This window comes from Lampris incognitus, chromosome 3 (assembly GCF_029633865.1).
Source record: "Lampris incognitus isolate fLamInc1 chromosome 3, fLamInc1.hap2, whole genome shotgun sequence".
NCBI lineage: Eukaryota > Metazoa > Chordata > Actinopteri > Lampriformes > Lampridae > Lampris > Lampris incognitus.
Window position 1 is genome coordinate 25,232,417 of NC_079213.1, and position 71,777 is coordinate 25,304,193.

At 45.5% G+C, this 71,777-nt stretch overlaps 2 protein-coding genes across 4 annotated transcripts; one reads left to right on the forward strand and one right to left on the reverse strand.

Annotated features, from left to right (window-relative positions):
* Positions 1-17,431: 17,431 nt before the first annotated feature.
* pyroxd1 (pyridine nucleotide-disulphide oxidoreductase domain 1) lies at positions 17,432-27,506 on the reverse strand. Its single transcript, XM_056277205.1, has 13 exons — positions 27,208-27,506; positions 26,983-27,063; positions 26,442-26,561; positions 25,451-25,579; positions 24,810-24,883; positions 24,330-24,526; positions 24,074-24,171; positions 23,359-23,461; positions 22,712-22,824; positions 20,465-20,587; positions 20,153-20,290; positions 19,105-19,194; positions 17,432-18,585 (listed from the first exon to the last, which is right to left on the reverse strand). The coding sequence occupies exons 1-13, from the start codon at positions 27,280-27,282 to the stop codon at positions 18,427-18,429; spliced, it is 1,500 nt and encodes a 499-aa protein (XP_056133180.1). The 5' UTR covers positions 27,283-27,506; the 3' UTR covers positions 17,432-18,426.
* Positions 27,507-30,934: 3,428 nt separating this feature from the next.
* Positions 30,935-43,219, forward strand: tcp11l2 (t-complex 11, testis-specific-like 2). Of its 3 annotated transcripts, none has more exons than XM_056276391.1 (10): positions 30,935-31,252; positions 35,013-35,187; positions 36,117-36,249; positions 36,477-36,597; positions 37,228-37,451; positions 37,804-37,940; positions 39,269-39,456; positions 40,556-40,737; positions 40,848-41,020; positions 41,197-43,219. In XM_056276391.1, the coding sequence occupies exons 2-10, from the start codon at positions 35,019-35,021 to the stop codon at positions 41,457-41,459; spliced, it is 1,590 nt and encodes a 529-aa protein (XP_056132366.1). In that variant the 5' UTR covers positions 30,935-31,252; positions 35,013-35,018; the 3' UTR covers positions 41,460-43,219. The 3 variants fall into 3 exon arrangements, with proteins under 3 accessions (XP_056132366.1, XP_056132365.1, XP_056132367.1); XM_056276390.1 differs by having other exon boundaries at positions 35,018-35,187; XM_056276392.1 differs by lacking the exon at positions 30,935-31,252 and adding an exon at positions 31,300-31,548.
* The last annotated feature ends 28,558 nt before the right edge of the window (positions 43,220-71,777 follow it).

Sequence of the window (71,777 nt, forward strand, 5' to 3'; positions counted from 1 at the left end):
CTTTTAATTCAGCCAAATTCAATGTCAATTGTGTCATTTGGGTGAGTGAAGTAGTTTTATTATTCTTATAGGTGCAAGGTGCATGGTTCTTTTTCCCACAAATGTGGATTGCCACAGGGTTGCATACACCTTCATGGTGAGCGAATACATCAGCCTCCCCTTCTACTACTTTACAATCTGCAATACTGTTGCACACTCTCACCCATGGATTTGTCCCAATATATCTCCTTACTCTTCTATATGTCACTTTCCTGTCCTCTCTTGAACCATATTTCCTCAAACTCTTCATCTGCCAATAATGCCACATGCACTGTACAATGTAGATCTGCTGGTAACATGAACGAGCGTCTTGATGCCACTAGCTGATGAGCTTCCTTCACTAATTCCCTGGAGATTGAGCAAAGACCATGCAATGATAAGTACCACTGAGGTGGGCCTGTCCCTAATTTGACCATTTGCATTGCTTTGGTATCTTCCTGCCTTCTATCAACCCCCTTATCAGAACAGTTTAGCTTCAATCCCAATGCACACATCAGATCTCTCCCTAGTAGATTCACTGGACACATGCCTGATAGTATAAAACAGGGCTGAATTTCTGGCCAAGTGTTGACATTATGCTAAGTGGGGTGGAAAATCTTTATTTTGCTATCCTTCCCCCTGCCCCAACTGTGTTGATATATGTCACTCACTTTTTAGTGGCTCAGTCAATCTTCCTTTCTCAGCACTGAAAGTGTTGTACCTGAATCTACCAGGAAAGAGAAAAATGTCCCCTGTATTGTTTGATTTAATTTTGGAAGTTGTTCAATTATCTCATTTGGAACCGGATTGACTAGCATGTGTGTGTTTGTTCGTGTTTGTGTGTTCACCAGATCATCCGTTGCCATCCGCCCCCGCCACCTGTCATGCCTAACTCCCCACCCAGCGGTGATTGTCTGCTGCCCTCAGTGCACTGCCTCTGCTACGTTCTCCCTGCCTGGCCCCTCTGGAGTTGGGTGCTCCCTGCCGAGGCTAAGAACAGTCTCTGTATCCATGGTTTGTCACCCCGCAGTTCCAGTATCCCTCTGTCACTTGTATGCTTACACCACTTATTGTCATTTGCCCTCTGACCCTGCCTATTCCTCAGCTAGGCCCTCAGCCAGTGCCTTGAGCCTGGACTGCTTGGAGCTGGGACATCTGGAGTTTTGCAGCTAACTTTTCTCATTTGTCTCCATTCTTTTCAGGGGAGGCGGTTGCCACTTTTTCTGCATGAATGGCATGATCTCTTATTCGGGCCAGCCTGCCAGTTTCCCAGCCAACACAGTGTTTCTTGATGTAGTGAGTGATTTCCTCTCGGGAACCCGTCAAGTGCACATATCTTTATGCATGCTCAATAATCCAGGTAAGAAAATCATAGAAAGCCCACACATCCACAGCTGTTATTCATAATTTGAATTGTCATTGGGATTTTGTGGTCTCGTCATGCCGCTCTTTTCAAGGAAAAGCTTTTCTAGCCATATCAGATAGCCTGCAACTGTCTCTCCTTATTGTTGTTGTTTACAGCTTCGTACCACATCCCATTTCATGGTTGGCTTGAACTGGTCTCACAGTCTGTTCAACAAGCCCTCTGCTATGGGTCTGTGGTCTGTTTGTTGCTGGTCTACTGCACAGTTGTATCTCTGATCTTGTTGGCCCCGGTTTCCTTGCACCTGTCCCCACTTCAACCGGGGCTGGAATTGCAATAGCCTTCTCAATTCAGATAATGTGGGGTGCTATTGGGCTATTATTTCTCTTAGTACCCTCACGTATTCTCCCTCTGTATTGATTTGTTGCAGGTCTTCTGTGACTTGCTGGATTTCTGCCCGTGACAAAGGCCTATGCAGCCAATGCCCTGACGCAGCCAATGCCCTGACCCATGTCAGGGCATTGGCTGCATTTTCTCCTGGTACTGGGTTGGGGACTTCAATCATGGGAAGCTGAGTGCACACTGTACCTTATTCATCCTTCGGAGCCTTGTCTTTAACAATGGACTGCAGTATCTGTACCGGTGTTCGAGGCGCTGACATTGCTTCTGTGGCTACTGCTGCGGTGTCTGCCACTGCAGCTGCCTTTAGGGTGGCTGCTGCGGCTGCTGCGGCTGCTGCTTCCTTTCGTTTGCGGCGAGGTCCTCCCCTGGTGTGTGGACCACACTTCTCACATTATTTTCTAGCCCCTAATATTCAGTTTTCTCCTTTCCTCCCACAGCTGATTTGTTGTGTTATTTACCCATTTTGTTGTCTCCTTTTTTTCTTTCCCTAAGCTAATTTCTTATTCATATGGTCTGTTGATTTCATGCGGACACAATGTTGCACTAATCATATTCTAAATTAGCCTTATCTTTTTATGGTCTGCAATTTTGTTTTTCTTCACAGACGCAATGTTGTCTCTAATCAAATTTCCAATCCATCCCAAGCTCATTCAGAGTTATCATCCATTCATCCATTATCCAAACTGCTTATCCTGCTCTCAGGGTCGCAGGGATGCTGGAGCCTGACCTAGCTGTCTTTGGACTGTGGGAGGAATCTGGAGCACCCGCAGGAAACCCACGCAGACACGGGGAGAACATACAAACTCCACACAGAGGATGACCCCCAAAGTTGGACTACCCCGGGGCTCAAACTTGCTGACTTTCTTGCTGTGAATCGACCGCGCTAACCACTGCGCCACCGTGCCGCCCAGAGTCATCATATGATCATAAAAATGCAACAAAATATGATCATTTGCAGTAGGAGGGGAAACATGGCATTTTCCCTGTATTGCTTAAGAAGTTCCTGCTTTTCATATCTAATTCATTCATAACCTAACTTGCTCCCACAAAAAATGACACTATTTTTTTATTTATATAGTCTGACCTTTTAAACTCTTGATCAGACACAATATGCCTAACTATCTGACTCTCTTTTCATTCAAAATATTGCAGGATCACTGAATTCAACATAGATATGTATATATCAGATCTTTTGCTAGTAATTGTCCTGGGTAAGACACTAAACCTCAACTGCAGGCTGTAGAAGGGGTAGCACATTACCTCAGCAAAGGCCCTTTGACTAAGGACGACATCCCTACTGATAGATCTGGTCCTCCTGCATGCCTGTATGGTTCTTCCCATGGTGCCCAGCCCAGCCAACACATTGGGATAAGAGAAGGGAACTCTATTTCAAATCCACCTGCTGTCTTGTGGGTTGATGCCTCTTTAGGCAAAGGCTAGGAGAAGGTAACTCTGAATTCAAATCCCCGGGCACAGTCTACCCAGCTGTCAGTACCCGGAAAGGGCAAACCATGGCGGCTCCACTCAGTCAACTCAGCAGCGGTTCCGGCAACTGGCAGCTCTGTTTACCAACTCGGCAGCAGTTCTGGCAAAAAGCAACAGGATTCTTCTGCGGCCGTCTCAGCTACACTGTGCCAGCAAACAACAGAAAATCTTCCCAAGGGACACTATAGAGCACCAAATAGTGTCATCATCAAGGGTGCAGCCCCACATTTGAATATGGAGATAGTGAATCATTATACTATCTTTGTATTAACTTGTGTTTTACTCGTTTCGGGTGAAGGCATGTGTGTATATATATATATATATATATATATATACACACACACACACAGTGGTGTGAAAAAGTATTTGCCCCCTTCCTGATTTCTTATTTTTTTGCATGTTTGTCACACTTAAATGTTTCAGATCATCAAACAAATTTTAATATTAGACAAAGATAACACAAGTAAACACAAAATGCAGTTTTTTAATGAAGGTTTTTATTATTAAGGGAAAAGAAAAATCCAAAGCTACATGGCCCTGTGTGAAAAAGTGATTGCCCCCCCCTGTTAAAACATAAATTAAGTGTGGTTTATCACATCTTTGGAAAGCTGAGTTCAATTTCTCTAGCCATACCCAGGCCTGATTACTGCCACACCTCTTCTCAATCAAGAAATCACTTAAATAGGACCTGCCTGACAAAGTGAAGTAGACCAAAAGATCCTCAAAAGCTAGATATCATGCTGCGATCCAAAGAAATTCAGGAACAAATGAGAAACAAAGTAATTGAAATATATCAGTCTGGAAAAGGTTATAAAGCCATTTCTAAAGCTTTGGGACTCCAGCGAACCACAGTGAGAGCCATTATCCACAAATGGCGAAAACATGGAACAGTGGTGAACCGTCCCAGGAGTGGCTGGCTGACCAAAATTACCCCAAGAGCGCAGCGACGACTCATCCAAGAGGTCACAAAAGATCCCACAACAACATCCAAAGAATTGCAGGCCTCACTTGCCTTAGTTAAGGTCAGTGTCCATGACTCCACCATAAGAAAGAGACTGGGCAAAAATGGCCTGCATGGCAGAGTTCCAAGACGAAAACCACTGCTGAGCAAAAAGAACATAAAGGCTCATCTCAGTTTTGCCAGAAAACATCTTGATGATCCCCAAGACTTTTGGGAAAATACTCTGTGGACTGACGAGACAAAAGTTGAACTTTTTGGAAGGTGTGTGTCCCATTACATCTGGCGTAAAAGTAACACAGCATTTCAGAAAAGGAACATCATACCAACAGTAAAATATGGTGGTCTGGGGCTGTTTTGCTGCTTCAGGACCTGGAAGACTTGCTGTGGTAAATGGAACCATGAATTCTGCTGTCTACCAAAAAATCCTGAAGGAGAATGTCCGGCCATCTGTTCGTGACCTCAAGCTGAAGCGCACTTGGGTTCTGCAACAGGACAATGATCCAAAACACCAGCCAGTCCACCTCTGAATGGCTTAAGAAAAACAAAATGAAGACTTTGGAGTGGCCTAGTCAAAGTCCTGACCTGAATCCAATTGAGATGCTGTGGCATGACCTTAAAAAGGCGGTTCATGCTGGAAAACCCTCCAATGTGGCTGAATTACAACAATTCTGCAAAGATGAGTGGGCCAAAATTCCTCCACAGCGCTGTAAAAGACTCATTGCCAGTTATCGCAAACGCTTGATTGCAGTTGTTGCTGCTAAGGGTGGCCCAACCAGTTATTAGGTTTAGGGGGCAATCACTTTTTCACACAGGGCCATGTAGCTTTGGATTTTTTTCCCCCTTAATAATAAAAACCTTCATTTAAAAACTGCATTTTGTGTTTACTTGTGTTATTTTTGTCTAATATTTAAATTTGTTTGATGATCTGAAACATTTAAGTCTGACAAACATGCAAAAAAATAAGAAATCAGGAAGGGGGCAAACACTTTTTCACACCACTGTGTGTGTGTGTGTGTGTATATATATATATATATATATATATATATATATATAAATAACAGTTCATTGCAGGATCACTGAATTTCTAGTGTTTTTTAATACTGCGTTCTCTGTTCAAACGGGATCCCTTTATCACTGGGTCTGTCTTCTGCTCCCTCCAGGTGGCCTCTTCTCACCCCAGGAATCAGTTATAATCTCCCTGTCAGGGAGGTAGACCTTCTGGGTCTTCAGTGATCATCCCCAGCTACACGCAGATTCAACCTGTGGGATTTGCAGAGTCCAAAGTCAGTTAGTTAGGAATCCTGGGTGAGCCCAAAATTGTCATGGTAGTACTATACCAGACTACTCATTTGTCTAAACACAGAGGATTCAGAGACAAAGTTCTCCCCAGTATTATCCCACTTTATTAATGCTTGCAAGGATGACACACAAAGCATAGATACCAGAGTGCATACCAATCAGTACAGTACAGTCTCTCTTATTGGGCAGTTGTCGGTTCTTCTCCTCCTTATCTCATGTTTTCCAGCTGATGTCCCATCAAGGCCATTTCTTCTATTACTTTGTACATTACAGTCAATGAGTTTGTGATACATTTGTCTGCTATCAGCTAACAGTTAACAATAGGCCTTTATTTGGTCACATGGAGAAGACACCTTGTAACACTACCTTTGTTCTGTTAAATATGAACTTTAAGCATCTAAGCAATAGAGACTAAAGTTAAACATGGTGTCACAGTCGAAATTGGGAGGTGTACCTTTAAGATGGACTTGCCTAGAGGTGGCATCATCTGGCGGCGCCTTGTGTTCCTTAAATTAGTTGAGTGACACGCATGCAGTGAACGGATGTATGTTATTTAGCTCCTGTTCTTCTTTTGCCTCTCAACTCGAGTAACGTTTAGGTTACGTGTGGCCTCTGTACTGTTCATGTATGATTGGTGAACATAGTGCCGTGGAGACTTGATATCGTATGGTCAATGTATTCGTCATTGGCGTCTCTCGTGTCCGAGGATCCATTCCAAGAGATTAAGATGTGTGCTTAAAATGAAGATGGTTTGACAGTCCAAGGTGAGAATAGAAAAGGCTGGAACAGTGTGGACAGGGGATAGTAGGGGGTGGACCCATTCTTGCAGCTCTCTGTTCTTGGTGGATTTTTCGGCGGCAGCGCTTTTCTTGCTCGATGGTGTTTTAAGCCCCCAACGTACTCTTCAAGGCAGCACTGCATGGAAGGCACTCCCCGCCCCCTACAGTTTCAGCCAATCACAGCACTGGTGCTAGATTTCAACTTTTTCCCTCCTTCTGCACTGATAATACTATGAGCAAAGTGTCATGTTGTGTCGAGCCTTCTTAGTATTTTAATAATAGCGATTTTGATGTGTATTAGCTTTTTAATAATAGCGATTTTGATGTGTATTACCAGTAGTGCCAGTAGTGCCCCTAGCACATCCATTCAAAAAGGCATTTCTCCCGAAAACAAAACAAATGTCAATCTTAAAAGTGCAGCGTTTGACATAAATATCCTTTCAAACGAAAGTTTGACTCGTATACATTCACAAAAAGACCCTAGATTGCATTTTGGCGACAGTTTTGCTTTAACTTACTTAGCTGCTATGTCTAGATGTCTTACAACTTATCTAGCAACAACTGGATGCCTAAAAGAGTTTTGGAAAGACACCCACTCAACCATGCCTTTGTGCAGCTCGCTTAAAACTAGGTTGTCTCGTAGTTGTTTAAATAAGCAGATTGATCCTTTAGGCATCCAGTTGTTGCTAGATAAGTTGTAAGACATCTAGACATAGCAGCTAAGTAAGTTAAAGCAAAACCGTCGCCAAAATGCAATCTAGGGTCCTTTTGTGAATGTACAGGAGTCAAACTTTCGTTTAAAAGGATATTTACGTCAAATGCTGCACTTTTAAGATTGACGTTTGTTTTGTTTTCGGGAGAAATGGCTTTTTGAATGGATGCGCTAGGGGTACTACTAGCACTACTGCTAATACACATCAAAATCGCTATTATTAAAATGCTAATACACATCAAAATCGCTATTATTAAAATACTAAGAAGGCTCGACACAACATGACACTTTGCTCGTAGTATTATCAGTGCAGAAGGAGGGAAAAAGTTGAAATCTAGCGCCAGTGCTGTGATTGGCTGAAACTGTAGGGGACGGGGAGTGCCTTCCATGCAGCGCTGCCTTGAAGAATACGTTGGGGGCTTAAAACACCATCGAGCGCTTTTCTTCCACATGCGTTTGTTTGTCTGTTTCGGCCTTAATGGAACCAGCCAGGCAGGCAGCTCTCCAGTGCTTTCGATTTTCCGCTACTTTTTCCCAGTTCTTAGGGTCGATGTTGAAGGTGATCAGCATTCCCTTGATACAGTCCTTGTAGCGTTTTTTGGGAGGTCCACTTTTTCTTTGACCTTCAGTCAGTTCGGAGTATAAAATTTGTTTTGGGAGTCTGTCGTTTGGCATCCTCTGGATGTGGCCAAGCCACTGCAGCTGGTGATGTTCAATTGTCGTCTCAATGGAAAGGAGATCGGCTCTTTCAAGAACTTGATTGTCGGTGACCCGTTCTTGCCAGGAAATTCCCAGAATACTTCTCAGTTTTTGCTGGTGGAAGCATTCTAGTTTATGGATTTGGTATTTGTAGAGGGTCCAGGCTTCACAACCATACAGGAGGGTTGAAAGAACCACTGCACGGTAAACCATGATTTTAGTTGATGTCTTGAGATCACAATCATAGAAAACACGGCGAGAAAGTTGGCCAAAGGCAGTGTGGGCAGCTTTCAGTCTGTTGGTGATGTCCGGTTCTAGACTGCATGTTTCTTTAAGGATACTTCCAAGGTACTGAAAGGATTGAACTTGTTCTATAGGTTGGCCATGGATGGTGATTTGAAGCGGAACTCCTGGGGTATCCTGAGGCACAACAGCAAGCGTTTTGGTTTTCTTGATGTTCACAGAGAAGACAAAACTTTCGTACGCCTGAACAAAGGAGTTGGTGATCGACTGAAGACCTTCTGGAGTCATGGCAGGAGCAGCATTATCATCAGCATATTGAAGCTCAATGATGGCGTTGGTGGATGTCTTGTTCTTAGACTTCAAGTGCTGGAGATTGAACAGGCTGCCATCGAAGCGGTAACGGAAGTTGACTTTACCGTCGAGTGACCGATCTGTCTTCTACAAGAGCAGCCAGGTATAAGGAAAATAAAGTAGGCTCTAGAACACAGCCTTGCTTTACTCCACAATCCATGGGGAAAGGCTTGGAAAGGGTTCCACGGAAACCGACACAGCCTTTCATGTCATCTTGGAGGGTGCGAATCATCTGGATGAAGTGGTCAGGGCATCCAGATTTGGATAGCAGATCCCACAAAGTGGCTCGGAAGAGAATCAAATGCTTTCTCGAGGTCGAAAAAGATGAAAAACATTGTCTTCTGTTGTTCTCTTGCTTTCTCCATGAGCTGTCATGCCGCAAAGATCATATCGGTGGTCCCTCTGTGGGATCAAAAACCGCTTTGGGACTCAGGGAGAACTTCTTCGGCCAGGGGGGTGAGACGATTCAGAAGGATCTGCGACAGGATTTCCCCAGCTGTTGAGAGTAGGGAAATTCCTCTGTAATTGCCGCATACTCTTCGGTCCCCTTTTTTGAAAATGGTAATGATGTTTGCATCTCTGAAATCAGCTGGGGCGGTCTGGGTTTCCCAGATCTGCAGGATGATTTTGTACAGTCGCTTCTGAAGAGGTAGTCCTCCATACTTGTACAGTTCTGCAGGGATTCCATCGGGGCCAGTCGCTTTGTTGTTGCGCATCTGAGCGATCGCTGTTTAAAGCTCCTTGGTGGAAGGAGGTGCAGACATCCACGGTTTTTGTGGCAGAGTAGGTAAGCCATCAAGGCAGTCCAGAGACGCTCGTGATGGTTTGCAGAGGAGCTGGTGGAAGTGCTGTTTCCATCGTTGACTGATGGCAACGTCATCCCTCAGAATTGTTACGTTGTCCTCTGCTTTCACTGGTATTGGTGCATTTTTGATCGGCCCGTAGATGGCACGGGTAGCAGAGAAAAAGTCATAGAGTTGGTTCTGGTCTGCGTAGCCCTGGATCTCAAGGGCTTTACTTTGCCACCAAGCATCCTTCATGGAGTGGAGTTGAGCATGGGTGTTTGACTTCAGTTTCTTGTAGTGCTCTTCTTTCATCTTGGAGGTTCTGTCTTTCTCCCAGGAGAGACGAGCTTGATTCTTTGTGCTAATCAGGTCGAAAATTTCCTGGTTGTTCTTATCAGACCAATCCTGGTGACGTCTTTTCACACTACCAATTTTAGTTTCTGCTACAGCGAGGAGGGTCGTTTTTAGGTTTATCCAGTTTGATATGGGGTTGTTTTCGATGAGGGCAACATCCTTCAGGACTTCCGTGACCTTATTCCGGAAGCTTCTTCTTACGCTGAGACCTTCAAGCTTTCGGACGTCAAATTTCTTTAGTGGGATGATCATGGCAGAGCGTCTAGGCTTGGGTTTGAGTTGCAGATGGAGCTTGGAGAGGATCAGCCTATAATCCATCCAACAATCATCAGCATGTGGGAGTGCCTTGGTGACATGGACATTGGATCGGTCCTTCATGCGTACAATCACAAAGTCAATGAGATGCCAGTGGTGGGATCGCGGGTGCATCCAGGTAGTTTTCTGGCTCATTTTGAGTTGGAAGATAGTATTTGTGATGATGAGGCTATGTTCTGCACAGAGGCAAAGAGAAGGCTTTCGTTTGAGTTGCATTTACCGACTCCATGCGTCCCAATGATGTTGCTCCATGTTGCACTATCTCTGCCAATACGAGCGTTGAAGTCACCCATAAGGATGAGCTTGTCAGCTGCTGGAACAGTGGAAATAGTTTTTGATAGGGTGTTGTAGAAAGTTATTTTAGCCTCATCGTCAGCATCAAGAGTTGGAGCATAAGCGCTGATGGCAGTCAGGAAGTATCCATTTTGAAGTGGTAATCTGATGGAGATAATGTGTTCGTTAATGGAGACAGGTGTTAGATTCAGGTCACAGACAAGTTTGGATCTGATCGCAAAGCCGACTCCATGAATTCGGCGGTCCGTTTCTGGTAATCCTTTCCATATGAACGTGTATTCGAGACCTTTTCTTCGAGTTGGCCTTCATCTGCAAGTCTTATCTCTTGGAGAGGCGCAAGATTGATGTTGAAACGAGAGAGTTGTTGTCCAATAAGGGCAGTTTGTCGTTCTGGTTTATCAGAGTCACTCCGTTCAAGTTCTAATGTTCCAGGTTCCAAAAGTCAGTAGTGTAAAAACTTCCTTATTTTGCCCGCAAGAAATGGATTTCCCACTGGATGCGGTATTCCAGTCAGGAGGCATGGGAAACAGCTGTTTTTAGCCCACATTTTCTAGGGCCTTCCCCTGATTGGGGGGAGCAGCGCTGTCCCTAAAAAGGGCTGCTCTGTCGCAAGGTTGCTGCTGAATCCACACAAAGTTATCCGGGTTCATGTAGAGACGACTGTCAGATCCTTGCCGCCAATTGTGTGCCTTTGGAGCTAGGAGCTTCCAGGATGATCATTCCCTGCTCCCGTCGCTCCGCAGCATCACCAATGGACTTTGTGGGGGGGGGGGGTAAAGCACGGTCCTTGAAAAAGCCTTGGAGCCATTCGCTAAAGCCTTGATTAAAGTGGTGATCAGGTCTTGACGCTGGTCCACACTGCTTGGCCTGGAGGATCAAGTTCCATGGCAACACAAGAGTGAAGACGATGGGATCCGCCACAGGGTGCACCTAAGTGATGGTCGGATTGGGAGTCCAGACTGCCCACTTGTTAGGCACTTACGAGACAGGTATATGTGGGATTTTTATAACCGTCAGTCCACGGTCCTGTTAGGCTTTAGCCAGCTGAGTGCTGCCCAGGTTACGCCAACTGCACAAGTGAAGTCCGGTCAATACTGCGAGGAGGGGCCTATCCGGGGTTCGTCACGCATGCAGGGATTGGTAGCCTGTACCTTTCAGCCTACATCACAAGACGCTTCTGCAACCTGATGTATTACTACATAAATAAAGTAGCAGTGTGGGGTCCGCGGTGGTGTAGCGGTCTAAGCATCTGCTTTGTGTCGATGCAGTTGCCCACTGGGGACCGGGGTTCGCGCCCCGGTCTCATCAGATCCGACTATGGCCGGACTCGATGAAGGAGCAATAATTAGCAACGCTGTCTTCGGGAGGGAGTCGGAGTCGGCTTGTGTTCGTCACATGAATGCGTCTCTGTGTGTGTCGGGAAAAAGTGGCGAGGCAGTCTCCTTCGAGACTGCCGGCCGGAGGGATGCAGTTGGCAAACGCATCCAGTACGAGGGTGGGTGTTTGAACTAAAAATAGGAATCGATTGACCACTAAATTGGGAGGGGAAAAAAAGGGGAAAATCAGAAATAAATTTAAGAAAAAACAAAGTAGCAGTGTGGAAATCCCCATCTTGTTGTTCACCGACTCTGAGCTAATCAGCTATCCCAGGGCTCTTGCTAACTAGCCACATGCTGCTGTGAGGCAATCAGAAGTGCGTGTGCCCAGAGGCGTGAGGGAGCTGGTACAGCAGAGGGGTAGTGTAACGATCACGAATGACTAGACTCGCTAGCCTTGGCTAACAGGGCGGGCCCTTTAGTCGACTGGGTAATGTAGTCGCCTGTGGTGCGGGAGACCCGGGTTCGCATCCCGGCGGTTGCCGGGTTGCCCTCCGAATTCACTACATTGTTGTCAGAGGTGGGATGGTGTGAGGCCATGGGGCCATCGGAAGCGCGTGTGCCCAGAAGCATGAGGGAGCTGATATGCTGAAGTGCATCCCTTCCCGAAGGAGGGGGGTAGTGTAACGTGCGTGGATAAATAGACTTGCTAGCCTTTGGCTAACGGGTCGGACCCTTTAGTCCAGTGGTTCTCAACCTTTTTGGGGTCCTGGACCCCCTGCGTATTTTTGATCTACCCTGAGGACCCCTCCACCTGAACTTGGGGGAGGGGGGTTGCAATTTGATAGAAACAGTAGAAACTGCATTTTAAATTGCATTATAGCATTTATTCACTCTTTGGGGCAAAAATAAGAGCTTTCAGTTGTAACTTAGATATAACAAAACAGAATTCTTATGCAGTAACTTTCAGATATATGTAACAAAACAGAATATGTATTCAGTAACTTTCAGATATATGTAACAACATAATTTTTATGGAGTAACTTTTAACAATGCAAACGGGAGCGAGATCTCTTATTAAAATACAATAAATTACACTTGTGAAACATATGTAATTAGAGAAAAAAGTCCTGTTACCCTTTATAGTTTAGGTAGATAAAGATCTCAGTCACATTTGAGTAAAATAGTCCTATTTCTATAAATGTCATAGGATCTTTTTTTTAAAGATATTTTATTTTCACGGACCCCTTGCAATTACACCACGGACCACTAGGGGTCCACGGACCCCCGGTTGAGAAACACTGCTTTAGTCGACTGGTTAACGTAGTCGCCCGTGGTGCGGGAGACCCGGGTTCGCATCCCGGCTACCCCCGAGCGCAGTACACTGTCTGCGCATTTAAAATGGTAGAAAGCGCTGCGTGCGTCTTCAATTCACTTCCACTTGAGATCTCTTCCTCCAAACGTGCTGCAAACCGACTAAACAACTGAGCATGCAATGCCACAGAATTAGGGCTTGACCCGAATATTCGGCTATCCGTATATTCGTTCATTGAGTAGGTATTCGGTTTTCAATTTTGGGATTCGGATGTTCGTTTTTTTGTTTTTTCTTTAATAAATGTAGGCTATCAATAAAGGTGAACTGCAAAAATACATTTTGTGGGCACATTCTTGTACTATATTTGTACTTTTTAATCGCACTGTGGTGTAGCGGTCTAAGCATCAGCTTTGTGTCGATGCAGTTGCCCACCGGGGTTCGCGCCCCGGTCTCGTCAGATCCGACTATGGCCGGACTCGATGAAGCAGCAATAATTGGCAACGCTGTCTTCGGGAGGGGGGCGGAGTCGGAAAAATCTGTGGTTCGGCCTGGATTCGCCTTGTCACGAAAGTGGGGAGGCGTCTCCTTCGAGACTGCCGGCTGGAGAGATGCAGTTGGCGAACGCATGCAGTACGAGGGTGGGTGTTTGAACTAAAATAGAGATCGATTGGCCACTAAATTGGGAGAAAAAAAGGGAAAATTAGAAATACATTTATTTTTTTTTTAAATGTGGAAAAATATACTCTCAGCTTGGTCGCGTGACGTCCCGCTTCAGTTCAGGTTACTATCTGCAGGAGATATGCGTTGGGTGTTAATTGGACTTAAAAATTGCTCTGTGATTTGTGCAGAATAATTACATGTATAGTTTACTATAGAAAGAACAGCAGTGGTTAGAAATAGTTTTTGAATCAGTCGTTATAATATCATCTATTTTGAGTTGCTGAATAGTATTTAACTTAGCATGACGTTTTTCTAATTTGAAGAAGAAAGAGGAATTGCTTTCACCCTCATGTCATTTCAGTCTCAATCTCACAAAGGCTCCCTCTGCCCTATTTTTGTAAATTTCATCTAGCTTACTTTGTAGATTTGCCATAGTTACTCTGTCTAATATTGTGTAGTTAGCTGGATTCTTTTTTGAAAGTATCATAGTGTCATTGATAACTGCATTTTCTTCTGCCTTTTTAAGTTTAGCCAAATTAGAGCTGTAGTTTCTCAAAAAACTTGCAGCCTCAAATTTAAATAATTCCCAATTTTCCCATAACAGTTTTCATTTTTGGCTTTGTCAAAAAAGTAATGAATTAATTTTGTAATTTTGTGCTTTACAGTGTCTACTCTAAGCAAGGAGTTGTTCAAAATCCAATAACTTTTCCTATTGAAAGATTTCTTATTTTCACCAGACAACTTAATTGTAATGTAAATAGCCTTATGGTCTATATAAGGAGTGGGAAGAATATCTCCAAAAATATCATTTGTATTTATATTATCAGACACTAGCCAAAAATCAATACGAGAATGTTTAGAACAATCGTTATTTCTCCAGGTATAAAGTTTATCATTAGGAAATTTCTCTCTCCAAACATCAATCAAATTATATCTTTGCACGAGTAGCTTTAGGTCATTTTTTGAGGAAAGAGTTCATGGTGGCCATCTATCATTTTGGCCATCTACAACCATATTGAACTCACCTCCAATTACATTAACTGCATTAGGAAACGTAGTTAGCCCTTGATTAATATTATTCTCCAAAGAAGACAACAGCTGGGCGTTTTCAGTTTTTGTGTTGTAGCCGTAAATGTTAATAATGAAAAGCATCATATTGGAACAAGAAATAATCATGAAAGTAAAATGCCCCCCTGGGTCAGATTTGGTTAAAAGGATGTCACCTTCAAATCTGTTCTTCAGAGTAAGTGTACCAGCTGAGTGTTGGGTACCATGTGAAAACCATACATCATCTCCCCATTGAGATTTCCAGAAATTGGTATCATTAAGAGAAGAAAGAAAGAAAAAAGTCTGTATTTAACTTTTTAGAAAATAAAAATAACGCTTTACGCTTAGTAATGTTTTTCAGACCCCTGGCATTAAGTGAACCAAAAGATAACGACAAAGTGTTTAGATAGAATGAATTAACTTCAGGTAAATGTGTGTGTGTGTGTGTGTGTGTGTGTGTGTGTGTGTGTGTGTGTGTGTGTGTGTGCATGTGTACTGTATTTTTCCCAAGCTATGCACCAAGTTTGCAATACTAAATGAAGGAAAGGAAATCGTCAGATATGTAAGTTATCTCAGGAATCTACTTATTTAGAACATGTATAGTAAAAAAATATATCATATAGGCTTATACATATAACAATTGACTGGCTCCGTAATATTTTACGAAGAAAACAGTCCCTTAACAAGAAAACAATATTCTGCCCCACCAGACAGACCAAAATAGTGGTGTTCACAGCCTTAGGGTCAGTCTTTCGGGACGTTTATTTCTTTGTCGTTCACGAAGACTCGAGCACCAACGTAGTAAGCAATCTTTCCGTCTCTTCTCGCCTTTTGGATCACTGGCCAGAGAGCAGCTCGGGTCTCACTGTCAGTTTGACACAGGTCCTCTGCGAAGCGGAGATGATGATGTTTAAGGAAGGGTTGATTCTTCGTTGCTTTCCATTCAGCATCTCTGTAGGATCTTGAGATGAAATGAAGAATGATGCCTCTCGGTTTCTGATCATTTTCTCGCATCTTCCCTAAACGGTGCACAATATCAATGTTCTCTGGCAACTTATGTTTCTCATCTGGAAGGATCGTTTGACATATTTTGATGGTTTTTTTCTTTACATCTTTCTTGGACACAGACTCTGGTACTCCATAAAGTTTCAGATTCCACCTTTTTAAGTATCGTTCAGATTCCACAACTCTTTCCTGCATCCTGGAAGAAAGCAAATCATCTTTGTTGGTTTTGTTTTCAATGATGTCGACCCTCTTCTTTATGTCTTGTATCTCTTGTAAGGAGAAATAGATGGTTTTCTTTAGGCCCTCAATTTTCAGCGAGTTATCTCCTATCATCTTTTCCATGGTGTCAAAGCGTGTGTTGATAAGTTGAGAGAGAGCACCAGTAATAGCTTGAGTTTGATCAGTATCGTTGTTCTTCTTATTGTATTCAAATAGAGGTTTTTTTGGAAGCTGGCGATTTACAGGGAGTCCCCTCAGTAGATCATGGCAAAGTCGGAAAATCTTCTTCAAATGGCGTTGCTATCCCATCATCGGCATTAGCCATTTTAGCATAGTTGTGGCCTGCTAGTGGATCATTGACCGCTGCAGTGGTCTCTTTCATCACTTTCGAGGATCTTTTTCAGTCATGAGAGAACATTGTTGTCCCTGCTAAGGTTTCTGAACCTTATGTGAACTAAAGGTAAAATTTAAGTAGCCTATAAACAGTTATTTTACTATTATTTGTAAAGGTTTGGTGCGAGTGCCTGGAAAAGGACGTCCATTCAAGCCGCCATCTTGGAAGCCGCCCCCCGCATTTTTTTTTTAATCTTTCCTCCAGGGGCTCCGGTTTCCTCCCAGAGTCCAAAGACATGTAGGCTGGGTCGTTACGTCTTGCCATGTCTGACTACCACCTCCGGCCAGGTAGCCTGTGAGCTGGTAGTGGGGTAGGAAGAGGGCTGGCAACCAGATGATGGGTCCCAGAGGATCGTGTCAGAGAAGGCTGAGTTCATGACTGAAATAGTTTTGGACTGAGGCTGCGGTGTCAATAAAATCGGATAAAAGTCCCTTTTTCAGAGTTAATCTGAGAACCGTCGGATATCAGCCTTGAGGTTAGTAATGCCATTTGTTCTTTTTAGGCGGTCTGTCTCCCTGATCTTCTGTCTCTGGAAGAGCTGTTAAACATCCTCTTCACAGATCCTGAGTGCAGGTGCGGGTCAGTGGGGAGGGAGGAGGGGCTGGCAGGGGGTGCAGTTGGTTGTGTGATGTAGCCGGAGAGGGTAAGGACTGTGGGAGTGGGCTTATCAAACCTGCAATAAAATACACTCAGCCAGGTCAGTAGCCAGTTGATGGTTCTCTGCAGTGTGGGGGGATGGTCTCCTGTAGTTGGTGATGTCCTGCAGGCCTCTCCACACAGACGCAGGATCGTTATCTGACAACCTGTTTTTTAGCTTTTCAGTGTAGCTTTGGTGACTCTAAGATCGAATTTGTCAATGTGTTTCTAGCTCAATTGTACAGGATCCTAGCTCCACTCATGTAGGCCTCTTCCTTAGCCTGACAAAGCTGCCTGAGTTTTGCTGTGAACCCGGGCTTATTGTTATTATTGTTATCTAAAGCAATAAAAAAAAAATTTTTTTTTAAAAACAGCTCAGCCATGGGAAATCATTTATTGTAGCTACTGAGGTGATTTCCAGCTGTGACTGATGAATCCTACGCTTGAAATTGTATTGTTATAGCGGAGTTTTAACATTGGAGTCTATGGTACTCCTGCATCCAATTCCCCTCATGTCAGTTTAACAAAATTGGTGGCGAAGTGAATAAAGCGAATTATTTTTGGCTCATCCAGTTTTCCTGTGCTGAGATCAGTAGTGAATTATTTGCTGATTTGCAAAATATGATCGAGATCTCGTTTACTTTCAACACTCATACCTGAACATATAATGGGCATTGTCGCTGACCGATCTAAGTCAACTATGCGCATGAGTGCAGCAACAGAGTTGAGCGAACTAGAGTGAATGAAGAGGGAGTGGAGATGGTGAGAACAAACATTTTCTGAAGGTTTTTAATCACCAACACCACAAGAGGTTCATGATCATACAGTCATAACTGCTTAGGCCTAGTGAGTATAGCCCATACAATGGGTATAGCCCACGAGTTGGTATAGCCCATGCAGTTACAACAGCCATCTGGGATGCATTGCTGGAAGAAATATATATTTGCTTCTAAAGGATTGATTGGAGATCCATAGCAGAACAATTCAAGCAGCACATTAATTTCCAAAACTTCATTTGCTCTATTGCTGTGAAACATTTTTTTCAGGTTCCCAGTTCTGAAATTACAAAGGTTGTCCTCCTAACAGTAGTTTATGCCAACTACCACTTCACAGTTGCTGAGGGGGTTTATGACAGAAGAACTGATGGCTAAACGTTGTGTCCCGATGAACTGATTCAGCTTGCTTTGAATTGATGGAAGGGTTCTGCAGAATTATGCCTTTGGTCAAGCTTTGCAAAACAACACTCTTGGCATTCCCCCACCTGCATCTCTCCTTGGAGCACACCAGCTACGACTGGTTCCAGACTGCTTTGTAGGTGTTACCTTTCAAATGATACCAGTGATTCCATCATACCTTGCAAATAAAGCCACATCTGATGAAGCCGTATCTGTGATATTTTTTGGTGAAAAACTTTGAATGTAAACAAACAGTTATTTACACGGAAAACTCCATCGGATGCATTTAAACATCAAATGCAGACTACGGGAGAGAAACGGGGGAAAAAAAATTATTGAAAAGCAAAGTAAGCCATTTACCCAAATTACAAATCAACTTGAAGATAATCTCTCTCCTTTAGTACATAATTTACTCACTACCCTTTTTTTTTGTCTCACCAAATGGCTTTGGCATACATCAGAAGAGTGAAAGCATCATTCCTTGAAACATCCTTCATCTGAAGCCATAATGTGGTTTTTCTTTCAATGTCTGCTATCTGCTTTACCCATCAGTCTGGGTTGCTTAATACCCTGCACAGTCCCAAACACAGCCTGAGCGTTTAGTCAAAGTAGTCTTCTATATCAATATTGGGGTTGAGCAGCTCTTCTTTGTATACTGTTAAGTCCATCTGATTGAGGATCAGGTTCTCAAAGGTCTCCTCTAGGTCTGTTTCACCAATCAGCACTGCTCCGACCATCCTTCCACCGCTCAGAACAACCTGCAATCAAAAACCAATGAGGTGGTTTAAAACAGGTAAAGATCACCCATTTCTTCCACATACAATTCATTATTTCCATTTTCTATTAGTACTATCTTCCAGACACAACTGGCTCTTGTTTTTTACCCAACAACATGATAAAGAGCATGAAGGTTATTGATTTAAAAGGAATCTAGTATATTCATAGTTTGATCATTACTAGTTCATTTTCTATTAACATGGCTTGATACTCACAAATGAGTCATATAGAAAGCTATTCCCTTTGCCATTTTGAAAAACCAAACATTACACTCTCTCATTTAGCTGACACATTTACCAACAGCGACTGAAAAGGGGAGTTCCCTGTGATGTCAACCAACCAAGGGGCATCAGTGGGGTTCAACCCTTGAACCCCAGCATTCGAACATTGGCTTATAAATCCGCACACATCCAAATCATGCAATAAATATAACCAACTGTTTGAAGTATGAAACCAATTGAAAAATTACACAGTATGAATAGCATAGTCTACACAGTCACCTTGACATATTCCCGGCCTTTAGTGCAGCGCACCAGCAGCTCATGGTCTGGCCCCAGGCCCTGCGCATTAAACTTCCCCAGTAAGACCACCTGTAGAACAGGGGGAAGAGAAAAAAAAATAATTAAAATTTACAGGGCTCACTTAGATGGGAGAGAGAAGATGAAAAACTTTTGCAGAATGCCCTCAAGGATATTTTCTCTGCATAATTAATTTAGGTTGGATTATAATTTCTTTATATTATTATAATATTATAATAATATAATCATTATTATAATCCTTCCATCTATACTGATGTTGGACAGTGGCGTCTTCGCATTGCTTAGGCAGGCTGAAGATTTCGTCTGCAGTTGCTCTGCTTCCGGGTCCATGAAGTTGTTTTCACGGATCGCTGATTACGTGGGTGTGATCAGTTCCACTTGCGGGATTTGCCTCGGCGTGACAGCAAAAGTCAGCTCCTTAGCAAGGATGTCTTTCTCTGCCTGAGTGAGTGGTCTGTTGAACAGATTCTTTACCCACATCGCTGGCGTGTCTGGCGTCCGTCTCTCTGTCTGCCGATGTCTCTGATGTGCAGCAAGTAAATCAAACTTCTTTTGCTGCCTAGTTTTCGACTTTTCGTGTTGAGCTAGATGAGCCTTCTCCGTGAAGTCAATCACATGTTGGAAGGTGGTCGTATCTAGATGCAACGTGAGTCTCTGTTGGATCTGCTCCTCTTTGGCTTTCAAAGCATCGATAGTAAAATTGGTTTGTCTCATCTGTTTTTTCAACAGCTGTCTCTGTACCTTCTGGAGGATCTTGTTAGCTCGGTGGCCCTTGGCAAAAGATTTCATTTGCAGGCTCTTAGGTGTAATCCCACTGTGTCTGCACCTGAGGCTGAATCTCAGGTGGTTCCTGTAGTCTGCCATTTTACGTGCCGTGTGCTTGTACTCGCGTACCAGTTTAAGGCAATCCTTGCCGAAATGAGTCAAAATGTCTTAACCTCTATTGTCCCGTCACCAATAAAAAAAAGAAAAAAAATCCCTTCACTTGATCTTGAAACAAATACTGTACCTTGTAGTTGAAGAATTTGGTGATGTGTGAGAAGAGCTCAAAGCAGAAGTCCAATTCTATTGGTTCTGACAGGATGGCTGCTGCAATGCAGCGGCCTGCGTACCACCCCATCTGACGTGCCTGGGTCCACAAACGCATCTGTATGGGACACACAAAGTTTTTTTTTTTTTTTTTTTTAATCAGATCTATGGATTTAACAAAGCAAAAATTATAAGATCATGTCCCACTCTTCTGACAGGCCAACTTTTTCCATATCGAAGAGTAGCTCACTCTTCATGCATTTTCAATCAAGCTAACTTTGTATTCATTTACCTGCTGCCACAGAGGGCTATGTTCCCAGCATGCAGTGCACACATCCCCAGCTGCATAAACATCTGGTTCTGATGTCACCATGTGGTCATCTACTTGCAGCCCGCCGTCATCTGCAATTTTAAACTGAGAACCGAAGCAAATAACTATCCAATTCAGTGTTGTGAAGACTGAAGCCTATCTCAGCAGGCACTGGGTATAAGGCAGGTCACCATTGCAGGTCACTCACACAATGTTCACAACAAAGAGCAATTTACAAACTCCAGTTCAACTAACTTGCATGTCTTTGAACGGTGAGAGGGAACTCGCACAACACGCAAACTTCAATCGAACCCAGGACACTCTATGCGGAAAGCGTGCCAACCGCTTGGCCACCATGGTGCCCTGCAGCTGACCCATGATTTCTGTTCATCTATCGCACATTCAATTTCCTCAATAATATGTTTAGTAAGTTCTATTCAAGAATGAATGGAGAGTAAACATGAAGAATGTGCAAATGGCATGTGACATGGCTGAAGAGCTAGGCCTGAATCCACAATCCACAAAGACTTGCATGTTAAAGGGGGAGTCAGCGATTCTAATCCAATACATTTGTCAAATTCACCGAATATCTCCTCACAGTCCGCTAGCTGTCTGTCCTGTGTGCGCGCTGGTGGGAAAAAAATCCAGTATTTATACACAGCCTTTGCCCTGTAAATGGGAAACAAAGTGGCTCGGACCGACCCATACAACACTATTCCAGCCATAGACTGACATTACATGACCATATACTGTGCACTCTAAATGCCACACTATATCTTCCAAATTTCTACCATGTCCCAATTCTCACTCTATTCTCACACGATACATCAAAATGTTCGCCGACTTCTTGTGACATGATATAAAATCTAAGCTGTGCCATGTGTAGTTTCTGAGATGTGAGCATTTTTTGGAGAGTGAGCACCCATCAAAAATGTAAGGAAGGGAGGGGTGTTATTTGTTTGGCTTTTGAGTTCAAACATCAACAATCTTTCTCCAGAATCGCTGACTCCACCTTTAAGGACATACTCCTGCTGTTGCGTTGAGCAAGGCAATGGCTTTAGCTCTGGAGGTGGTCCTTTGGCACTGGAGACTGGCCACTGCTGCCCACTGCTCCTAGTAGGATGGGTTAAAGCCAAAGCTAGAATGGTTCAGTGAAAGATAACAAGATGCTACAGCAGTCTATTGTAGCAAATTCTAGTGGTCATTTGTAAAAATGACTGATGTTTTTATCAGTAAATTACCTCTAAGGGTTTGCTTTGCTGTGCTGCAGTGGAGTGACTCCTGCTGGTAACTGCTTGTAGGCTTGTGCTCCAGGAAATAATACGGTAGGAAATGACCATAAAAAAATGGCCTTAATTTGGGCATCCAGGTAGCGTAGCAGTCTACTCTGTTGCCTACCAACACAGGAATTCGAATCCCCGTGTTACCTACGGCTTGGTCGGGCATCCCTACACACACAATTGGCCGTGTCTGCGGGTGGGAAGCTGGATGTGGGTATGCATCCTGGTCACTGTCACTGCACTAGCGCCTCCTCTGGTCAGGTCAGGACGCCTGTTCTGGGGGGAATGACGTGATCCTCCAACGTGCTGCGTCCCCCTGGCGAAACTCCTCATGGTCTGGTGAACAGAAGTGGCTGGTGACTCCACATGTATTGGAGGAAGCATGTGGTAGTCTGCAGCCCTCCCCGGCTTGGCAGAGGGGGTGGAAAAGAGATTGGGATGGCTCAGAAGAGTGGGTAATTGGTCGGTTACAATTGGGGAGATTTTTTTTTTAAAACGGCTACATTTTTAAAATTACCACTCGAATTCACAATGATAAACTGCAAGAGCATCATGTTAGCTTTGGTTAACTGTGGAGCTCTTTTTTTTTTTTGCACTGAACATGGATTGTGGACTTGTCCCCCATTAACTGCATTGAACTCTAGATGGCAACCTGGAGCTGCGTGACTACTATGAAGAAAAGGGACAGTGAAAATGAAACAAATCTAAATACTTAATGAATAGTGAGTGTGAAATATGGATAGACTGCAAAAATTCCCAACTATTCCTTTAAATGCAGAGGAAAAATTCCAGGTTTGCACAAAAATGTACTTGGAAAACAAAGAAGTGACTATCTTTTTCTACTACTACTTACACAATGCAACTGGTGCTATGTCTTGAGACTGCAGACCCACCAAAGTACCTTCAGACTTACGAACAATTATATTGTGTATTGGATGGTCTTTCTTACGTTGTTTCCATGGAGAAATGGTTCTGTGTTGGGCACTACACCAGTGGCGCTGACAATGAAATCACAGCCAAATGTCTTCCCATTGGTCAGCTGAACATAGACTGGCCAGGATGCTGGTGAGAGAAGGACAGCATGGACATGAAAGGAGGGGCTTCGGCGAAGGTGAACAGAATGAACAGAGACAAGTTATGATTCAATTAAGCTACAGGAGGAGGAGACTGGGCCTTTCATGTGTTGTGAGTAGTTTTTATTTACTGAAAGTTCCTCCAACTAGCCTAAGTTGCATATGAAATGATGTATGTCATGTGCCTTTGAATTTTACATTGAAGAGTGACCAATTTTGTTCTGTATGGACATATGACAGAGCGATGTGCTTTGTGTCTCACTGCTGTTATGCATGTAGATGCACTACTTTTATTGGATCTTTGATAAATATGTGTTATTTTTTTGTAATAAGTGCAACATTGATATCAAACCTTGTCCCCAAACCACCTTTGAGCAATGTTCTTGTTGGGGTATGAACTGGAATAAATAGATTTGACGTATTTAGTTCCTAGTAATCAATTTGCAAAGTGATATTGCACTTTCATTTTTGAATTACTCAATGGTAACTCTGGACCAAAAGCTGTTGCAAGTTGCATCCGCACCACTGTCCGAACTGAGCATTTTCTGTGGGGATTCCTGCAGCTCTTGGGACGTGTAAATCTTGTCGACCTCACACTGGTATTCCACTGACACTCTGTGGGACACCTGGCCAGAGGGGATCGACAAGATCACAACTCAGAGGAAGTGGAAGGAGTTACAACCCAACAGTAAGTAACCAAGCAAAATAAATTTCCTTTTTTGGTGTTTTTCTAATGTTCCTACCCAGAACAACTTACAATGAGCACACCAGTTGAGTAACTGCTCCTTCATAACATAGCACAGTGGCAGAATATGGAGCATGGTGTGTTATTCAAGAAATCTGCCAGAAGTTGTAGGGGTGCAGATCTGCCAACACCACTAGTACAGCTAGGTTAAATACACATTTCCCAAAACTAATCTGGTGTTTTGTGTGTTGTTGTTTTTTTGATTGGTTCCATCTAACCTGTCCTGCCTTGCTACGTACCATGATAGAAGAATCTATACTGCAAAATCTAGTGTTGGGTTGTGTGTATTGAACTTGTTCAGCATGCGACTCCAACGGAATAAATTTACTCTGATTGAATAGCAAAACTAGAGCAAGTTCTGACCAAAGAAAGAACACTAGGAAAATCCAACTCAATGAGATAAGGACGGAGGGGTGAAACATAAACATGACAGGTAGGAGAAAATTTAGGTTTAGATATGTGCAGGAATGCACATATATGCACACCACCTTACCTCTTCTGCTCCTCTCAAAATGATCCCTTCATGCCAGTCTGGCCCCAGGGCACTGCCAGCTTCTGTAGAGTCAGCCCCAACGCCCCGTCTGTCCCCATCTAAATACAGGTGTGTGCACACAATATTAAGCCACTGTCTTGATGAAAACGAAACTTAAATGCAGGATCACAGGCCAGTATCCACAGAAAATCAAAGAGGAATAGAAGAGAACTTTATTTTCCTGATACTAACACTGAAGCTGAATAAATGTTATCACCTTTGGTAAAGGTGTGCGAAACTCCAGCTTCGGTCTCCTCTATGGTGTAGCGAGCCCGCTTACATGGAGCCGTCTTGCCGGGTTTGTCAGCGTCCAGTGACGGGATGAGGAACTGGGCTGCTCCTGCATCAAAGAAGGTGTTCCCTATGGCCTTGTTTTTTATAGCCCAGATGACCTCACAGCCCTCCACCTCATACCTGAAAAATACACATTCAATGACAGCACATCTACGAATAAATAGGCTCGTGATGTCATGGGATCTTATTGAGGTTCTGGACTCTTAGTGCTTCAACTGTGACTAAAAAAAAAGGTAATGACTGAGAGGTAAGTGTGTTTCAGCTTGGAACACCTACCTCCACAGTGTTTTGAGAAACAGGCACACACATATGTAATGCGCGTATGAACACACAATAATATTTGCTTTGTAATATTTGCGTGCAAATCTCTGTCATTTTCTAGATTTACTTAGAATATACTCACACTAATTCCAAGGCAATGCCTCCATTTCCAACAACCACAATTGTCTTCGCTTTGGATAACCGCTTCTGAAACTCCTGTAAAAGACAATATTGTGAAAACCGGCAAACATTCGATGTTGTGGAAGTCATAGTCATACTGGGTTCATCTATGGAGCTAGAGTCAGAGGGCAGTCTCCAAAGCATTTTAGCACCGAAATATTATTGTCTTACCACCATGTGGTTAAGTTTGACAGGAGAAAAGTGTACGTTTGTGTAGGGCGAATTTATGAGCAGTTTACAAAATTTGTGCACCAAACACAATCACACTTTTTCTTTCCTTCAGTGGGGAAATTGGTGCAGACTAACTACGGAACGACTCTGTCTTTATCCACCATATCTCGAGGTTAACTGTTAAATGGCCAATCACTAAAAACAATGAAGACTACCTTCTGTCTAGTATTAAATAAAAATGGCACACACAATAAAACAATGTACCATAAAGTACATATTACTCCAAAACAAGTGGAGGCTGACCCTCTACAGATAAAGAGATTCTCCCCGAAGTGTAAATACAAAAAAAATATTGTCTCAAAAATATCTTTTAATGGGATCAAGACCTGTGGAGCACAAAGGACACAGAGACCTGGTAAGACTCGGTCACACCTGAGCACTGTCTGTGTCTCGTATCCCAAGTACATAGGGGTTGCACAGGGTTAGGAGCTTGGGTCTGCCACCACTGCAGATACACAGCTTCTCGTAACCGACCTGGTGGCCATCCACTGTCTCCAGAGTCTAAGAATGTAAAGAAGAATAACTGCTTTACTGAAAAAATAAAATATATACAGATCTCTAACAAACTGATTTTTTGGGAAAAGAAACCCTTTCACAAAGTCAGAACCCAGGAAAAAGGAACCTTTAACTATTTAACTTGAGGAGAGCAATGTTCTTGTTCAAAAACCAGTGATGTGAATATTTCAGTGCTCTTGACAGGATTTAAGTATTCATTTGTTTTGTTTTTGGAGAAAACAAATAGTGGAGATAGAGAATTGGGGGTGGCATTCTTTGCTAATGTTTCATATTTCTTTTCACATCTTTGACAAACTATTTGGAGAAGAGAAATTAATTGGGTCATAGAAATTAGTCAAGAAAGTCAAAGAAAGTTGAATCAGTTCATCTGGACACAGCGTTTATTGACAGAAACTTTTCATCACTGATCTAAGTGGCCTCTTCAAACTGACTGCAGGTATCCCCACCCTTATAAACAATACAGTTGGCCATGTGTACTGGCCATTGAAACTCTAGTTAGTGGTCACACCTATTTGCATATGAGACTGATTGTTGTCATGCAACTGTATTGTTTATAAGGGTGAGGATACCTGCAGTCAGTGACTTGCCGTTTGATTTTTTGCCTCATGTTTTACTTGCTCCTATTATTCCTGGTCCTCGAATAATTTAACCTTCTGAGACCCCTTTTGACCGAGTTCTTTCTTATAATAACATAATGCAATGCACTCTATTTGGTGTTATGGCATTTTCTTATTATGATATCCAACAAGTTTACATTTATACAAGTCATCAGAATATTTCACATGATAAAATTTGATTTCTTTTGCACTGTCAAATTACATCATCAACCTCTGGTAGAAAGACTCACATGCGACTGTGCGTGAAGAGCTTTGACAGCAGACTGGATGATGGTCAGGTTCGGGTATTTCTCCTCCAGAATGCTGGATGGACGTTCCTCAACATCAAATTCTTCCAGTGTCTTAGACACCTGCTCAAGTTGGACAATGGAAAAGAACCCAGATTTATTGCGCATATTCGTAGTCCAAAATATCAGTAATTTCTCTCTTTTTCACTGCAAATGAAGCCTTCATCATGTGTAGAACATCAAATAGAAACATACCTTGTGTTAAATTAAGTGATTGAACTTGGTAAAATGTAATTCTGTTTATCCCATGGGCAGTGCAATGTCAAATGAACAGGAAGAAAAATACCAAGTATTTTATCTTTACACAGTTTGAATATTTACATGAAACTTAAAAACATACCACATGGTAGGTGTTTCCATTAAATCGTAAAATATGCAGATGTGTATGTAAAAATAGAGGGCCCGGTGGGAATCATGCCTGCACCAGTGACAGTATTACTGCCGCCCTCTTTACATTAAACGAGAAAATCGTACTATAGCTGACCTGTTTAAAGTTGGTCACTGCCTTGATGTGAGCAGCAGCTGTAATCAGAGCCAAGCGAGCTGATGGGAACTGGGATGACAGCTGTCAATAAACAGATCAAACAGTTCTGTATCAACCATCATTGTTACCAATAAACAACGTCCACTATATGCAGCGAATGCGTCCGGTTAATCTATTAAATCAGTAGGACACCACCAGCGACGTAAAACTTGAATCTAAATTTACCTGCTCGACGCATGTTACACCTGCAATGCCACCTCCGACGACCACAAAGTTAAAGTTGTTGGTTTTATCTGCCATTCCCCTTTACACTATCTCCATCCAAGGCTGGCTAACGTTAGCCACCAAGCATGTTTCTCTCATTCGCTACGCTACAGAGAAGAGTTGAGAGTGGAAACGGATATCGGGCAGGCCACAAGACGTTACGACTTGTACAAAACGATAACGTTTTGAGACAAAGACGAAAAACTATGCGACATAAAAATAAACTAGACTTTGAACCAACTATTCTCTGTAGAGCTTCGCAGGACACCTCGCTAATATCGCGATACTTGCTTGTTTACGGCTGCGTACGGAAAACAGTACAGTCAAAATTAAAAAGGCATTTTTCGTGTATTCAATAGGCAAAAAGGCATTTCACAACTTCCAAAATAACCGTTGCGAAAACAAACACTGAGCAAATACAACGATCATACAACGGAAGTCATGAATAAAATGATAAAATAAATCAGCCAACACAAAAAAATAAATAAAATAAACACAAAGTGGTCAATCAGGAATTAAAGTGCCAAGATTCTCAGAAAGACATTGGGCTTTACTTGATTTTATCAATTTTGCACATCTCTTATGTTTTCATCTCATTAACAAATCCATTAAACAGGGGTTTTGTTTTCAAGAAGCGACATTTGTGTATTAAGAACTTTGCTAAGATAATTAGGTTATTGTACATAAATTCAGCTCTTCTGGCCCCCATTAAAAGACCAAGTTTTATATTTTCATATCTTAACTGCGGCATAATTAGAGTATTATTCGCTATCCAAGTTTGGGATGCTTCCCAAAAGGTGCTCGTGACCTCGCAGTCAGAACAGGTGTTCTGCTGGTTCCGTGTCTGATCCACAGAACCACAACTGTTCCAATCAAAACTGAATCTATGATGCAGGAAATCATTACATGGGTATATGTCATTAATTGTCCTGAAATTCACTTCTTTTGCTTTGGGTGGGATAGGAAAAGAAAGATATGTGGTCCTTATCTTGATGATAGAGCTTCTAATGTCATCTTCAAACTTACGTTTCCTCTGAAGAGGAACTTACTTGAAACTTATGTTTCCTCTTCAAAAAGGCGAACTAGATCAGCGAAGGTAGCTGCAAAAAAACAAAAAAGCCATCAGACAGCTCCGGTCACTTACTTTTATCATAGGCATCCTCTTTGTCAAAACTTAAGTGTAGACCACGAAAAGTTACACAATTTAAAAATGGTTTGTAAGCTTGTTAGTGCCTATGGCGACTATACTTGGCCCTCATGACTTTGGAAACTAATCTGGGCCAGGAGCCAGTTTATCAGACAGGTAACCCAAATATAACATGCTGTTACCATTAGACGTGCTGTAGTCGTTTAGATCCGAATTAACCCGATTTAGAAATGTACATTAACATATAAAAATCCGTTTGACATTTGCGATAATGAGTATGGTGGCCCTGAAGTGCAAAACAACATTTCACAAAACAAATGAACAGAATACGCAAATTTTCACTAAACATATCTACAAAATCCAAAAAAGAGGAATTTTTCCCTTTCAAGTATTGATAGTCCTTGTTTTAATTTATAATCTCAGAAAAACAATTATGGGTTTCAAGAATGTTTGCAGTTCAAAGGCCCCTGACAGTAAGTGTTCGGGTTTACTATCTGTATAGATCTAAATCACGATTTAGTTCCAGCAGGGCTCAAGAAAGACATATGTATTTGTCGTTATAGCCTATATACACTACCGTTCAAAAGTTTGGGATCACCCAAACAATTTCGTGTTTTCCATGAAAAGTCACACTTATTCACCACCATATGTTGTGAAATGAATAGAAAATAGAGTCAAGACATTGACAAGGTTAGAAATAATGATTTGTATTTGAAATAAGATTTTTTTTACATCAAACTTTGCTTTCGTCAAAGAATCCTCCATTTGCAGCAATTACAGCATTGCAGACCTTTGGCATTCTAGCTGTTAATTTGTTGAGGTAATCTGGAGAAATTGCACCCCACGCTTCCAGAAGCAGCTCCCACAAGTTGGATTGGTTGGATGGGCACTTCTTTGAGCAGATTGAGTTTCTGGAGCATCACATTTGTGGGGTCAATTAAACGCTCAAAATGGCCAGAAAAAGAGAACTTTCATCTGAAACTCGACAGTCTATTCTTGTTCTTAGAAATGAAGGCTATTCCATGCGAGAAATTGCTAGGAAATTGAAGATTTCCTACACCGGTGTGTACTACTCCCTTCAGAGGACAGCACAAACAGGCTCTAACAGGTACTATTTAATGAAGATGCCAGTTGGGGACCTGTGAGGCGTCTGTTTCTCAAACTAGAGACTCTAATGTACTTATCTTCTTGCTCAGTTGTGCAACGCGGCCTCCCACTTCTTTTTCTACTCTGGTTAGAGCCTGTCTTATTTTATATTTACTTAGTGGCGATTTAGTTTTAATCCAGTAGATGGCGGTAATGCAGCATTTCGGATGCCTACTGCCACTAAACGCCAACAATAATAAGAAAGGCAGAAGCGAACCGAGGAAATGGGCAGGAGTAAAGACCTGAGCGACTTTGACAAGGGCCAACTTGTCATGGCCAGGCGACTGGGTCAGAGCATCTCTGAAACGGCAAGGCTTGTTGGCTGCTCCTGCTTAGCAGTGGTGACGGTGATCCGAGGAGGGACAAACCACAAACCGGCGATAGGGTGTTGGGCGCCCAAGGCTCATCGATGTGCGGGGGCAACGAAGGCTGTCCCGTCTGGTCCGGACCGACAGAGGGTCTACTGTGGCGCAAGTCACAGAACATTTTAATGATCATTACGGGAGGAACGTGTCAGAACACACAGTGTGCCACGCCCTGCTGTGCATGGGGCTGCGTAGCCGCAGACCGGTCAGAGTGCCCATGATGACCCCTGTCCACCGTGGAAAGCGCCTACAATGGGCATGTGAGTGTCGGAACCGGGCCATGGAACAGCGGAAGAAGGTCTCCCGTTTTCTTTTGGATCACGCGGATGGCCGTGTACGTGTGCGCCGTTTACATGGGGAAGTGATGGCACCAGGATGCATTGTGGGAAGATGACAAACCGGTGGGACGCAGTGTGATGCTCTGGGCGCTGTTCTGCTGGGAAACACTCGGTCCTGACATTCATGTGGACGTCGATCTGACACGTGACACCTACCTAAACATCGTTGCAGACCAGGTACACCCCTTCGCGGCAATGGTATTCCCTGATGGCAGTGGCCTCTTTCAGCAGGATAATGCGCCCTGCCACACGGCACACATTGTTCGGGAATGGTTTTAGGAACATGGCGAAGTGTTCAAGGTGTTGCCCTGGCCTCCAAATTCTCCAGATCGCAGTCCGATTGCACATCTGTGGGATATGGTGGACCGACAAGTCCCGATCCATGGCGGCCTCACCTCGCAATTTACAGGACTTGAGGGATCCGCTGCTAATGTTTTTGGTGCCAGATACCACAGGACACTTCCGGGGGTCTTGTAGAGTCCATGTCTCGGCGGAACACGGAGGACCAACAGCATGTTGAGTAGGTGGTCGTAATGGTTTGGCTGATCGGTATCTGCCCCCCCCAACCCCCGCTCTTGCTAGCATACATGTGAGCACAGACATGTGCATACAAAGTGAGGTCACATCCGTAAACAAAGACGGGCCACGTGAATCGAAGCGGAGCATACCACTGCAGACACGTAGGAGATTACGGTGTGTTTAATGAGGTCTGACTCGAAATGCTTTTTATTTGCTCTCCTTATCAAGAGTCGTATCCGACGCTTACCAGCAACACGGCAACCCAGCAAAGCATTTCTCTCTCTAACGCCAGATTGTGCTTTTAACGTATAAAACAACCCCCCTAAACGAGGAATGGTTTGCCCTGCGCACACAGAGCCAGCTGGAGGCACAAGGACCTTTAAAGCGGAGAGGAGAAACGCCAGGGACGCGACCACTTCTCTCTGCCGTTGAACTCAAGCTGTGTATTTGGTGTTTCGGTGTTTGTCTCCGCTGACGGAGGCTTGAATGAGGTAAAACTTTGATTACAACATGGCGTCCTGCTGTGATAAGGTTGTATAGTTTGTCTAGTCGCTGGTGTTTACGTAAATTGTGTACCGTTGGTTAAAAAAAAGAAGAAGCTGGCTTTGTTGACGAGCGGATTTTCACACATCGAAGGTTTTCGTTAAGTTGAGCGTTTCTGTTCATCTTAACACGTATCCGGTCCTCGGGGCGCACGCGATGATTTTCACCGGATGTTTTTTTTTAAAGTTTATCATCGAGCTTGTAATCTAAAAGTACCCTCATACTCAACGTTTCAAGCAGCCCGGTGAGTTTCTGTACATTAGTTTATCATTACAGCTGTGCGTGTCATGAATGCAGTTCTTGTGTTTGGCTTGATTTGTTTGGCTCGAGTGGGTGTTAATATTTGGTCGGATCACGTGTACCCGTCAGTGACGCGTGTGTGGTTTTTTTTTTTATCCATGTGCGCAGCGTTACAACCAGGGTCTCTCCTTGCAGGGAAGATTGACGTGGGGGGACCTTCGGCCAATCAGAAGGGATCGCGTGTTTTCCATCCAGCCCTCTTGATCTCCAGTTCTTTTGTTTACATTAAAGTTGATTGCAGCGCCGATGAGTAACACGGTTTCCTTTGCGGTCTTGCACAACTAGCAAAGGGAACTAGCGACGGGTGCATGGTGCAACCCGAGGCAATGCTGCACGCCTCTGCATATGCACTCGTAAATTTGTATGGCTCGTTTTGCGCCATGTTGGTCATCAAATTGCATTTCGTGCAGCTTTATATTCCTGGTGCTAAAATAGTGTACAGGCTGTTCTCATAACGAAGTAGCAGCTGACCGAGTAGGTGTGGGTTAGCAATCAGTTCCTCTGGTTGCAATGGACCGTTCAGTTGAGATAATCTCTGAAAATGGCCCTGTTTCCCTGACCTAGCTGTCACTTCTTGCGGATGATGTAATGAATAGGGCCAGAAGATGGCATGAGGGCTATAACAGGGAAGTGACAGACAGGCCTTCCTCGATAAGGGCGAGTGTGCTATCTTTAAACCAAGAGGGCAGCGAGGTAGTGTGCGATCATTTTTGGCTGCAGATAACTAAGAGCAGGAACAGAAGCACCTAAGGGGGGGGGGTTACATTTCTAGTGCTGGTGTGTAGGTCAGATAAAAGAAGGACCTTAAGCTTACTTTTTCCTTGCAGGCTTTTACAGGGGGGTGTCAACCCAGATAATGCTTGTTACTCCCATTCATTGGGATTGCTATTATTGCCATTAATGGTGGATGTCTGTGTTGCCCCACAGCAGTCTGTTGTAACTGGATCTACCTCACTGGACGATACCATCAGGTTTTCTCACTTTCCTGAAAAAAAACCCAAAAACGGCTGGGACATTAGTTATGAGGAGGGGAGATGAGAGAGTGGCTGGGGAGTGAGATGTAATGGGATCTCTTGACGGTTGAGAAGCCCACTGTTGTCTTCTGTTTCCCTGGAAACGCATTTGATCCCGGTCGGCCCAAACAGTCCCTTTTTAGCCGGAGCAAAACTGGCTTTTGTTTAACCGCCATCATTTAGCCCCCTTCTTTTTTTTGTTGTTGTTGGCGTTGCATAACATTGTTGACCTCATTGCCGTTTGCACGCAATCACTGATCAAATAACCCAGGAGTATTGTGTGTTACCACAGCTCTTTAAAACATGTATTTGTGAAGTGCTGCCGGTACGAGATGTGCATCGGGGACAAGTGTCTGTCTGTTTGCTTGGCTACCGGCCCACCGGCTGTTTTATTGAGCGTGTTTGGAGTCTTTGTTCTGCTCCGGTTGATCCTAGCAACTAAAAGAAATGTACCAAGTGAAAAATAAATCCTCCCTCTTTCATTTCAGCACGCTCTATCGGTGTGGATGTTATGCAAATAGTGTTGCCAAAGTACATACACTACCGTTCAAAAGTTTGGGATCACCCAAACAATTTTGTGTTTTCCATGAAAAGTCACACTTATTCACCACCATATGTTGTGAAATGAATAGAAAATAGAGTCAAGACATTGACAAGGTTAGAAATAATGATTTGTATTTGAAATAAGATTTTTTTTACATCAAACTTTGCTTTCGTCAAAGAATCCTCCATTTGCAGCAATTACAGCATTGCAGACCTTTGGCATTCTAGCTGTTAATTTGTTGAGGTAATCTGGAGAAATTGCACCCCACGCTTCCAGAAGCAGCTCCCACAAGTTGGATTGGTTGGATGGGCACTTCTTGCGTACCATACGGTCAAGCTGCTCCCACAACAGCTCAATGGGGTTCAGATCTGGTGACTGCGCTGGCCACTCCATTACCGATAGAATACCAGCTGCCTGCTTCTGCTCTAAATAGTTCTTGCACAATTTGGAGGTGTGTTTAGGGTCATTGTCCTGTTGTAGGATGAAATTGGCTCCAATCAAGCGCTGTCCACTGGGTATGGCATGGCGTTGCAAAATGGAGTGATAGCCTTCCTTATTCAGAATCCCTTTTACCCTGTACAAATCTCCCACCTTACCAGCACCAAAGCAACCCCAGACCATCACATTACCTCCACCATGCTTAACAGATGGCGTCAGGCATTCTTCCAGCATCTTTTCATTTGTTCTGCATCTCACAAACGTTCTTCTTTGTGATCCAAACACCTCAAACTTGGATTCATCCGTCCACAACACTTTTTTCCAGTCTTCCTCTGTCCAATGTCTGTGTTCTTTTGCCCATCTTAATCTTTTTCTTTTATTGGTCAGTCTCAGATATGGCTTTTTCTTTGCCACTCTGCCCTGAAGCCCAGAATCCCGCAGCCGCCTCTTCACTGTAGATGTTGACACTGGTGTTTTGCGGGTACTATTTAATGAAGATGCCAGTTGGGGACCTGTGAGGCGTCTGTTTCTCAAACTAGAGACTCTAATGTACTTATCTTCTTGCTCAGTTGTGCAACGCGGCCTCCCACTTCTTTTTCTACTCTGGTTAGAGCCTGTTTGTGCTGTCCTCTGAAGGGAGTAGTACACACCGGTGTAGGAAATCTTCAATTTCTTAGCAATTTCTCACATGGAATAGCCTTCATTTCTAAGAACAAGAATAGACTGTCGAGTTTCAGATGAAAGTTCTCTTTTTCTGGCCATTTTGAGCGTTTAATTGACCCCACAAATGTGATGCTCCAGAAACTCAATCTGCTCAAAGGAAGGTCAGTTTTGTAGCTTCTGTAACGAGCTAAACTGTTTTCAGATGTGTGAACATGATTGCACAAGGGTTTTCTAATCATCAATTAGCCTTCTGAGCCAATGAGCAAACACATTGTACCATTAGAACACTGGAGTGATAGTTGCTTGAAATGGGCCTCTATACACCTATGTAGATATTGCACCAAAAACCAGACATTTGCAGCTAGAATAGTCATTTACCACATTAGCAATGTATAGAGAGTATTTCTTTAAAGTTAAGACTAGTTTAAAGTTATCTTCATTGAACAGTACAGTGCTTTTCCTTCAAAAAATATGGACATTTCAATGGGATCCCAAACTTTTGAACGGTAGTGTAAATGCAACCAGAGTCAATACAGTAGAAGCAAGGAATGTGATTAAATATCCTCGGCACAAAAAAAGTCTGGAGTATCAAACAACCCTATACAACAGCAATGATTTCCTGTAAAACAAGCCCAAGGCCTTTACAAGAAGACTCTTGTGAATATTGTTTACCGCCTGATTAGAAAAGCTAGTGGGCCAACAAATCCAAAGTGTAAGGGGACCAACACTCCCTCCCTTCTGCCCCCCTAGTCCAGCATGCCTCTGAATGACGAACGGCCCACGTGCACATCCAGCGCTGAGGATCAAGGCAGCGATGTGGAATCGTCATCTGAACGCTGTGACAGCACGACGTCGACCAGCGACCTGGACTGCTCTCTTGAGAGCTTCACCAGTGACTGCTCCAGCAAGCAGAGCACCCCCTCGTGTGAGTGTGACCTCTGACCCCGTTAACCTGTTCCCCGCTCCTGAGTTCTGTGTATGATGATGAAAAGTGGAACTCAAACTGTTTGTTGATCTTCCCTCATTATAGCGCTTTCCATAAACAGCAAAAATTGTAAGACTGCTAAATTCTATGAGACGCATGATTTGGACTATGTAGACTGTTAGGTCAGATGTTTTGCTGACTTGGGCTAGGTCTGGATTTGGAATATTTATAAATGATTAACACTGCACTATTTTGTTTAGTTTAAACAGAATCAGAAAGTGTCAGATTCTGTCAGCGGTTATAGTTAAACCCCCCAACACCTCCCCCCCAAAAAAAGGATTTTTTCTTTTCTTTTCCCCACAATTGTATCCAGCGAATTATCTCACTCTTCTGAGCCGTCCTGGTCGCTGCTCCACCCACTCTACTGATCCGGGGAGGGCTGCAGACTAACACGTGCCTCCCCCGATACATGTGGAGGCCGCTTCTTTTCACCTGACAGTGAGGAGTTTCATCAGGGGGATGTAGCACGTGGGAGGATCACACTGCCCCCCCCCCCGAATAGGCGCTCCGACCGACCAAAGGAGGTGCTAGTACAGCGATCAGGACACATACCCACATCCCACCCGCAGACACGGCCAATTGTGTCTTCAGGGACGCCCGACCAAGCTGGAGGTAACACGGGGATTCGAACCGGCGATCCCCGTGTTGGTAGGCAACAGAATAAGACTGCTACACTACCCTGACGCCCAGAGATTTTTTTTTTTAGAGCAGAAATGCAACTATTGGGTACAAATGGTGGACAAAAGATTATTGGGTCCATGTTTGCATTGCTCTCAACTACTGTCAACATGCAAGTCTACCAGTTCTTTTCACTTTCCAAAACATTTGGTTGAGCTGTCTTTTTAATATTTAAAATGCTTCCTCAACAGCCAGCCCACCCAAAATCATAACCCTGGATGAGGTCATGGCTTCTGCCAAGGACATTTCCAACCTCACCCTGGCCCATGAGATCATCGTCAACCACAACTTCCAGATGGAGCAAAACCACCTACCTCAGAACAGGTATGCATGGGAAAACCTATCATGACTTAATGTCTTCACTGACTGAATTTGAATGCCTGTATTCAGTTGTTGTAATGTTATCAATTTTACAAATAAGTTTATGAAGAACAATTTGTGTTTTACATCAATGGCTGGTTTATTAAAGTTCTGCACAATCTTGTCCTATGCATTAAGGGTGGGTTGATGTGTACAGAATGAAACATCAGCATTGCCATCTCTTTTTCCAGTATCGAGAAGCTAGTTAGAGACACGATCCACAAGGCTTTCTGGGAAATCCTGGAGTCTGAGCTGAAGGATGACCCGCCTGAGTACCAGCAGGCCATCAAGCTGCTGGAGGAGATCAGAGAGGTAAGCTGACCTGGTCCTCACTTTACAGCCCACTCTTTACAAAGGAAGTCAGCCAGGGGCTGAACATGATCAAACCTCTGTCAGACATCAACCCTAACCCGGTGATTAACTGTGGAATGGAATGTTGCAGTGAATCTTAAAAACCGCAACATGGGGCATCTGGGTGGTGTAGCGGTCTATTCCGTTCCCTACCAACACGGGGATCGCTGGTTCGAATCCCCATGTTACCTCCGGCTTGGTTGGGTGTCCCTACAGACACAATTGGCCATGTCTGTGGGTGGGAAGCCGGATGTGGGTATGAGTCCTGGTCGCTGCACTAACGCCACCTCTGGTCGGTCGGGGCGCCTGTTCAGGGGGAGGGGGAACCAGGGGGAAATAGTGTGATCCTCCCACGCGCAACGTCCCCCCTGGTAAAACTCCTCACTGTCGGGTGAAAAGAAGCAGCTGACGACTCCACATGTGTCAGAGGAGACATGTGGTAGTCTGCAGCCCTCGCTGGATTGGCAGTGGGGGTGGAGCAGTGATCGTGATGGCTCAGAAAAGTGGGGTAATTAGCCGGATACAATTGGGGAGAAAAGGGGGGGGGTTCAAAAAAACAGCAACACATTTTTCTTGTTCTTAATGTTACAGATCTTGCTGTCATTCCTGAATCCTGGTGCCAATCGGATGCGAACCCAGATCATGGAGGTGCTGGACATGGACCTTATTTGCCAGCAGGTTGACAATGAAGCCGTGGATATCCAGGGACTTGCCTCATACATCATTACCACCATGGGGAAGTTGTGTGCACCAGCCAGGGACGAAGAAGTGAAGAAGCTCCGGGAGAGCCCTGACAATATCGTGACCCTATTCAAGTAAGCCAGGGAACTCTATGGCAGCATTGGTGTCATATTCTGTGTTGGTTCTCGGAAGTTCATCCTCTTCACCTCACTTTATCCTTCATTTAAGGGATATTGGACCAGTCTGAGAATGTGTTGATGCAAAGGTTTTGTAAAAAAAATTTCAAATTAAACAATAAAATAACTCTTTACTAGCAAGCAGAGAGAGTTTTTTGATAAAATAATCGAGGTAGTTGCATCATTGATATGTTACTGATAATGAGCAATGATGTGCTAAGGTATTGGGGAATTTTGAAATTCTCCAATGTCAGAAACATTTCTGATGTTTGGGAAAAATGCCCATTGATTTGGCTTTTCTGCACACTAGGGAGATCTTCCGTGTTCTGGACCTGATGAAGATGGACATGATAAACTTCACCATCCAGAATCTGAGGCCTGAGCTCCAGAGACAGTCTGTGGAGTATGAGAGGGCCAAATTCCAGAGCATTCTGGATAAGACGCCCAGTGAGTTGATGTGTTTGTGATGCACCCCCCCCCCTTTTCTCCCCAATAGTATCTGGCCAATTACCAAACTCTTTTGAGCTGTTCCGGTTGCTGCTCCACCCCCCCCCCAACCCCCCGCCGATCCGGGGAGGGCTGCAGATTACCACATGCCTCTTCCGATACATGTGGCGTCACCAGCTGCTTCTTTTCACCTGACAATGAGGAGTTTTGCCAGGGGGATGTAGCGCGTGGGAGGATCGTGCTATTCCCACCAGTTCCTCCTCCCCCCTGAACGGGCGCCCCGACCGACAAGAGGAGGCGCTAGTGCAACAAACAGGACACATACCCACATCCGGCTTCCCACCCGCAGACACAGCAAGTTGTCTGTAGGGGCGGCCAACCAAGCCAGAGGTAACACGGGGATTCGAACCGGCAATCCCCGTGTTGGTAGGCAACGGAATAGACTGCTATGCTACCCTGACGCCGTACATGTCCATTTATCACACATTGAAAGATTATTTTCATTTTCTAACTTCCATAAAATTGGCTAAAAGGTGTTTTTACTTTCGGTGAGCAAGAGAAGAGTAAAGCTTCCAGTAAAATTGTCTAACACTTATGTGTACTGGTGTACACATGGGATTAGTCATAGAAAGTTGAATCGGTTCATCTGGACACAATGTTTGATAGAAACGTTTCATCACTCATCTAAGTGTCCTCTTCAGTCTGTAGGTATCCTACAGACTGAAGAGGTCACTGACTGCAGGTATCCCAACCTTTATAAACAACACTGTGGCATAACGACTAAAACCAGCAATCAGTTTCATATGCAAATTGCCGTGACCATTTACTAGAGTTTAAATGGCCATGTTTAGTGTTCACAGAGGATTGAGGAATAGTTGCAATGAACAGGGAGTCAAAGGGGTCATCTATGTGAAGAGGGAACGACCATCCCTGAACCAAGGGGGGGCCTAAGAGTACATCTGTCGCCATCGTACATTCCCCAATCCAATGTGATTGCAAACATTCCCCAATCCTCTGTGAATAGTACACATGGCCATCGAAACTCTAGTTAATGCTTGCAGCAATTTGCATGTGAAACTGATGGTATTTTTCGGTCATTATGCCACTGTATTGTTTATAAGGATGGGGGTACCTGCAGTCAGATTAGACTGAAGAGGTCACTGAGATGAGTGATGAAATATTTCTCTCAAACGTGGTGTCCAGATGAACTGATTTAACTTTCTGTGACTATCTTGTACAGAATAAAAATATGGTTCAGCATAAGGTTCCTATTGATAAGACTGCCAAGATGTTTTAGGCAAATCTCGCTTACTGATAAACTTCCTCAGGTGCCTTGGACCACACCACCTCCTGGATCAAGTCGGCACTGGAGGAGCTGCTGCAGGCCCTGAACCCCACAGATCAGACCAGCGGTCAGGGGAAGGGCCAGAGAGTCCTTCCTGGCCCGTTCCTGGTCATCGACACTGCCTACCTACACATCCTTACCTGGGACTGCAAAAAGAGTCCGCTGCCTGAGGTCAGTGTATACGCATGTGAATATGAGTGCAGTTTTGTTTTAATGCAGTTTATCTTAATAGTGACGCAATTGAAGAAACATGTCTTAAAAATGTTGAAAGTTAAAAAAAATAGAAGGTCCTCTAAAATATCTTGCCTCGAAAGAAATAATCAGAAAGTTGCAAACAAATTCACAGTTGACTGTTGCATACATGAACCCCTTTCTCTGGCTTTACACGGTGTTCAGAGGTTGATGCGTTGACTTCTTGTGAGACATTGTAGGCGCCGGCTGAGTTTCTGTCTTTGTTGTCGTTCATTAACAAAATTCTGATGAGGAAAACATCCCACAGAGCAACGTTAACTAGACATTCTTGCAGTTTTACATTTTAAAGACATAATATATAACCGTTTTGCATCTAAGATTAACTCGAGTAACTTGATGTTGGCTAAAACATTGATCCCCATTGTAGTGTTGGGTCGAAATGTGTGTTTACAAAATAGTCGTCATAATGGCAGGAAGAAATAATAGCTACAGGATTCTGATTGGCTATTGATGGTCAGTGCTAAAAGTTGAGCTTTGGTCAGTTTTTCTCTGCTGATGGCTGAGAAGTTGGCTGGCGAGTCAGCTTGATGAGTTCAATAGATAGAAAAAGAATAGACTCTGTTGACGACCACGGTGTGAACAGGGCTGGTCTCAAACTTGTTAGCATTCATACCAGCCTGTAGATATGGACTTACATGTAATCCTATATGCTTCTGTGGACAGAAGCAGACACATACTGGCTGTTGTCCATATAGGTATCACTTATGCCCAATCACATGTATGTGCAGCAGCTTGATGCAATGTGAAACGTCCAGTTTCACATTGCATCAAGCTGCAAACCATGAGCATCTTTATTTCCAAAGATGTGGAATTAACTCCTTGTTTTCTTAGTCTCAGAAAAATCGAATTGCTCAGCACATTATATTGACCTGCTTGCATTTTCAACATTTCCTATTTCCATAAAGACTAACAAACCAGCCATACAACACCATGAACTCTATGGCTGCAAATGCAATGCACAATGCAAGTTGATCTCTTTTCTTAGTTGTATGAAAAACTCTCCTTTTTGACCCTTCAGACCCTGATGACAGATGAGTCACGCCTTCGGGAGATCCAGTCGCAGCTCCAGCAAATCCAGGCAGTGAATGAGGTGCTGCTCATTGTCTACAGTGCTATAGGAGGGCCTATACAGGGTCTGCCCTCTCTGGCTGACCGTCTCAAGAGGATGTGCAGTGTGCTGCTAGATGGGATGCACAGCTCGTCAGTTTGCCTTCTTTTAAGTCCAAAAATGATATTTATAATACATTTGATTCAAATGTAGTTAACTGTATGTGGAGTCTCTTCTTAAAACGCTTCCTTTTAAACTGCAGGGACTTTAACCTGGAGGAGGCACTAGAGGGCGTCAGTGCCCAGATCTGCTGTGAGCTCAACAAGTCTCTGACAGAGAGGAACTACCCTGGTCTGACCCCGGCTCTGCAAGCTACTCTTACAGGCCAGATGTGTAGCATCACCCAGAAGAGCAACCCTATTCGCACTCTCGTTGGTAAGAAAGCTGCATTAACAAATGATTGAAGAAAAGTGTGAAGTTGTTGGTCTCAGAATTTTCCAAATACCTTTTTGATTCAAACATACGGTCATGATATCAGCAAATGTTATTCTGCCAAGCACATTCTAACAAGTTAATTTCTCTCTCTCATTCTTTTCTTACTTTCACCACAGAGGAGCGAGTACAGCAATACTTCATGACACTTATCTCTGCACCTGAGCCCCTGACCAAACTTGAACAGGTGCCCGCCGGCCTGACCGCTATCAAGCCAGAGCTGGCATCTCTAGGAGCAAAATTCATCGCCCTGGCAAACTACAACAGGCGTGTCTATGGACGTTTTTACTCAGGCATCCTCAGGAAACTAATGTTCAGTGATGCCCCGCCAGCACAGACCCCGGCTCAAGACCCTGCTGAGAGCCCTGCAGTCTCCAGTTAAAAACTGACTTCTGGGTTATTTGGTTTCTGGAACCTCTACGCTATCAGACATAGCTGAATATAAAGAAACTCTAAAAGAACTAGGCAACTAAACTGCTTCCCTTAACCAACATACTGCTGTTGTTGTGCAGTTATCCCCTACACACTTTAGGTGCAGTCATTTTTATCCGTTATTATGGAAGCATTGGGAGAACTGCAATCTAGGCAACAAGGTGAGGGGAAAAAACATTGCACAGGTACCTTTTTCTTTTTTGGGGGACGGGGGGGTTTCTCCCAATTGTACTTGGCCAATTACCCCACTCTTCCGAGCTGTCCGGGTCACTGCTCCACCCCCTCTGGCGATTCGGGGAGGGCTGCAGACTACCACATGCCTCCTTCGATACATGTGGATTTGCCAGCCGTTTCTTTTCACCTGACAGTGAGGAGTTTCGCCAGGGGGATGTAGCGCATGGGAGGATCATGCTATTCTCCTCAGTTCCCCCGAACAGGCGCCCCGATCGACCAGAGGAGGTGCTAGTGCAGCGACCAGGACACACACCCACATCCGGCTTCCCACCCGCAGACAGGACCAGTTGTCTGTAGGGACGCCCGACCAAGCCGGAGGTAACGAGAGGATTTGAACTGGTGATCCCTGTGTTTGTAGGCAACAGAATAGGCCACTACGCTACCCAGATGCCCTGTTATTGGAATTTCTGAGATTCAACAATGCCCCCCCCCCCCCCCGTTACAGACATTTTTCAATAGTGAAAGGGAAATTCCTGCATAGATCAATGACCTGCAAGCTCCAGATTCCAGTGTTCTAGTGAAAACTTGAGAAAACCTTTGGCAAGGTTTTTAGTTATCCTATGAATTGTGGAATTGCATTTGCTTTTAAGGTGTGGTAAACCTCTGTTCTGCAGGATGTGCATGGTTAAAAAGGGCTGAACCTTAAGTTAGACTGCTACTGTTACCATGAGCATTTATGTATTTTTTCGTGTCTTCTATGAAATGGATAGGAAACATGCAGACATGTATGTTTATATAAAGAAGTAGCATAGCAAACCTTTCCGATGGTTTATGCTTGGACAACAAATAGAACAAGATATTTATCGTTGGTAAATGTCCAATTAAAGGGAGAAGGACCAGAGTATTAACTAAAATAAAATTGCCATGAGCCTAAGCATTGAAGTGCCACTGTCAGAGATGTTGTTGCCATAGATACTCCTTATTCCAGTGTTTTTAATCTTTTTCATCTCTCCCTTAAACTGTTTTTATATCATATATCAGGACATTTTCCGTATGATGTCAGTCTAATTTTTTTTTAATGTTTATTCCACTGATAGTGTTGGATAGCAAAAAGTGGTAGTGAAAATAAACTTTGGAAAATGCGTTTGCATGATCGGTTTTGTGTTGGCGTTTTATGGTTTTTGGTTGTTACTTGTGGGGATGAGTGATATATTCCGTACTTATATACCGTCAGCGAAAAAATGATTTTGATTCAGCTGTTTTGATTGTATTTGTTTTCTTCCTTACCTCTGCAGCTACTGTAGTTGTGATTGAGTTCTCTGTATTTGTTTACTTACAGTGCTGTCCTAATGCTGGCTCTCATAACCCTTTAGAGAGGAGAAAAAAAAGGCGATGAACTGAAAAAGTCCAAAATTACTTGTTACGGACCTGAAGATGTAAGGACGAATGCCTTTTTATTGTTTGCAGAAAGACCACGTGAATGATTGTGATGGAGATAAAACTGTTCTTTTCTTCAATAAAATGTCAAAACTCACAGCCAAATGTTGTCAAACTCTCAGGTTTATTCTATGAATGGTTTGCTATCCAGAGGTGATTTGAAACAAGCACTGGGGTCAGATGGGGGAATCTGAGTGCATCCTTAACATGGTGACTAAATCTCCACTGTGGAGATCCAGTGTTATAGTAATCTTTAATAAATATATGTATGATGTGGGATTTTTCATTTGTTAGCCATCACGTAGAACTACAGACTCGTGTAATACAACCTAGTCTGCAATTAGTCAAACTACTATTACTAATACTGTGTGGAAGAAAACTCATGTCTTCATTCTGGTTGCATTCATGATTAAGCGAGACGTTAAATACGTCTCATATGTATGGAAAGAGAACAACACACTGCAAGAAGTCATCAAGATTGCTATCAAAACTGGCTCAAAATGAGATTTTTCTGTTAAATCAATCAGTCAACCAATCGATGGATGGTACATGGGTACATGAGACTCCACAGTTTTGCAGTCTCAAGGACGAGAACAGGAATACTGGTCCGGCGTGCATGTTTCATGACATACAGTGGTGTGAAAAAGTATTTGCCCCCTTCCTGATTTCTTATTTTTTTTGCATTTTTGTCACACTTAAATGTTTCAGATCATCAAACAAATTTAAATATTAGACGCAGATAACACAAGTAAACACAAAATGCAGTTTTTAAATGAAGGTTTTTATTATTAAGGGAAAAGAAAAATCCAAACCTACATGGCCCTGTGTGAAAAAGTGATTGCCTCCTCCTGTTAAAACATAGATTAAGTGTGGTTTATCACATCTTTGGAAAGCTGAGTTAAATTTCTCTAGCCATACCCAGGCCTGATTACTGCCACACCTCTTCTCAATCAAGAAATCACTTAAATAGGACCTGCCTGACAAAGTGAAGTAGACCAAAAGATCCTCAAAAGCTAGATATCATGCTGCGATCCAAAGAAATTCAGGAACAAATGAGAAACAAAGTAACTGAAATCTATCAGTCTGGAAAAGGTTATAAAGCCATTTCTAAAGCTTTGGGACTCCAGCGAACCACAGTGAGAGCCATTATCCACAAATGGCGAAAACATGGAACAGTGGTGAACCTTCCCAAGAGTGGCCGGCCGACCAATTTACCCCATGAGCGCAGCGACGACTCATCCAAGAGGTCACAAAAGACCCCACAACAACATCCAAAGAACTGCAGGCCTCACTTGCCTTAGTTAAGGTCAGTGTTCATGACTCCACCATAAGAAAGAGACTGGGCAAAAATGGCCTGCATGGCAGAGTTCCAAGACGAAAATCACTGCTGAGCAAAAAGAACATAAAGGCTCATCTCAGTTTTGCCAGAAAACATCTTGATGATCCCCAAGACTTTTGGGAAAATACTCTGTAGACTGACGAGACAAAAGTTGAACTTTTTGGAAGGTGTGTGTCCCATTTACATCTGGCGTAAAAGTAACACAGCATTTCAGAAAAGGAACATCATACCAACAGTAAAATATGGTGGTGGTAGTGTGATGGTCTGGGGCTGTTTTGCTGCTTCAGGACCTGGAAGACTTGCTGTGGTAAATGGAACCATGAATTCTGCTGTCTACCAAAAAATCCTGGAGGAGAATGTCCGGCCATCTGTTCGTGACCTCAAGCTGAAGCGCACTTGGGTTCTGCAGCAGGACAATAATCCAAAACACACCAGCAAGTCCACCTCTGAATGGCTTAAGAAAAACAAAATGAAGACTTTGGAGTGGCCTAGTCAAAGTCCTGACCTGAATCCGATTGAGATGCTGTGGCATGACCTTAAAAAGGCGGTTCATGCTCGGAAACCCTCTAATGTGGCTGAATTACAACAATTCTGCAAAGATGAGTGGGCCAAAATTCCTCCACAGCGCTGTAAAAGACTCATTGCCAGTTATCGCAAACGCTTGATTGCAGTTGTTGCTGCTAAGGGTGGCCCCAACCAGTTATTAGGTTTAGGGGGCAATCACTTTTTCACACAGGGCCATGTAGCTGTAACGGGGGCAGTCCTATGCTGTTCTATGCTGGTCAGCCTGCTGCACGCCCGTCACTCTCATCATTAGCTCTGCGTTGTGTTCTATTTTCGGTGGGGCCCCAGGTGTTGTGGGGGGCCCTCAGTCTCTCATCATCATCATCATCATCATGATCAAGGAAGGAGGGGGGACACACAGGACTCTATTTGGCCCACCTTGCCATTTATTTTGGTTTCAAACCCTTCGACAAACGTCCAGTCCTCCAGCGGGAGCGGTGTTTCTTACGGACGTGGGGGTCGAAGTTCAACCACTGCCCGAACTTCACTCGTGTGCGTTGGAAGGAGAAACCGTCCACGGGACGCCGATGTAAGAAAGGATAAACAAGTATTTTATCCCACAGCTTGCAGTATCTTCTTACAGGGATACTCAAGGTTACGTTCTCCTCAACCAGCAAAACTGTACTACCGTAAGAAACACGCGTGGCTCGGCTCGATCGCTGCTTGAGACTCCTCCCACAAAACAAAAACGGCCTCTCCCGCGTTCCCTCTTCCGTGTACCCACAAGACCTCTCTCTTAAAGCGACAGTACATGTATATGACGGTCGTTGGAAAACATACATAAAAGTAAATAATGACATAAAATAAAATGTAGTAAACACAAATAACAGCACACAGACAGGATTTGGTGATATTTCATACTCAAAAAAAAAAAAAAAAAAACATTAATTTTAACCTGGTTACATTCACCCCTCCTGAAATTCACCAACATCCTGACAGCAGGATAAAAAGAGAAAGAGGAAAGGAAAAGTCCATCACTGACTACTGGCACAAGTGAAAAGAAGGACCTAGTCCTCCAGTCAACTTAGGAGCTACCTCGGTTACGAGGTCCAGAAAATAATGAGGTTGATCAAGTCTCAGAATTCCCTTAGATCAATGTGACGCCTGATACGCCACACCATGCACTTGGCCCAAAACAACCCTGTCTGATAGACACCTAATAACTCACATTAAACTAGTTTGAATGACTCCAACCTCCATCAAAGTTCAAACCCTCACATTCCGTAGAAATGGCATCTGAGCCATAGATTCTATTAACCTGTTCACTGACCTCACCACCCTCCCTGTGCGTGTCCTAACCCGACCATCGCTCTCTACTTGTGTGCGTGAGACAGTGCGAGCTGCAACATCTGTATCGAGTGAGGGTGGTGCCCCTGTGTGCGAATCAGTGTGAGATATAACACCTACATCGAGTGAGTGTGATGCCTCTATGTGTGGTGCATGTGTGTTGTGTGGTGCGTGTGTGTTGCGTGGAGACTGAGCAGTGGCCCCCACAGGACTGACTACCAGACTAGACGGAATGAACTCTTCCGCTTCTGCCCACTCAGATCTAGGCGAGTCTCCAAGTGATGAGACTGCTAGCCCCACTGCATCCCCTGAGACTGTCAGGCCATCTGCACTGTCCTCCTCATCGGACTCTGCGCAGTCAAGCAACTGACTGGTTGTACTGGACTCCTCACCCTGATCTAACTCAGGAAGGGGCAAGAAGTTGACCTCCAACAAACGGTTCCTGTGCACCACTCTGGTGTGCCCCTCTGCATCCTGAATCTTGTAGACGTGGATATTGGGGTTGACACCGACAACCGTGTACACTCCGTTCTCCCATTTGTCAGCCAACTTTCTCTTCCCTCACTCACTCTGGTTCGCAACCAAAACACGATCCCCGACAGACAGGACAGTGCCCTTGGCGTGTCTGTTGTACTGTCGTGCCTGATGCTGCTGCTCAGCCGTGGAGTGCTTCTGAGCGATCTCCATTGCACTCCTTAGACAGGAAAGCAGAGACTGAGCATAAGAGTCATAGTCAACAACGTGAGGATCATGCAAAACCTGCCTGAACATGACATCCACCGGCAGTCTTGGGACATGCCCATACATCAGGTAGAAAGGTGCATAACCCGTGGTCTCGTGAACAGTGGCATTGTACGCGAGCGTGAGAGAATGGATCTGCTGAGGCCACTGTTGCTTCTGCTGAAGCGGAAGGGAACGGAGCATATTCCCCATCGCGCGATTAAAACGCTCTGTCCCGCCATTACCCATAGGATGGTAGGCCGTCGTGTGGGACTTCGCTACACCCGCCAACTTGAGAAGCTCTGCAATCAGGTTACTCTCAAAGTTTGTGCCCTGGTCAGAATGTATTCTCTCTGGAAACCCGTAAACACAGAATACATGATCCCAGAGTTTCTTGGCGACCTGCTTCGCTGTCTGATTGGTGCAGGGGAACGCGTGAGCAAGCTTAGTGAAGTGGTCAGTAACCACTAAGACATCGACTGACCGCTGCTTACTGTCCTCAGCGGACCAGAAATCCATACACACAAGCTGCATCGGTGCGGAAGTTTTAATGCTCTCCAGGGGCGCGCAAGCAGCTGGCTCTGGGGTCTTCCCAAACACACATCTCCGACAGCATCTGACATATGCTCTGATATCCCTCTCCATGTCAGGCCAATAAAAACGCTGCCTTGCAAGAGAGAGAGTACGGTCCTGGCCCTGATGACCAGCGTGATCGTGGATGCCAGACAGTGCCTTGTCTTTCAGACTCAGAGGTAAAACATACTGAGACCTCCTCTGCTTGGACACTGGGTCCTTTGTCACCCTGTACAAGACACCATCATTGACTTCCAACTTGTCCCACTGTTTCAACAGCCTGAGGACCTTCTGGTCAGCACCATGCCTCTCACTTCTCGATGGCCGCTTCCGAACAGCGACAAAGGGCAACACCTTGGAGATGCAGGGGTCCTGCTCCTGACTCAACCTGAGCTCCTCGGTGGATAACATTGGCAGTGTATCCTGACCACCCGACAGATGCTGAACGTGCTGGACCAAACTGAGTGCTGTGAATATTGATGCATCAGGCCAGTCACATTTGGCTTGACAAAAAGCCCTGACCTCAGCTGCATCACAAGCAAACCCAGATCGCGCACTACTCACTGTTTGGGACTGGCAACTGAGTCTGAAAACATCCTGCACAGAGTCCCCCTCAACCCCGTCGGCTTCCTGAACAAGGGCCGGGTAGGGCTCCCTAAGTAGCCTCTGACTGACGGGCTTGGAAAAAGGGTCGCGACTCAAGGCATCCGCCACCACGTTTTTCTTCCCTGGCAGGTGTTTGAGATCGAAAGTGTAAGACGCCAACTTAGACACCCAGCGGATCTCACACGCGTCAAGCTTCGGCTTCGTTAGGAGATAAGTCAGCGGATTATTATCTGTCCAAGCGGTGAAGCTTTGACCCTTCAGCCAGTGGCTGAACTTTTCACAAACACTCCACTTCAGCGCCATGAACTCCAGTCTATGAGCTGGATACTTCCGCTGTGAGGCACTGAGGGACTTGCTTGCAAAACCAACAGGTCTGGCCTTGGACTCTCCTCGGGGCACTTGAGACAGCACCGCGCCGAGTCCGTCCAAAGACACATCGACCGACAAAATGAAAGGCACCTCAAAGTCTGGATGGGCAAGCACCACACACTCCAGTAACATCGTCTTCAACAGATCAAATGCTTCCCCACATTCCACCGTCCAGTCTGCGGAGGTAAGCTTACGGAAGCTGCCATGGGGCTTCTTATCCTTAGCTGACCTCCCCCTCCTCTTTTGTCCAGCTGTAAGGGCGAACAGGGGCTTAGCCACGGAGGAGCAGTTCGGGAGGAAATGCTGGTAGTAAAATACCATACCAAGGAAAGATTTGATCCTACGAACAGAAGGCGTGCACCCATCACCTTCCATGAGATCCTGCACTGTCATGTTGGAGATGACCTCTACTTTGGAGGGATCGACAGACACACCTCCGCCATCAACCACGTGGCCCAAAAACCGCACCCGCTTCTGCAGCAGATGACACTTCTTCGGAGCCAGTTTCAAGTTGTTCTCCCTCAACCTCTGAAACACAGTGCGGAGCCTCGACAGAGCCTCAACCTCTGACGGCGCGAAGACAAGAAGATCATCAAGATAGCACAAAAGCTTCGTGAAGTTCAGATCCCCAAAGATCCCAATCATCATTCTCATGAAGGCTGCAGGGCTATTACAAAGGCCCTGTGGCATGCGATTGTATTCATGCAACCCAAGGGGAGTCGTGAAAGCAGTGTACTTCTTGTCATCTTCATGCATTGGGATGTTGAAGAAGCCAGAGGTGAGGTCCATCGTACTAAAGAGGCAGTTACCACCCAGCGCGGCAAGACAGTCCGACTGGTGTGGCAAGGGATGAGCGTCTTTCAAGGTCCGAGCATTCAGCCATCTGAAATCAGTGCAGATCCGAAGCCCGCCATCCTTCTTCCATACCATAACCAGCGGTGAAGCGTATGCGCTCGAGGACTTCCGGATAATCCCTTTCTCCTCCATATCAGTGAGAACCTGTCTCAACTTCTGATAGTGGGCTGGGGGAACCCTCCTGTAGGGCAAGCGAAAGGGGTGCTCATCCACCAGATGGATGCGATGTGTGTATCCTGTGACCTCGCCACAGTCCAGAGAGTCCCTGGAGAAGATGTCATGGTACTCGGTGAGCAGCTGAGTGAGCTGGGACTTGCATGCCTCACTAACCTGACAGGAGCTGAGGTCAATGTCACTGAGTCCGAGCTCTGACAAACTCCTAGCCGGCTGGACAGGGGGACAGGCACTATCTGTGGCGTTGGACTCATGCCTCCCTGCAACTGATTGCAGTCCCTGGAAAACATTAAAGTCCTCAATCGCCAAGCATGGAAACACATCAGCCAACTTGCAGTTCCTTTTCAGTGTGATGGCTTTGTCAGATGGATTGACAACAGTCATGGGTACCCACCTATCACCCCAGAGCGGTGTGACAAGTCGACCTACGAGGACACTGCGTGGCATGGCCTTGGAGTCTGTCGGCTCCACAACAACAGTGCTTCCAGCTGACATAGGCACCTTAGCAGGAAGTCTGCCCCAGACTAAATGCTCGTGCCTCGGTAAGAGTGTCACGGCCTGGGTGAGCTTAGCAGTACCTATCTTCTCAGGAACTGCACCACCCCTCCAGCGCTCTACATTCATGAACATGGACAAGAACTGTTCAACGTCAGGACTAGACGGATGTTCCTGTCTGGACGCGATGTCCCAGTACTCAGTACCACTCTTGAGTACATGGGCCACATGTTTAATGACGTTTGTGCCGACTATCAGATCATCATGCTGACCGGGCACGACCAGAGTGGGTATGACAAAGGAAACACCATAAAGCTGCATGTTGAGGTCATAAAAACCATCAGGCCTAGTCTCCAGACCACCGCAGCCAATCAAGACAATGTTCTCTTCAGGCTGCTGCTTCTCAGGTAAAACACCCCCAGAGCGGAGCTTCTCTACTGCATTTTCACTGATACTGCATGACATAGAGCCAGTATCCAACATGCCATTAAGCTGCACACTCTGGTTGACAAGAACAGGAGCATAGAACAAGTCACTGAAAGCCTGAATCCTCTGTGTCGCCTGAATGACCATACGCGAATCCTGAGGTGCTTTGGCACACTTGTCTTCATACAAGTGAGCCAGGTCGGAGACATCAGTGAGGGATACATCTACATTACCCACACCATCCCTCTCTAGGTGTGGGTTTAGTAGTTTAACAGACGAGACTGACGACCAGCTCCTCCACCAGGCTGAGAACGGAGCTGGTTGGGCGGCTGAGGGTGAGGACAGTCCCTCTTCCAATGACCAGGAGACAAACAGTTTATACATCGGTTCTCCCGGCTGCAGTGGGAAAATGTGGAGTGATCCGGAGACTTACAAACCCTGCACAACCTCTGTGGTGCGTCTGGCACCCGCCCTGCGGCGTTAGCTGGCGGTTGAGTCAGCGTCGGTGTCCGGACTGCAGCGCTAACTGGAACCTGAGTCTGCATTGTGACCAAACGGTCTAGCAAGCTCACCAAACTCCTCATATAGTCATCACCGCCAGAGACAGGTGCGGGAGACGGTGCGGGAGACGGTGTAGGAGACCTTGCACAAAATGGTATAGGAGATGACGCATGAGCCGGGACGGGAGATGGCACCACCGGCACGGTCGTGTTCAAGTCGGGAGCCACGTCGACTACAGGGACATGAACCTGTGAATGGAACCTGCGCTCTACCGCGCCTGCTTCACGTTGTCCACCTGCAGCAACACGGGACTTCCTCTCCAGCATGTGCTCATCAAGCCTCTCCTGGATCTCGCTAGCAGACCATTTCCCTGCGGACTTGAACTTAAAAACATTGGCAAGAGACTGATCTGGACAGTGTTTGATAAACATCATGCTTACCTCGTGGCTTGGCTCTTCAATACTACGGCCCTGCCACTTCAAGCATTCGTCAGCCACCTCCACTGTTTTATTAAGCCTAATCCAATACTCCATAGCGTCCTCACCTGGCTTGGGCAGTGTACTGTAAAAGTCCGCCAGGGGCATGCTCGAGTATGTGAGGTCACTAAAGTGTTGCTTCAGTACATCAAAAATAATGTGGGGGTTCGCTATGTGGTCGACAGATGTGTTGCGCAGCTTTATCCTCACCACGTCCCTTGCTTTCCCTATAAGCTTAGCTAGAATCTCATGTGACTGCTCACTAACTGGAATGGCTCGCTTCCTCAAATACAAAGTCATAAGGCTCTCCCACTCATGAACTGTAAACTTATCAGAGCTATCACCCCTGAAAATAGGAGGCTCCCTAGCGTCTGTCTGCATTACTACTCTAACACTAGGCACTGTCTCCGAACACTGTTCAGCAGACCTAGCACTGTCTGTGTGTGTGTTTCTAAGCATTTGTTTTTCCTGTAGCTTAGCAGTGATTGACTCTCCTATCTTCTCTGCTAACTGAGTAATGAGCATTGCTAACTCACCCACTGGCTGCTCGCTGTTACCTAGCACAGCCCCTTCGCTGATACCTGGCCTGGCCCGTTCTATGTAGCGTGTGGAGGTGAACTGAGGAGTGCCAAATGTGGTCAGGTCTCTAGCTCCTGGTGCTCTGGTGTCTGGTTCCCCGCCCTCTAAGAGCTGCCCGAAACTCCTACCTACACCTAGCCGTAAACCCCCACCCACATCTAACTGGTACCCCCTCTCCATAGCACACTGGCGATCCAAAAGATCCTGATCAGCAATGTTACCCCCACCTACGTACGAACCACCCTCTGCCATGTTCCTACCTCTAACACTCAGATAAAATAAAAAATAAAATAAAAAAGTGAAAAGCTCAATTCATTTAAATAATTGAATCTAGAAATCACTAAGAGATTGAAACAATCACACACAATCAACAAATTCACCAATAGATTAATCACATATGCACATATCCAGTAGTTTACATCAATAGATTATTCACACGAGTCCTTCAATCACATCAACCTTTTTTTTTTCGTGTTTTTCTTCCTTCAGTATATACAAATGTCCTGTTCACAAGCCCAGTCCATGGTAACCACAGCTATGACTGTCCAGTGTCCACACAGCTCAACTCCAGTCCACTGTAACATGAGCGTACAGTCTATAGAAATACCTGAGGACGTCTGGGGCTTGATGACGACAGCAGCCTCCCGCGGCGAGAAACTGATGTCACTCTCAGGATCCAGGAGGGTCACGGCACCAATGTAACGGGGGCAGTCCTATGCTGTTCTATGCTGGTCAGCCTGCTGCACGCCCGTCACTCTCATCATTAGCTCTGCGTTGTGTTCTATTTTCGGTGGGGCCCCAGGTGTTGTGGGGGGCCCTCAGTCTCTCATCATCATCATCATCATGATCAAGGAAGGAGGGGGGACACACAGGACTCTATTTGGCCCACCTTGCCATTTATTTTGGTTTCAAACCCTTCGACAAACGTCCAGTCCTCCAGCGGGAGCGGTGTTTCTTACTGACGTGGGGGTCGAAGTTCAACCACTGCCCGAACTTCACTCGTGTGCGTTGGAAGGAGAAACCGTCCAGGGGACGCCGATGTAAGAAAGGATAAACAAGTATTTTATCCCACAGCTTGCAGTATCTTCTTACAGGGATACTCAAGGTTACGTTCTCCTAAACCAGCAAAACTGTCCTACCGTAAGAAACACGCGTGGCTCGGCTCGATCGCTGCTTGAGACTCCTCCCACAAAACAAAAATGGCCTCTCCCGCGTTCCCTCTTCCGTGTACCCACAAGACCTCTCTCTTAAAGCGACAGTACATGTATATGACGGTCGTTGGAAAACATACATAAAAGTAAATAATGACATAAAATAAAATGTAGTAAACACAAATAACAGCACACAGACAGGATTTGGTGATATTTCATACTCAAAAAAAATAAAATAAAAACATTAATTTTAACCTGGTTACATAGCTTTGGATTTTTTTTCCCTTATTAATAAAAACCTTCATTTAAAAACTGCATTTTGTGTTTGCTTGTGTTATCTTTGTCTAATATTTACATTTGTTTGATGTTCTGAAAAATTTAAGTGTGACAAACGTGCAAAAAAATAAGAAATCAGGAAGGGGGCAAACACTTTTTCTCACCACTGTAGGTCATTGCAATAAAGTTATCCTGGCCTATTTTAGTGTATCTTACTCAGTACTGGGATCAGATAAATAGAACAAACACATTTTGATACACCGGTTAAATCTAGCTAATCTGAGACTAAACATAGTCAAAGTAATGTGATTGGTCAAAATGATTCTGCATGGCTATGTAAGTACTGAACATAATATTATACGATAATATATAATAAGATACGAGTTTTTCCACTATCGCTGAAATAATCAGAGCTTTGAAATAAATCGATAAAAACACACTTCCACGCCTGACTCCTCACTAGGGCTAGACGTAGCTGTATTACTGGCTCCTGTTTGATTGTTTATTGAGACCAGGGCAAACCAATCAGTCGACCAATCGATCAACCTATCACAATCTTAGCTCCGCCTCTCCCGTGTCTGTCAGGAATGCGTTTCCATGCGACGCGTCTTGTCAGAAGGGGGCGGGGCAACCTGACTCCTCACTAGCAACGGATTTATGAAGTTTTTGGACGTTTTCTCCGAAAGGCAAGTTTCGCTACTTACCTATGCATTAAATGTGATATCTCAAGTTGATTTATTTTGTATGTTCTTGTCGGTGTGGTGTTAAGTGATACCTCGGCAATCTATCTTAACGTTTACAGCCGGTTAACCTGAACTTGTCAACAACCATTTATCGATAGGCCTTGCTTGGGACGCGTCGAGAAGCCTCGTCCAGGCTAGTTTGGAGTTGAACCGGAATTGTGTGTGCTTATCGTCTTCCGGTGGCGAGTTACTGGGGGCGATATGTTGCTGGGCGGCCCTAAGGACCGGGGGAGGGAGGGCCCAAGTCAGGAACAACTTGTGTCCCTTGGCCAGCCTGTAGTCTTTGACCAAGACCTCCACCACAGATACAGCAGCATCCTCAACCCCCATCGACCTGGTCCCTCTGCAGATATTACAAAAGGTAGTACATTATTAGTTCAGCGTTGTTCTAGCCAGCTTCACCTCAAAATCCTACACCTGCACAATAAGAATTTGCAAAAACTCACTATAAACACAATTCCAGCCTTTTAGTGAGCTTTTAATGGTAGTGAGAGTGCAGTCGCATCTATCCAGAAAATAAACAGATGTGACTGGATTCCTGGGCTGGTTGTTATGGGAATGGTTGCTATCACAGCATTGTAAGCTGGTTTGAACAGGGAGTCAAAGAGGCCATCTATGTGAAGACGGAATGACCATCCCTGAACCAAGGGGGGGCCTAAGAGTACATCTCTCACCATCTTACAATGCTGTGATTGCAACCATTCCCAAATCCCCTGTGAATAGTACACATTGCCATTGTAACTCTAGTTAATGGTTGCGGCAATTTTCATATGAAGCTGGTTGTTGTTTTCGGGCGTTATGCCACTGTATTGTTTGTAAGGATGGGGATACCTGCAGTCAGTTGAGACTGAAGAGGTCACTTAGACGAGTGACGAAACTTTTCTCTCAATAAATGTTGTGTCCAGATGAACTGATTCAACTTTCTTTGATTTTCTTAACTGGATTATTGAGCACGCATAAAGACATTTATGTATTTGGACTGTGGGAGGAAACTGACAATCACTGGGGGGGGGGGGGACTTGACATATAGTTGGACTAGAATTGAACCCAAGACCCTCTTATTGTTCATACGCACAAATTTGTTCTTACACGCCTATGGATTTTTTTTAACTCTCAAGTTTGTCTGACAGTCAGAAGCAAAGCTTGATGGTTATTTGTAATTCCATCCCCCTAACATCTATCGTCTACCTCTTGCAATGAGCAGTCTCCCAGGCTTGCAAAGACGTCAGTGTTAGCCAATTGGTATCTAAATTCAGGGGTTATCCAGGTTCTACACTGGTCTCTGAGACAAACTTCAGGGCTATAAAAATCCATAGGTGTGTAACAGCAAATTTGAACGTATGACCAACTGATGAATTAGGCTATTTTGAGGTAATAAGGCTGACTTCCAAACCGCTGTGCCATCCACTATGCTATTGTATTCTCTTGTATTCTTTTGCATGTTTTCTGTTCTACATGCCAGCAGAGGAGAAGCAGCAGGAGAAATCAGAATGGCCTCCTTTGACCTTTCCCTCTTCTCTGGCCGATCTGCGTCAACAACTCCAAAATAAGATCAAGGAATTGGTAGTCACACACCGTACACCAGCTGAGGACGAACAAGCCCTGGTGAATCTCTGTCTCTCTCTGTCTCTCTCTCTCTTTCTATCTCTTTCTCTTCTTTCACACATACTACACTCACACACTATGCACACACACTCCTCAGAATCACAGGCAAAATCAGAAGCTCTTCTACTTGCCATGCACAATAGGTGTGCAAGAAATTAATTTGTTACCATCCAGTCACACAATACCCACTTGGAGCTGGATAACATTTGAATGGACGTACAACACAGTATGCTGTGGACAACACACATACCGCATAATAGTCACACATAAGATTAGCAGACTACAACACACAGCCCAATGCTTTCTCCTTTCCCCATTGTTCAGCAAACCAGATTGACCAGCTGCAATATTGTGTTCATGTTGTGGCTTTATGTGAGAGAGCAAACCAGATGTTCATTGTTTACAACAGGAGAACAACAGTAAGCTCTGTAGATGCTGGAGTCAAGTGTTGCCCTCCATGCTTGGAGCCAGAATTTGTTGATGGAAGATTAACTTTCCTTGGGTGTCTCCCTGCCACCCAATGACTGCTGGGATAGGCTCCAGCATCCCTGTCACCCTGAGAGCAGGATAAGTGGTTTGGATAATGGATGGATGGATGGAAGACCTATTGCCAAATTTTGGGTTGGCTGAGATTTTCCAAAGCCCTGCCTTGACCATTTGCCCATTAACAGGGGGAATCACATTTGATATTTTCAGTATGCTTATTGAGAGCCACAAATTGAAACCAACAAATTCTTCATCTCAATCCAAAACCGTCTGGTCTCCTCCTCCTCCTCTTCCTTGTCCCACCCAGGTGGCGGTGCTGACCTCAGAGCTGGGTCTAATCTGGCGGGGCCTTCGGGAGCAGATGTGCGACCCGACACTGACCCCGGCAGAGAACCTTGAGCTGTGGATCCAGACGGTGGGCGAGGTGCTGCGTGTCTGCCAGTGGCTCTACCTCAGACACCTCCACCTGTTGGACACGCTGTGCCACCGTGCCGTCTTCACCGACCATGTCAACCGCAGCCGCCTGGCGGCCCAGATGGCCAGGAAATGCACCAGCCTGTGAGTTTAGACTTTTGAATAACGTTAGTCAAAGTCAACAGGACAAAGTTGTTTGAATTATACTTGAATAAATGAAACATTTGGGAGATGACCATTTTCATTTGGCCCTCAGGAAAGTTTTCTTCTCATTGGAAATCTCAGGTGTTACGATAGCAGAGCTCATCCCCTACTTTTTCATGTTTTGATAGGTTATCCCCATTACATCCCTGAAATGTGATGTGATGTGATGTGATGTAAAGTGTATTACTAAAACTATACTTTTATATAAGCAAAAAGGAATTTTTATTGCGAGTTGGTGTCTGCTTACTTGAAAACAAGACCTGGATCATCACTGCTGAGTCTCTTAATCACACGTCTCTGCTAGCGAACTAGTCCCAAGACTGTACCAGGGAAATGTCTTTTCCATCTTGTCAGGCTGAATGTTCACTCCATCTGCTGTACCGTGGCAGCGAGGCTCAAGGCCATGCGTGGCGCTCAGTCAAACTCAGGGTGCTGCAGTGATGGGTGCAGCCAGAGGGGGGCACCAGCTCTGCAGGCAAATACGTTCAGCAAGAAGGCCAGCCATCCCAAAGGCCCCGCTGAAGAAGCAATATGGGAGGTAGAAAAAAGAGAAAACGCCTTAACATGGAATTGAATTTAAAGGGAGAGACAAAATGGGATTTTCTCTTCTTGTACTTTTCTTTTAAATGCCTGGGAATCGTTTTCTGGGTGGCACGGTGGCCCAGTGGTTAGCGCTGTCACCTCATAGTAAGAAGGTCCTGGGTTTGAACCCTGGGGTTGTCCAACCTTGGGGGTCATCCCAGGTCCTTTCTTTATGTAGTTTGCATGTTCTCCCTGTATCTGCGGTGGGTTTTCTCCGGGTGCTCCGGTTTCCCCCACCATCAAAGAGACATGCATGTTAGGATTAATACTCCTGTCTGTGCCCCTGACCCAGGCATGGCAAGACGAACTGGAGTTGGTCCCCGGGCGCTGCACGGCGGCTGCCCACTGCTGCTAGCTACACAGCTGGGGGGGGGGGTGAAATGCAGAGGAAGAATTTCCCTACGGCGATTAATAAAGTATAACAAATCACCTGTCTTTTACTGCCATTCCTTACTCTGTCCTGTCTTCTTAAGCCAAAATGCAGAAGAGAAAAAAAAATGACAGTTGATCTTCATTAGATGATGGAGATGATGGGGGAGTTGGACCTGGAGAGAGTCTATGAGCTGATGCCCTGCCACCCAGACAGCATACCCAACCATGTACAGACACAAGCGCACTGTAAAAGACCAGAGATGGTTGTTAAACGATAAACAAAGGCTCTTCTATTTTCTTTCTTGCCCTCATTTTTTTCTCCTTGCTGTACTTGTCATCTGTCTTTATTTCTTTTTGAAATAATATTCCAATTGTTGCCTGATGGTGTGCATAAGGACACCTGTATGTGCTCTTAGATGGTCATTGTGCCGGCTCATCCGCTGCAGTTTCAGCAAAGTTAGACGAGGAACCAGACATATGGCACCGACACTACATGAGACGGAAGGTGCCAAACAAGGACTCATAAATAACATGTTCTGACACACACACACACACAACACACACACACATACAAAAACATACACAAATGAGCAGCGCCACTTGTTTCAGTGTGGCTATGGTCAGAAGTTTGAATTTGCTGTTTTCTGTTTCTCCTCAGGGTTGTAACTCCGTGATGGACCTGCGGAGGAAGTCTCTCATGGAGGAACTGGAGATGGATCCACCTCCTGCCAGACCAATTTCACCTGTGGTACTGTTCCACCACACTGTTAACGCCACCCATAACACACACCTGAACCCTGCTGAGGATCTGTGCAGATGTGTGTGTGTGTGTGTGTGTGTGTGTGTGTGTGTGTGTGTGTGTGTGTGTGTGTGTGTGTGTGTGTATAACAGATGTATTTCTGGACAAATTCACATGTAAAACAATGTGCATATTTTATCAAGGACTCGCGATTAGCCTTTCAGGATCATCTAACCAAACAAAATGACATTTTGGAAGCAGTCATGGGAAAAAAATTCATATGTGTGTGTGTGTGTGTGTGTGTGTGTTTAGGTTAGTTAAGAACAGAATGAATTCAGTGACAGAACCTGAGACAGATTTTGATCCGCTGATTAGTGCCATGCCCTGGACCTTCTCCTCCAATCCCCAAAAGCTCCAAGAGATTTTAAAGGTAGGACCCCCACCACCCCACACCACCCACACACACACACACACACACACACACACACACACACACACACACACACACACACACACACACACAATTCACAACTTAAGTATTTTCAGATTAAAGCCATTTTTCCAGAAGGCAGAGCTAATATTAGTCTCAACTTGTGGAAATATAAATTTTCTAAACCCTCAAATCTCTCCTTTAATTATCCAGAGGCTCGAGGAGCAAGAGGAGCAGGAGAAGCAGAAGAGGGCGAGGAATAAGGTGGTTATAACGGAGCCAAAATACCCCAAAGGAGATGCGGTGGATATTGCCACTCCCCAGGATAGGACCCTGACCCGGCTCAACACCCAGCCCCAGGTTATGGTGGCCCACACAACTGCACACAGGATTTATGACTCCATCCCCCCTCTGACCATCAACGTCCACATGTGTCCCCCCGTCTACAAACACCTGACTGATCAGGTGGGTGTGGAGGGGAAAGAGGAGGTAGATGATGGTGATAATGTGGTAGATGACAGGTGATGAATATAAGAGTTGAGGTTGATAACAGGGGTCATTGGTATTGGTACTCATTAAGACTGTCCTTTACTGGTATAGGGCTCCTGCAGTCATAGAAAACCTGGAAATTTCATTGAATTTTGGAATGTATTTTTCAGGATTCACGTGTGAAGAAAAGTGAAGTTAAAACAAGTAAATAGAAGCGATGAATATTCATAATTTTCTGGCATTTTGAAAATCTATTCAGTTTTCCACCTATTGTGATTAATTTTGAGCATAATCACTGATCTAGTCTACTCATTTCTTAAGGAATAATAACCTGAACAAGTGTAATCCAGATCCCTAAGTAACTGTGCCCTAATCAGGCGTTCGAGTTCACTTTACAACAGTGACAGCGAGATGTGGCACTGAGATACTGGAAAAATATTAAACATGGAAATTTGGCTCTTTGTCAAGGAGTTTTGAATCCATTTAATTTGTCATATGCGGTGTTATATGGTTCATATGTGTTGATGTTTTACTGATTAACAGATCCTGCTGGCAATGGTGAAATGGCAGGACCACAACATTTTGTAAGGAGAACGTCGTGGCAGTTATTTAATTCCACTCTGACATTAAATGAGGAGCGAGGGGTACGAACCCTGATAAACTCTATAGGCTACATTCATTCATCATCAGCCGTTTCTCTGAGGTCGGGTCGCGGTGGCAGCAAGCTAAGTAGGGCACTCCAGACGTCCCTCTCCCCAGCAACGCGCTCCGGCTCCTCCTGGGGGATTCCAAGGCGTTCCCAGGCCGTTTAAATAAAAAAGCCATATCACACAATTCCTCTCCCCACAATCTCACAAACAGTCTCTTCTCAACCCCGGGAGTCGGCTACGAGCTGTCCTCAGGGGAGGCAGACTTCCTAGGTCTTAGGTGATTTTTCAACCCCTTCACCAGACTGGCCGGCCAGATTTAATCCGTGCAGAGAATGAGTCAAAGAAGAATATAAGGTAGGCTTCCCAGATGCTGCCCCCAAATTGTCGTGGCAATTATTTGATTCCACTCTGACACTAAATGAGGAGCGAGACAAAAATCTCTTACAGTATTGTCACACTTTTTAATATACTCATGAACAGACGCACAAAGCATTGATACTTAAGTGTGCACCCTGATCTCAGAGCACACTCCCTTTATATGTACCTTGCAGCCCAAACATGCTTATTGTCATGATCATAATGGTATGGACCCTGAGTTTCTCCCTAGCCCTGTTTGGAGGAAGTAGGTCATCTTTATTGCTGGCCTGTCATCATAACAGAACTTACTCAAAGAGCTCATAGGTCTCCCCTTGTCCTTATCTTCCAGCTCGTAATTCTCTTGGACCGTTCCTTCAGACCTTGTTACATTCGAGTGAGTTTCCCATTCATTCTTCTGCTATCAGCTAACAGTTAATATTAGACCTTTATCAGTTCACAGAGGAGAAGACACTTTATAGCACTAACTTTGATTTGCTGCACATGAGCTTTAAGCATCTATCCAAGCAATGCAAACTAAAGTTAAACATGGTGTTGGTCATACATGGTCAAACATTCAAAGTAAGCAAACTTCCTATATGAATTGTCCTCACAAAGAAATCAAAGAGGCCTGTCTGAAAATTCCTCAGCGTCAGACAGGTTCTTCCAATTTGACAATGTGAAAGAACGCAGTTGACTCATCACGGATATTGACAGGCAATGATATCTCAGATATCTGAGTAGTGCTAAGTCTTCTGAATATAGTGTAGCAACCCTGTACTGTTGGGAGTGCTGATTAGCGGAGTCAGTCTATCATCTCCTGGCTCTCTGCCAATTACGGAATGCATGTTATGTGCCTATGGTTGGTGGAGCAGAGGGGGGGAGGGCTGGTCCGCTAGTTACTTATTGTTTTTCGTTGTTTTACATGAGTGAATTGTTGAGTTAATGGTGATCTGTACGGCATGGCTGTGGCCAACAACAGCCGAGAATAAAGATGTCGTTAGGTTGTAAGTTCTGCAAGTGTGATCTATATTATATACCCTCCTATAAAGCCTTCAACTCTCATTTTTTATTTTCACTTGATCAGGTTATTTCTTTGCTTCATTGGTGTTGAGTGATTTTGGTACAGATGGGTTAGTTTTTCTTGATCTTGACTTTAATTGAGGATGCATCACAGTGAAAGCTGTGTTTTGTGAATGTTAATGGGGTTATTTTAAAGTAAACTCTACCTGGTGTTGCAAATCCATTCACATATATATTTCAATAATGCTGTCAGTTGAAATTTTACAGCAAAACAAGGATTGGATGTATTGAGTAAATCTCTAAATCACCATGTTTTTCAAGAAACAGAATAAATGGATTTACAGGATCAGAGGGTTTCAGAACTTTCCCACTGCACAAAGATCCACACTGAACCAAAAACTGTGATCTGGTTGTACAAGTCAGCCCCAGCAGCATCCACAAGCATGCAGCAGCATAAATGTGTATGAATGAATGAATTTTTGTGAGTTTGAATGAATGTCTTTGAAATTTTGAGCATGTGGGTGTGTCTGTGTATATGATGTGGGGGGTGGGGAGTCAAGTGGAGGGTGTGTGTGTGTGTGCGTGTGTGTGTGTGTGAGAGAGAGAGCGAGAGAGAGTGAGTGTGTGGGGGAATGTACACATTATTAGAGTGTGTGTGTGTGAGAGAGAGAGAGAGAGAGTGGGGGAATTTACACATTATGTGTGTGTGTGTGTGTGTGTGTGTGTGTGTGTGTGTGTGTGTGTGTGTGTGTGTGTGTGTGTGTGTGTGTGTGAGACAGCAGATGTGTGAGGGAGAGGCTGGAGGCTCTGAAGAGGAAGAAGGAGGAATATGTGGCTGGAATGTGGAACGTCAACACCATCCTGCTCGGGGGACTGGAAGGAGCCCACACTGCAGGGTTCGAACACTGTACACTTAGAGCAGACACGTTGTCACTGGTATCTGACATGAGTCATCATTGTTGCAGAAGAACTGTCATTTCAAAAGCAGCTGCGTTCTGATCGTCTTACTGTGAACAGTAGAACGAGGCCTGCGTCTTTTCAGCTGAGAGCTCAGTGGTGCTTGATATTAACACACTGTTGTGTTCTACCACTGACACACAAGTCAACAATCAATGTCTCAAAATAATTATAAGTCTTTGATTTGAGATACAAACTACAATATGTTATGTCTGGTTTTTTTTTATTTCAGAGGAGGAACAAAGTCCAGTGGAAGAGTCATGCTGACCAGGTGTGTGTGTGAGTGTGTGTGTGTGTTTGCGTGTATGTGTGTGTTTGTGTGTGTGTGTCTGTGTATGTGTATGTTTGTGTGTGTGTATTTGCGTGTGTTTGTGTGTGTGTATTTGTTTGTGTAAGTGTTTGTGTGTGTGTGTGTGTGTGTGTGTGTGTGTGTGTGTGTGTGTGTGTGTGTGTGTGTGTGTGTGTGTGTGTGTGTGTGTGGCCACCGTGTCAGGCTATGAGATGCTGTTAATGTTCGTGTTGGTGTGTAACATGGCCTCTGATGATGTATAAGGCTTGTATGATTAAACTGTGTTGCATTTTGGAAAGTGTATATTCAGTGTTCTATTTTGGTTAACATGCGTTTCTGAACCTATTAAGTATGGTTGGTCTTGGATGGGCTAGGCCCACCTGATTTTCTCTGTGCCCACCCACACTGTGATTTCTGCCTACGCCACATGTTCCGGGGGACACATTCATTCAATACTCACACTGTTTAAAAAGTGAGTCCTTCGTAATACAGGACCACCAAGCCAAGAATATCTCACCATTTACTTGATTTCAGGGTTTTAAAATGCTTGGGAAGGCCTTTAGTAGTGAACATAACAGCTGAGTAACACCAAAAAATAAAATCAAAGCTACCATCCTGAATAGACTTACATCAACTACATTTGTTTTTTGATTATTTCCATCGGTAACATTCTAAATGTATACTACATATTTAATGAAAGTATATATGAATGTACACAGACTTCATACAAGTTACATACAAGTATACAAGACACACTTGATATGTCTATCTCCCTGTAATGTCAATTTATCCTCAGTTTTAAGTATAATGAATAACTGATAATAATAACACAACGAAAAAATGACAGAGACAGGTCATTTTATTTTTTAAGCCGTTGTTGTTCATTGGTTAGCAGGCTTGAAGAGAGAAGGGCTCTTTCAATAAAGATCTCTGTCAAAGGGGGAACAACAGCATCAAAACATCCTCCTCAGCTTCCCAAAAAAGCGCCAGACATGACCATTCTTGGACTTGACCTTATGTTCTCCCTTGGCCTCCATCTTCTCTTCATCGGGAGAGGATGTTTCCCCCTTCAGGGCAGCATCTCTCTGCAAGGCAGCATCTTTCTGCAGGGCCTCCACCTGCTGCAGGAGCATGCCTTTGTCTAGGAGGATCGACTCCTTTTCTCGCTCCATGGCCTCCTTGGCAGAATAAGTGGCCTGTGCCTCTGTGGATTTGAGGAGACACTCAGTCTGGAGGGTCTCATTCTGACAGAGGAGTTCCTTTTGATGAATAAGGAGACACTCCTTCTCCTCCTGCCGCTGCTGGAGGTGTCTATTTAACCCCTCCTCTGCCTGGAGGAGGACAGAAGCCATCTTCTTGTTTATGCTCTGCTCCCAAAGCTCGGCATCGTCAGCGAGGTGTTCCACCTGCTCCACCAGAGCCTTTGTTTTCTCCATAGCAGCAGTTTTTAACTTCTCTGCATTCAGAGCAGCAGCTGTCTGCAGGACAAGATCTCTCTGCAGGGCCTTCCCCTGCTGCAGGAGCATGTTTTTTTCCAGGAGGATCGACTCCTTTTCTCACTCCGTGGCCTCCTTGGCAGAACAAGCGGCCTTTGCCTCTTTGGATTTGAGGAAACACTCGGTCTGGAGGGTCTCATTCTGACAGAGGAGTTCCTTTTGATAAATAAGGAGATGCTCCTTCTCCTCCTGCTGCTGCTGGAGGTGTCTATTTCACTCCTCCTCTGCCTGGAGGAAGGCAGCAGCCATTTTTTCTTCGCTCTGCTCCCTAAGCTTAGCATCTCCATTGAGGCATTCCACCTGTTCCACCAGAATCTTTGTTTTCTCCATAGCAGCAGTTTTTAACTCCTCCGCATTCAGGGCAGCAGCTGTCTGCAGGACAGGATCTCTCTGTGGGGCCTCCACCTGCTACAGAAGCTTGTCTCTGTCTGGGAGGATTGACTCCTTTTCTCCTCTTGATTAATAGATCTCTCCTGGAGAGATCACTGGAGGTGTGCAGTCCTGTTCAGGATGGCTTGCAATGACAGAGACAGGTCATTTTATTTTTTTAAGCCGTTGTTGGCCATTGGTTAGTGGGTTTGAAGAGAAAAGGGCGCTTTCAACAAAAATCTGTCAAAGGGCGAACAAATGCATCAAAACCTCCTCCTCAGCCTCCCGAAGAAGCGTCGGACACGGCCCTGCTTGGACTTGACCTTATGTTCTCCCTTGGCCTCCATTGCCTCTTCATCAGGAGAGGATGTTTCCTCCTTCTGGACGGCATCTCTCTGCAAGGCGGCATCTCTCTTGCTCTGGAGGATCTCATTCTGACAGAGGAATTCCTTTTGATAAATAAGGAGATGCTCCTTCTCCTCCTGCCACTGCTGGAGGTGTCTATTTAACTCCTCATGTGCCTGGAGGAGGACAGAAGCCATCTTCTTGTTTGTGCTCTGCTCCCAAAGCTCAGCATCGTCAGCAAGGCGCTCCACCTTCTCCACCAGAGCCTTTGTTTTTTCCATGGCAGCAGTTTTTAACTTCTCTGCCTTCAGGGCGGCAGCTCTCTTCAGGACAGCATATCTCTGTAGGGCCTTCACCTCCTGCAGGAGCTTGTCTTTGCCCAGGAGGATCAACTCCTTTTCTCGCTCCATGACCTCATTGGTAGAATGAGCAGCCTGTGCCTCTTTGGATTTGAGAAGACACTCATTCTGGAGGGTCTCATTCTGACAGAGGAGTTTTTTTGATAAATAAGGAGACGCTCCTTCTCCTCCTGCCATTGCTGGAGGTGTCTATTTAAGTCCTCCTCTGCCTGGAGGAGGGAAGCAGCCATCTTTTCTTTGCTCTGCTCCCTAAGCTTCGCATCATCAGCAAGGCATTCCACCCGCTCCACCAGAGCCTTTGTTTTTTCCATGGCAGCAGTTTTTAACTTCTCCGCATTTAGGGTAGCAGCTCTCTGCAGGACAGCATATCTCTGCAGGGTCTCCGCCTCCTGCAGGAGCTTGTCTTTGTCCAGGAGGATCAACTCCTTTTCTCGCTTCATGGCCTCCTTGGCAGAACGAGCAGCCTGTGCCTCTTCGGATTTGAGAAGACACTCAGTCAGGAGGGTCTCATTCTGACAGAGGATTTCCTGTTGATGAATAGATCTCTCCTGGAAAGATCTCTGGAGTTGTGCAGTCCTGTTCAGGATGGCATGCAAGAGATTCTACCTCTGTCATCCTCATCCTCTCCTCTTGCAATTCAGTTGACTTATTTTCTTCCTCCATGGCCTCCTTGGCAGAAAGAGTGGCATTTGCATCTTTGGATTTGAAAAGTTCCTCTTCATGAATAGATCTCTCCTGGAGAAATCTCTGGACGTGTGCAGTCTTGTCCAGGCATGTTCGCAAGAAGTCTTCCACCTCTCTCATCCTCCTCTCGTCCTCTTGCAATGCAGTGGGGGGTATTGCCTTACTCCGAGGCCCTTACTCTCTCCATCTCCTCAATTCCCGTGTTACAATCTGGGGTCTCTCCATCCTGTTGTCCTCCTCTTCTGTCATAGCACACTGTAATACAGAGCAGGATCAGTTAAATTACAACTTTTGTCAAAACTGATATTGGATATAACATACAGATAAACCATTGCCAATAATCTGAAGTGATCCACAAATCCACACATCAAACTCAGTGAACAAATCTCTGTATGCGTCAGATTATTTCTTACATGTTCGAAAAGGAGTAAGAAGAAGGACACACAAAAAAAATTGCTTAACGCAACAATGGACTGGCACTTACAAATAAGAAAGTCTACATCTTGCTAAATTACAATTCAAGGAACCTCATTCAACTGTGAGCATTTGACTCAAAATTACAATCAAATTTCCCATTAGGCCTATACGTTAATGAATAGGGGACAATACCATCCCTTAGCCTCTCAATAGCGCCGCCTATTAATCATGGGCGGCGCTATTGAGGGGTCTATGATAAAAAGGGCTAACGTGTCTACTTATCCATGCACGTTACAGTACCCCCCTCCTTTGGGAAGTGCGTCCGCGCATCCCACTTCTGACACCACTGTAGCGAATTCGGGGGGCAACCATGGGAACCGCCGCAGCCGGGACGCGAACCCATTCCCCGCACCGCGGGAGACATCGCTAACCACTTGACTAAAGTGTCTGACCCGTTAGGCAAGGGCTACCGAGCCTATTCACCGTGATCGTTACATTGCCCCCTTACTTCGAGATTCGCGTCCCCGCGAATCGTCACAGCCAGGACGCGAACCGGGCGACTACGTGAACCAGTCGAGTAAAGGGCAGGGGCGTAACCACGGGTGGGCCTGGCCTGTCACAGGCCCACCCATTTCAAGCCCAGGCCCACCCAATCACGCTGGCTTACAAGCACGTAGGCCGGCCCCTTTTACGTACGTAGAGCTGCAAAATCTGAGCACGCATACCATCACGCTCTGTATTTTTCACTGCTGCTAACTAGCCAACAGCCAACAGTTAGCCATAACTTATGGAATGGCGAAACAAAGTTCAATCTTCCGCTTTTTTAAAAAGCCACGGATGGAGGAGGAGGAAAGCACACCTACTCCAGCACCGACTGAGACGCCCAATGAGAGTGAGATACCGCCGGAGAGAACGACAGAGGAGGCTACAGCTTCTCCGTTGCAGGCAGCTTCTCCTCCCCCCTCTGACGACGGTGAGACGATTCCCTTGACCATGCCACCGTCAGATGTGTCTGCTGTGGATGAGCCACCCACGCAGCCTAAATTAGTGTTCCCCGCAACTAACATTTCAGGAAAATTACGTTCTTTTTCCCCATAAGTGGTATGAAGAATCTAAGTGGCTTGAATACAGCTCAGCAAGGAACGCTGTTTTCTGTAAAATGTGTAGGCATTTCCCCGAGCCCCATATGGAAAACACGTTTTTTCGAAGCGGGTTTGTAGATTGGAAGCACCTCCGCCAGGCATGCTCGAAACATCAGGCTAGCAAACCCCCCCCCATTGTATTGCACTTGGTAAATTTGAGGGTTCGGAATGGACCGTTTTCATTCAGGCACTGCGTCGTAAAGTGGAGAGGGGTCAGTGTTACCCATCCCTCATTGAAGTGCTGGACAGCTGCAACTCTGACGTTTTCCCAAACATTAACAGTGTGGAGTTAGAAAACAATGAGACAAGAGACGTGAGAGTAGACGTAGTCGAGGTAGTTTACTAGCTCCAACTTAGCATGTCATACATCTGACAACAACACTGAACTGACTGTGAACCGGAAGCGGAAGTGCATTATCTGACCCCTCGCCTCTTCCCTTAAAGGTACACCGTCCTCTTAGGTGAATGTCTCTCGATATATAGATGTGGGTCACCACACAGCCCCCCCCCAGAATTCACCTACACAAAACAACGCAAAACAGCAAAAGTGCAAGTCATGAACATAAAAATAGACTCTACAACAGAACAGTCAATGACATAGTGCAAAGTCACGGGGAAAACAGGTGACGAGTCAGGGGGCGGACCCTGCGGCCATAACGGCTGCGCTTCACAGGAGGGGAAACAGATGGGGCCGAAACCCGGGCCATAGGCGGGGCCGAAGCAGGAACAGAGGCAGGTAGGGCTAATTGCATTGGCTCCCCAATGTCCAAGTGAGCGGGCTTGAGACGGTCTATAGCGACCCGCTCCGGCCTGCCCCCCATGTCCACCACAAAGTTCTTATCCCCCGCCTCCAGGACGCGGAAGGGCCCGTCGTATGGGGGCTGCAGCAGGGACCGATGGCTGTCGTGCCTAATGAAGACGTACCTCGCCGATGGCAGATCCTTGGGGACGTAGGACCGCGGGAGGCAGTGTTGAGACATCGGAACGGGAGCGAAGGCACTGGCAGCGCTCCGGGACGCACTGAGGTGAGAGGCAGCCAACCAGGGAGCCGTAGCATCCGGAAGAAACTCCCCCGGAATCCGCAGGGGCTGGCCATACACCAGCTCAGCGGGGGTCTGGAGGTCTTCCTTCGGGGCCGAACGCAGGCCAAGCATGACCCACGGGAGCCGGTCCATCCAGTCGCAGCCAGTGAGGCTTGCCCGCAGAGCGGCTTTCATGTCCCGATGGAACCGCTCACAAAGTCCGTTGCTCTGCGGGTTGTACGCTGTAGTGCGGTGGCTCTTCACCCCCAGGTGCTCAGCGACCGCCGTCCAGAGCTCCGAGGTAAACTGGGAGCCCCGGTCGCTCGTGATGTCACCAAGCGTGCCAAAACGGGCCACCCAGCAGCCGATGAACGCCCGTGCTACCTCTGCTGCCGTCGTGGAGGACAAGGGAATAGCCTCTGGCCACCTGGTGGCCCTGTCCACAATAGTGAGGAGGAACGTATAACCACGGGAGGGGGGCAGGGGACCCACCAGGTCAACATTGACGTGGTCAAACCGCCTCTCTGGAACCACAAACGGCGCCAAAGGGGCCTTGGTATGGCGGTGCACCTTGGCGCGTTGGCACGCCACACACGAGCCGGCCCAGGCTCTAACATCCTTACGGAGCCCAGGCCAAACGAACGTGACGCTCACCAGCTTGGTCGAGGCCTTCACTCCCGGGTGGGAAAGGCCGTGGACGGTGTCGAAAACTCGGCGCCGCCAGGAAGTAGGCACCAGGGGGCGCGGTTGACCGGTGGATATGTCACAGAGGAGGGTGGTGTTGGCCGCGTCGAACGTCACGTCCTCCAGCCGTAGCGCCGTAGGGGTCGACCGGTAGTCTTGAACGGTCGCGTCCTTGGCTTGGTCCGCTGCCATAGCGGCATAGTCGAGTCCCAAGTGAACGGCGTTAACAACCGCCCGTGAAAGGCAGTCGGCGACGATGTTATCCTTGCCCGACACGTGTTGTATGTCCGTGGTAAACTCGGAAACCGCCGCGAGATGGCGCTGCTGACGCCCAGACCACGGTTCTGAGGTTTTGGTCATACAGAACGTCAGCGGTTTGTGGTCCACGAAAGCGGTGAACTGTCGGCCCTCCAATAGGAACCTAAAGCGTCTGGTTGCGAGGAAGAGACCCAGTAGTTCCCTATCAAAGGTGCTGTATTTGCGCTCGCTCTCACTGAGTTGTTTACTGAAGAACGCCAACGGCTGCCAGCCCCCCCCCCACTGCTCACACACGGCCCCCATGGCGTAGTCGGAGGCATCCTTTGTAAGGGCTATGGGGGCGGCAGGCGACGGGTGAGCTAGCAGCGCAGCGTTGGCCAGCGCGGTCTTGGCGGCCACAAAAGTCTCGTCCATCCCCGAAGACCAGTCCAGCTCGTCCTTAGACTTCTTACCCCGCAGGGCCTCATACAGGGGACGCATGATGTGGGCGGCACGGGGCAGGAAACGGTTATAAAAGTTCACCATGCCCAGGAATTCCTACAGCGACTGTACAGTGCGGGGGCGGGGGAACATGGTGACAGCCTCACCCCTGGCAGGGAGGGGAACGGCCCCCTGTGGAGTGATGTGGTGCCCGAGGAAGTGATGGACGACTCCCCGAACTGACACTTAGCTGGGTTGATGATGAGGCCATGTTCGCTGAGCCTGTCGAACAGCTGTCTGAGGTGCATCATGTGTTCCTCCGCCGGCGCGCTGGCCACGAGGATGTCGTCTAAGTACACAAACAAAAATGGCATGTCGCGGAGCACAGAATCCATAAGGCGTTGAAACGTCTGCGCCGCCCCTTTAAGGCCGAAAGGCATACGTAAGAACTCAAAGAGCCCAAAGGGTGTGATGACAGCCGTTTTTGGGACATCCAGTGGGTGGACCGGCACTTGGTGATACCCCCGCACTAAGTCGATTTTGGAATAGATGGCAGCGCCCGCCAGGTGGGTAGAGAAATCTTGTATGTGCGGTATGGGGTACCGGTCGGGGGTCGTGGCATTGTTTAGGCGACGGTAGTCCCCGCACGGGCGCCAACCCCCGTCGGCCTTAGTAACCATGTGAAGAGGGGACGCCCACGGGCTGTCAGAACGGCGGACAATGCCGAGGTGCTCCATAGTCGAAAACTCCTCCCTGGCTATTGCGAGCTTGGCCGAGTCGAGGCGTCGGGCCCGGGCGTAAACTGGGGGGCCCACTGTGGTGATATGATGTTCCAGGCCGTGCTTGGCCACCGCCGAGGAGAAGGTGGGTGTGGTGAGCTCGGGGAAATTGGCGAGCAGGCGTTGGTATGGATCCCCGGTGGAGAGTGTGTTAGCGAGGCATAGCGCTCCAGCCCCCCCAAGCGTGCAGGGGTATGACGCAAAAGAGACGGCATCAATCACGCGACAGTTTTAACATCCACCAGCAGGTTGAAAGCACAGAGGAAATCCGCACCTAGGAGCGGGGTGGATACAGCAGCCATCACAAAGTCCCAGCCGAAACGTCGGCCGCCAAAACACACGTCCACATGTCTGATACCGTACGTCCGAATGGACGTGCCGCTGGCGGCGTCCATCTGGGGGCCGTGACTGTCGGTCATCGTGTCCACAGCTTGTGCTGGTAGTATGCTGCGTTGAGCGCCAGAGTCAACCAGCAGCCGCCGGCCCGACAAGGAGTCTCTGATGAACAACAGCTTGCAGTCACGGCCGGCGCCCATAGCCGTTAACGAGCGCCGGCCTTGGCGTTTCCCTGAACCCTGTGTAGCCGGGTGGTAAATCTGTTAAATATGTTAAATGATTTTCCACTTAAATTTAGTATAGTTTAACTGTTAATATATGTAATTGTTACACTGTCAAGCCATGTAAAATGTCATTTGATGTATTTAAATTGTGAAGCAGATTGTGAGTGTATTTTTATAGGTTTGGTTGTCATTGCATGTTTTGACCAGTAAGTGGCAGTGTTGCGGACTTTTATTGTGACTCCGTGCAAGTCATCCAAGTGCATCTTGGATACTCTTTCTGCAAGTTATCCAAGTGCATCTTGGGTATTCTTTCTTTTTTTCTTGTGTGGAGCACCTGAAGATTGCGGTGTGACGGTGCTCTGACTCCGCAGTAAGTAAGGGTAAATATCTTGTG

What these genes read in the sequence shown, in the direction of transcription:
- pyroxd1 (XM_056277205.1), bottom strand. Translation starts at nt 27,282, where the DNA reads ATGGCAGATAAAACCAACAACTTTAACTTTGTGGTCGTCGGAGGTGGC. An exon ending in GTGTAACATGCGTCGAGCAG is followed by an intron (nt 27,064 to 27,207) that starts GTAAATTTAGAT and finishes GTTTATTGACAG; the next exon opens with CTGTCATCCCAGTTCCCATC. An exon ending in ATAGCCCTCTGTGGCAGCAG is followed by an intron (nt 20,291 to 20,464) that starts GTAAATGAATAC and finishes TGTCCCATACAG; the next exon opens with ATGCGTTTGTGGACCCAGGC.
- tcp11l2 (XM_056276390.1), top strand. An exon ending in TGCTGGAGGAGATCAGAGAG is followed by an intron (nt 36,598 to 37,227) that starts GTAAGCTGACCT and finishes TTAATGTTACAG; the next exon opens with ATCTTGCTGTCATTCCTGAA. An exon ending in CCCTATTCGCACTCTCGTTG is followed by an intron (nt 41,021 to 41,196) that starts GTAAGAAAGCTG and finishes CTTTCACCACAG; the next exon opens with AGGAGCGAGTACAGCAATAC.